This window comes from Salarias fasciatus, chromosome 9 (genome assembly GCF_902148845.1).
Source record: "Salarias fasciatus chromosome 9, fSalaFa1.1, whole genome shotgun sequence".
In the NCBI taxonomy this organism is placed as follows: domain Eukaryota; kingdom Metazoa; phylum Chordata; class Actinopteri; order Blenniiformes; family Blenniidae; genus Salarias; species Salarias fasciatus.
The window spans coordinates 12,592,926-12,659,883 of NC_043753.1; the positions used below are offsets into that span (position 1 = coordinate 12,592,926).

The 66,958-nt window shown below is 43.4% G+C and overlaps 5 protein-coding genes across 8 annotated transcripts in view; 3 read left to right on the forward strand and 2 right to left on the reverse strand.

Moving 5' to 3' along the window:
• The window catches only part of pola1 (polymerase (DNA directed), alpha 1), a 49,393-nt gene extending 39,456 nt beyond the window's left edge, over window positions 1-9,937 (forward strand). For all 4 annotated transcript variants that reach the window (XM_030099181.1, XM_030099182.1, XM_030099183.1 and 1 more), the window contains exons 36-37: window positions 1-28; window positions 8,909-9,937. The exon at window positions 1-28 is cut by the window's left edge and continues 69 nt beyond it. In XM_030099181.1, coding sequence (XP_029955041.1) covers window positions 1-28; window positions 8,909-9,045 — 165 coding nt within the window. In that variant the 3' untranslated portion in view covers window positions 9,046-9,937. The remainder of the gene's footprint in view (window positions 29-8,908) is intronic.
• A 4,669-nt stretch (window positions 9,938-14,606) lies between these two features.
• arxa (aristaless related homeobox a) lies at window positions 14,607-20,293 on the reverse strand. Its single transcript, XM_030099185.1, has 5 exons — window positions 19,818-20,293; window positions 18,948-19,512; window positions 17,515-17,560; window positions 15,584-15,915; window positions 14,607-14,938 (listed from the first exon to the last, which is right to left on the reverse strand). The coding sequence occupies exons 1-5, from the start codon at window positions 20,005-20,007 to the stop codon at window positions 14,668-14,670; spliced, it is 1,404 nt and encodes a 467-aa protein (XP_029955045.1). The 5' UTR covers window positions 20,008-20,293; the 3' UTR covers window positions 14,607-14,667.
• Window positions 20,294-32,636: 12,343 nt separating this feature from the next.
• On the forward strand, window positions 32,637-39,317 carry hgd (homogentisate 1,2-dioxygenase). The gene is made up of 14 exons (XM_030099728.1): window positions 32,637-32,786; window positions 33,778-33,849; window positions 34,375-34,463; window positions 34,552-34,657; window positions 34,801-34,860; window positions 34,952-35,043; window positions 35,174-35,208; window positions 35,336-35,415; window positions 35,702-35,801; window positions 35,911-36,035; window positions 37,753-37,857; window positions 37,988-38,114; window positions 38,799-38,980; window positions 39,066-39,317. The coding sequence occupies exons 1-14, from the start codon at window positions 32,772-32,774 to the stop codon at window positions 39,192-39,194; spliced, it is 1,317 nt and encodes a 438-aa protein (XP_029955588.1). The 5' UTR covers window positions 32,637-32,771; the 3' UTR covers window positions 39,195-39,317.
• A 2,069-nt stretch (window positions 39,318-41,386) lies between these two features.
• On the reverse strand, window positions 41,387-43,679 carry ndufb4 (NADH:ubiquinone oxidoreductase subunit B4). The gene is made up of 3 exons (XM_030099736.1): window positions 43,460-43,679; window positions 42,363-42,506; window positions 41,387-41,528 (listed from the first exon to the last, which is right to left on the reverse strand). Exons 1-3 carry the CDS (start codon window positions 43,634-43,636, stop codon window positions 41,466-41,468), a joined length of 384 nt encoding a protein of 127 aa, XP_029955596.1. The 5' UTR covers window positions 43,637-43,679; the 3' UTR covers window positions 41,387-41,465.
• A 10-nt stretch (window positions 43,680-43,689) lies between these two features.
• Window positions 43,690-44,541, forward strand: LOC115394723 (sperm-associated antigen 16 protein-like). Its single transcript, XM_030100076.1, has one exon. The coding sequence runs from the start codon at window positions 43,690-43,692 to the stop codon at window positions 44,539-44,541; it is 852 nt and encodes a 283-aa protein (XP_029955936.1).
• The last annotated feature ends 22,417 nt before the right edge of the window (window positions 44,542-66,958 follow it).

A 66,958-nucleotide genomic window follows, 5' to 3' on the forward strand; every position in this document is an offset into this window, starting at 1 on the left:
AACAAAGTGCTGCAGTCGGATGAGAAACGTAAGATCTCGCACATCAGATATGTTGGAGTTAAAAAGAAAACTAAGTCATGTTCCCTCCAGACGCACTTTTGTCTCAAGTTTTGTATTCATTGTGAAAACAGGCCCCGCTTCTGTAAATGTTCCCTTATTTTCTTGATTTCTTCTCCGCTGTTTTTGTTCCTCCTCTGCTTATTCTGCCTCCGGAGCTGAAATCAAGTTAGCAGATCCGCCGCCGGACTTTGAATGTTAATGTCCCGGCAATTCTCCCTCACAAATACACATACAACATAGCATTAGCAATCAATGCCTCAACATAAACCTTTTACCCAGGCTGCACTTAAAATATTCACCAATGATGTGGCGCGCGGCGTGCGCGCACGCACACACGCGGCGGAGCGCGGGCATTGGATACGGGGAGGGGGGTTAAGGACATTCAGCTCCTCGAGTCGACAGCCCTAATTTAGGAGACGGATTCAATCACACACACATACAGAATGCAAAACGCTCCAATCACTGGAAGAAAGAAGGAAAGGGCCCTCCACCGCTCTCCCTCTACCCCTACCCTCACTGTCCATCTCTGCCGCTTTCTCTCCTTTGCTCGCTCTCTCTCCCCTCTCTCTCTCTCTCTCCCGCTCCCTCTCTTGGACAGGCACTCGTTTGGCTGTGTTGATTGAAAACAGGTTTTAGATTTGGGGAAATGATAGGGGGAGTAATGGGCGCGCTGACGAAAGGATAGCCCTTCTCCTATAATGGGACATGGAGCGTATATTTCCCCCCTTGGACTCAAATAGACGCTACTCCAGCGATCTGGGCGCACTCAGTAGGCGTCCGCCACAAGGCCTCTTTACCCATAGTTCCCCCTGATTGATGTCACTTGATTAGAAAGGGCTGCCGGGCCGAGTGATTTATTTATTTGATTAAATATGTATGTATGTTATTTATGTATGTGGGTTTGAATGTTGTCCGTTTGCGCGCCGGGACCCGAGCGGAGCAGAGAAACGGTGAGATAGCGGAGTTAAATACAACGTGTAATCAACAGATGACCACTCAGCGGATGGAGTGAGCTGAAATGGAGGGATTGGACCATTGTGTATTTCTGTCTTTGCCCAGATGCAAGAAATCATCGCCAATCAATTCTCGACTCTCCTCCTTTCTTTATGTTAACACACTGGTCTTCCCGGGCTCTGGCCAATTTTCTGTACCAAACAATAGGTTCCAGTTCTACAGTACGGGAGACTGTAGACTGCTAGTTCTGCTTGCTGGAATATATATATTAAATAAAAAGGATCAAATAAACCTGAGTTTTTACATCATGATAATTAGCTTGAGACTCTCAGACTGCTCAACATAATCACAGATACATGAACATGGATTTTTGTGACTTAAACAATCTGCTAATTTCATTGTTGTAGAAATAAAATCGACTACACAATAATAAAATAAAGTTTTTCTTTGTCATGGTGCACAGTATACATGTCAGTATTTTCACGAACCAAATACTACAGAAAAGCAAAGTAAGCTCAACATAAATCCAATTCTGATGACGGTTTGGTACAAAATACTGTGAAATGTCCCAAAAAAGTTCTCTCTGAAGTATACATGTTTTAATAAAGTCACCCTGACAGCCTGGCTTTGAGGCTCGTTTGATAGCAGTGAAGTAGCTAGCTTTGAAATGTTTTGAAATTTCTCGAATGTCCTTGGTGGTTTGGCAGCCTGGATTGGTGAATCTCCATGTTTCACGCCTCTGGTCTGAAACTTAAAAGCGTCTATAATCCTGAATGTAGTTTTTCTTTATATCAGTTTGAGTTTTTTCTCTCATCAGGACCGCGGTGCTTTGACCATGTGGTAAATTTGACCTTTTTGTACACTCGAGCTTTGAACGACAGAACTGGTGATTTTGCAAATATTTAAGTCAACCATAAGTTAGCTGACTGGTCAGAAGTCCCTTCCACCCAAAACTTATTGATCTCAGCTACTTTGCCATGTCTCAGCACTGACTTGCTGATCTGTTTACTTGTTTGTTAACTTGGTGGAGATGGGAGGACATCCCTCCTCTCACTTAGCTGCCCATCCTTTCAATCACCGCCCTTTTTTTCTTTTGGACTCTTCGGTTTCCTCAAACGCAGGTCCTCTTTTCCATGCTCGATCCTTCGCCAATCTGTTCTTTTCGAGGCAGAATATGTGACTGCAGCCTGTCTGTAACACCCGCCACTGTTCTGCAAGCGGTATTGTTCGGCACCGCCCAGCACTCTGCACAGTTAACAATCACAACCAGCCTCCTTTGACTTGACAGAGCTGCAGTGACAGCCGCACAAACGCTCAAAGCCAAGCTGGATGCCTTGTTGCTTATAGTGAGCAGTCGTTAGCCGGAATACACCAAATGTGCAGGTGGAGTTTGCAAACACGCAGACGGGGAAAGAGCGTCTCGGGCCGCTCCAGTCGTGTAGGTATTGACCCGCTGCGGCTGAACAGCGTTAATAATGCGTTGTGAAATTTAAAATGTCATTTAGAAACACTCTAACAAGCAGATATATGAACCGCTGAGTGTTTATAATCATATTGCCACATGTCTAAATACCAACGTCTTCCCTTCTCCATGATCGCAGCTGTTTGAACTTTAAAGTACCTCAGGACGTAAACGTTTCCACTTAGAACCACTGGGTGGCAGTAGTGAGGCATTGCTAGGCAGCATCAGCAGTTTGCTGTTAGAAGAAATGTAATGGCTGGAGTAACTTCTTCTTTTCTTGGACTGAATGCAGGAATAATGGTAGAATTACTTATTCACCATCTAGTGGCAAAATGCGGAATTACAAGTAGGAATTAATTAAAATCCTAAATCATGTAATTCAGTCGAAGAAGTTAATGCAATCGAGATGGTGACCTCAGCTTGCATTTATTCATTTATTTTTTAATCTGAATGCACAGTGCTAAGCATATCGTGTTGTCAGCACAGCTTTAAGTTGCACTGCAGCGTCCGTCCTTCCTGTCTGGCAACACTGACGCCTCAAAGTGATTAATACCCGACTCACACATGCCACTGTTTTCCTCAACGTGAAGAAGACACGCATATACACTCTCATGCTGCTATAAAATATAGGTTTAAGGTGTTATCCCTCAGTCCCGGGGCAGTAATACCCCATATTACTGCATTACACACCCAGGGGCCACACTGCTTAGATTACAGGGAGGAGACATTCAATCCTATACACCCGACTCTACTCCCTGTGCATGGACTGCCGTCTCTCTGGGAGGGTTTGCATATAGACGTGTGCTGATTTATGAGCTCTGTTTGTGCACCATCTCAACTTAATCTTGTGTCTTCGTCGTGATGATTACAGAGAATGCAAACTGCCTGAGCTGCAACTTGCAAAGCTTTTTCTTTTTCTTTTTTTTGTGTATCATTGTGCTGAAATGGACTGAAATGCTTTTTGTAAACTGATGAGAATCTTAAACAGTCAACGAGGCAGAATTTGACAGAATGTTATTCTGAGCAGGCGACCCGCTCATCAAGTGACTGACAGTCAATAAATACTCTGACATGCAAGTTTTAGGGTTAAAGTAAAGTAATAAAGTATGTTCAATGGAGCGCTTCTCCATGTGATATCCAGTCATCCGCCGGCCGCGGCCCAGACCTCATGTAACACTACAGCAGTAATTTAGGACTATTTACCATGTGCTTAGTAATCTCTCTCCACCTAATCTGTTATTGTCAGCTATCTGTCACTGTTGCAACTCTGGAATTTTCCATTTGGAGGATAAGTAAAGTCTATCTTATCTTGTTTGAGGCAGCAGACTCATAACAAAGGAGAGGAGGAAACACAATAGGTTTTTTTTTTTTCTTGCAGTATTTAAATAAACACCAGCGGTCGACTCGGATACGGTGGTATGGCGGATCGACTTCAGTTATTAATGCAAGTTTAAATGTGTGCCTTTAAATGACCACGATGCTCTCTGTGTCCCGTCGTCATGGAAACGCGTCACTCCACCCCATTACTCCTCCCTCAAAGCATCGCTGCTAGTGGATCCTCACAGCAAGAAACTCAAAGTTTCCTAACAAAGGGCATGCTGCAATTGCTTCTTTTTTTTTTTTTTTTTTTAAGAAGGACGATATCTATCAGAATAATCTCAACTATAGATCGCCCCAGAATCAGTCAGACCTTTGTGCTGCCCCCTCTGATTATCGTCTGAACCGTTTGCCCTCCGGCCAAAAGCTGCCGGCCTCCTTAATTCACTAAAAATAGACGCGGGTTCTCGTTTGTTCCGCAAGCTATAAAGTTTTTAGCAGGTCATTTATGTTTACTACAGGGACATCCCGTCAGTCCAGCCAGCCTAATCAGTTGACAAAGTGTGAGGCATGTATATGGGTATGAGCACCGCTGATGGGTATGCGTGTGTATTTTGGTTGTGTTGAAATGGTCGACGCTTCTGCTGTAAACCAATTCCCCTACTGGGACAAATTACCTTATCTCTCTTTAGTCAAGTAGACACACACACTTTAGTTTGACCCACTTCGACACACAGTCCTGCTGCCAAAAAAAAAACACTGAATATAGATCACAATGAAAATACTGTGTTGAAAAGTGTTTTTGTTAAAACGATCAGGCACCACCGACATGTCCAAGCAAGGACCAAAATATTTGTCGCTGTTCGTCTTGTTCAGATGTGTTGGAAATGTCAACAATACGCCGAAACTAGTTCATCAACTTGGATTTTTCAAAATAAAAGCTCCGCTTTCCACCGTGTGTTCAGTGACCTAAAACAAACCCGTGTTTCTCAAACTGTGTCAGACAGACTCTGCTGATTTAGTGCATGTTGGGACCCGTGTTGTTTCAATTCTGAAAGGTAACGCTGCCTTTTTCACGCCAATAAACTACAAATGTTTTGTGTTTAAAACCGTCAACAGGTGGCACTGCAGTGGTTAAGAGATGAGGGACCTCCTCCTGCTCCCTGATGAGACCTTTAACTTAAAAGTCATCGTATCTCTTGCGATTCCAACCCGGGTCAGCCGTTAATGGGAAAATTTGTTGAATGGCGACTTGATTGAATCGCCTGATTGGATCAGTTTCAGTGTAAAAACAGTACAAAGGTGTGTCAGTTTAAGAGCTGGAAAAGACAGACAAGCAAATAATCTGACAGAATTTTCTGTCACTCGATTGAAGGAGAGAAAGATAACGCGTGAACTCCTCACAGAAAGGTCACAACCGGGAGTCGAACTCCGACCGCTAACCGCTGCGCGCCGGTGACGCCGCAGAGGCAGAGAGTGACTGGAAATGTGGATGTGTGACATGACGGCTACAACATGCCTCGAATGGTTTAATGGTAAACACAAGAAACCACCAGCTTCCAGGTAGTCATTTGAATTTCCCCTCCCGTTGCGCCGCGTGTCGTTCGCCTTCTGCAGGCTTCACGCCTGATAACCGCTTATATGTTCAATACACAACCGCCGAGCCCGCTCCACTATTGGCATTTATCGAAAGAAACACATTATCAGCTTCGTCCTGTTGCTGCTGGTGCGTCTCCTTTTGTTTACCGAAGGGGGAAACGCGTGACGCGCTCGGCGGCCGTGTCGCCCGGTTGTGTTTGTACCTCCGAGAGCGCGTGTCCTGCGCCTATTGTGAAGTCTGAACGTGAATGTTTACTGGCGTGCGGAATATGTATAATACAGCACATTAAAGAAAAATAGCTTCACATAAGGGTTCCGAGTGAATGCAGAATGTAATTTGATCAGAGCGCGCGTGTGTTTGTGTAAGCGTGTGTTTGTGCGTGTGTGTGGATTTGCGAGCATGCGCCTGTCTTATCTACATGTACGTTGCATTTTTGTGCCTGATTGCTGCGACTGAGTAAAACATGGAGGTAATTTCATCCGCTGCAGGAGATCTCTAATAGATTACACACACACACAGTCACACACTCTCAGCCACACACACACACACACACACACACACACACACACACACACACACACACACACACACACTATGGAGGGACAAAAAAAAAAGCGTGCTGTCCGTTCTTTAGCTGGGAACATCCCGTATCAATGACTTTCCAATCATTTCATGTCACTTTCCTTCCCTCCGCCTGCGCCGCTCTTCCCTCCCTCCCTCTCTCCCTCCCTCCTCCCTCGTTCCCCCCGTCGGTCGCCTTCCCCGTCTCTCCATCAGCCCCCATCCCCTCCCTCCAGGTCTCAGTCTTGAGTGTGGGCAGTATGATTGCGTGTGTGAGCAATAATGTAATTTTGCCGCATTGATAAAATATAAATTGTCCTTGAGCGGCGCTTTTGTAATGATCCATTTACAGACAGCTTCCCGACCACCTCTCAGAGCTCTGCATTTGGTCCTCTTCCACCCTCCCACTCTTCCTCCTCTCTCTCTCTCTCTCTCCATCTTCCTTTCCTTCTCTCTCCTCTTCATTTTCTTCCCTCTCTCTCCCTCTCTCTCCCCTCCCTTTCTCCAGCAATACAAAGCGGGGTGGCAAAATCCGCGGGTGCGATTGTCAAATCAATTATTCATTCTGTGCAATTACACTCACACAAAGAAGTTTCCCTGTGCTCCGAGTGGTGATTAAATTAACTGCTATTCCAGCTGCCCGTCGCCACCAGCCTAATAGAATATTCATGGAGGCGGCCGACGGAATGGCCGATCTCCATTAACTTCATCATGCTCACTTAATTACAGGCTTGTTATTGTATTTACACCTAGTTAGAGCGTGCAGAGCCCCGATCTACTCGTGCCCGGCACCGCCAGCGTGTGCGCGAGTGTGTGACAACACCTAGTTAGAGCAGAGATAACCTCTGATACGCCCGCCGTGCACGTGCGCGCGCACGTCGGACGGAAAGAGACCCAAACGGCGGCCGATTGAACAAAGTTTCCAATCTCCAAAGATGCACATGTTCTTTCCATCCGCATATCTTTTGTTCTCTCTTGTTTTCTTCTTTTTCTCTTTACCTTTGCGTCCTGGCCTTCCCAGCGACGCCGTCTCCCCCTCCGTCCGCCTCACGCTCGCCCTTTCGGGAGAGGCTATTTATTTGAACTGCGCTCCCCCCCCCCCCCCCCCCCCCCCCACTGTGCTCCAACTTTGCGGCGAGGTCCCTTCCTCCTTCTTTTCCCTCTCGGTGACTCTTAAATCATTCTTTTATCTGTTCGCCACACGGTGATTGAGGTGGAAAAGAGAAAGGAGTGAGGAAGAGGAGAGGAGGGGCAGAATTATTTTCTCCTACCTTTCAGAAATGATGACATGATTGCTTTCGCTTGATCATGCATCGCACCCCCCCCCCCTTCTATGCTGCAGATAAATAGACTAGTCTTTCTCTCCCTCCACCCCTCTCCTCGCTAACGTGAGGATTATCTGGTAATAGTTGCCGCCGCTGTTTAAGTCATCCACACCATGTTTGTCACATTTGTGTGTTTTTTTTTTTCTTTAGTGATCGAGTTGCTGTGCTTTTTCTGTGTTTAACTACATATATATGTGTGTGTGTGTGTGTGTGTGTGTGCGATCTCTTGTGTACCTAACCTTTGTTCTCTTGGGCAGTTGGCTGGTATTTATCCAGCAGCCGCTAATGTAGCAGGCAGGAAGGACGGGACGGGAGATAGGCCTGCGGACGTGACATACGGACGCGTCGGCGATCCCGATGAAAAACATCCACACGAATACGAGAGCGCAACTCACCGCCGCCAACAATTTCTCTTCTTTCCGGATCGTGCTTCTAATTTGAGAGAGGAAAGGAAAAAAAAAAAAAAAAAAAAAAAAAATCCAACTGTTGCCCTTCCATTAGTTTTGATCCAAATCGCTGTTTAAACAACAAATTGATTAGTCAACAGTGTTCCACTAATCACTCAATGATTCAGTCATTTATCAAAGAAAAAGCCCAGCCCTTATCTAATTGTGCCTGCAGACACACACTCGGGAGATAGCAGGCATTGATGCAGAGCCTGCCAAGAGTAACATTTCCTCTTTATTTGTTCATCTGCTAATTATTTCCCGCGTTGTTTGATCTGCGATCTGCCGATAGCGTTATGAAAACTTTACATCGGGGCCCGGTCGTCATCCCCGCCGTCAGAATGAAGCCGGAGTTTTTACGCCACATTGAAATAGTTTTCAGCAAGTAAACCACAAACTAATCAGCACTTATTATACCAGCCGTTCTTTGTATTTACCTGTTTGTGTCCAATGTAAATCTCTAAAAGTATATATGTCATTTCTTGCATTTACAGTGTCTCTGAGGATATTTTTAAAATTTGAAGCCGGTGTACAACACATTTATGTGCAGAAGAAAGTTAAGCAATCTAAATATTGCAGAAAAACTGACTAATTCAGTCGATTCAGTCTTATTTTTTATTCAGTTTTCAGGACAGTAAAGACTGTTGGTGTGAAAGAGAGCAAACCGAAATCCCACGAAGCCGAAACGGCGTCTCTGCGCTCTGCTGCCTCTCCCTCCGACTCCCTGTTATCGCCGACGTAGCTCGCTGCACACTTTGTTCTGATAGCGTGTTATTACTTGGTTTCATGATACTTCATCTGCACTCGACGCTCCGTCTAATACCGTAAAGATTCGGCCGGGGCGGCAGGCCGAGACAGTCGTCTCACAGTCGTCTTTCTGGCCTCATTACGGCCCACCTGAAGAGATAACAGGGACAAGACATTGACTTCATGCTCTCATTGGACTTTTGTATCGATCCTGTGATCGTGTGTGTGTGTGTGTGAGTGTGTGTGCGCGCCATCGACCCATCAGTCCAATTCTCTGTGATCTCCCTCCCCAGTCGCAAACTGATAGCATTGCTTACAGACAGCTGTGGATCCGTCCGCTCTGAAGCGTTCATCAGTATCGAGACGAAGCCGACGGGATCGCCGCGCTGCCCTCACAGGAAGACAGTAACCCTTCTCCCCTTTCTCGCCCCCGCAGCTCGCGTTAACAAGATGGCCCGGCAGAAGGAGGTGTACCGGCGGCTCAAGGAGGTTCCCGACAGAGCGCTGGCCACCAGCGGCTACTCGGAGGTGAACCTGGCCAAGCTCTTCCAGGCGTTCTCCTCCATCAAGTAGACTCGGCCTGACGCGTCTGCCTTCCACTGTCTATGCCTTCCAAACGCAACAAGACCGGCCATTTTTAGGCTCTGGCCTCTCCACCCCGGTATCCTCTCCTCGGGAGCTAATCGGCCTTGTTCTAAGGCTGAAAACCCAATTACACCTTCACCTTTGGCGGCGGCGCCGGCAGAGAAACATGCAACACACATGCGCTCGCGACTTGACCTCATCACCCTGCCTCTGTATAGTAAAGGGGAGTAGCAATCATACCTAAATGACAGTCTATTGTGTGTGTGGAGGCCAGCTGGGCCCAGATGTGTGGATATGTGTGTGTGTGTGTGTGTGTGTGCGTGTAGAAATGACTTACCCTCCAAAAGCCGCTAATTAGCCAATGATAGTGACCCCGGCCTCTAAGACCACTGGACGCCCGCGGCGATCGGACACTTGTTCTGATTACCGCCATTCATCTCCCGTGTGCGTGCGTGTGTGTGTACGTGTGTGTGTGTGTGTGTGCGCGTGAGCAAGAGATCAGTGGATGAAAGAAAGGAGCAAGGAGGATGCAGGGAGTGACGGGGTGAGCGAGGCCACACGCGCTGCTCCCTCGCTCTTTTGTCCGGGTATCGAACAGCTGATCTCCTTCTCCTCCACCGCCTCTGTTTAACCGATGTCATTTCAGCCCTTTCACTCCGTTTTTCTTTCTTTCTTTTTTTTTCTCCCTCCCTCCCTCTTCTCTCCGTGCAAATTGTTTTAAAGCGTGTAATTTTCGATGTATCTGAGCTGTATCTCTCCGCAGGATTTGTTTCACTGTTTCTCGTCTCTTTGTAATGACCACAACGTTTTCCTGTGGAGTGTTTTGATATTGATGAGAGCATTTTTTAATACTGAAACCTCAATAAAAAAATGAAGTGGTTACGAAGTTAAATCTTGTTTTATGTGATGGATGGATGGGTGAAGGGATGAATCCAATGTCTGCAGCTTGGATACCAACTTTTTCTTTTAAAAGGCTGCGATCCCGGGGTGAAGTTGGGTTTTGCGAGTGGATTTCATGGCAGTTTTTGGTAAAAGAAGCATCGAAAAACTTGACGGATTTCCTCCGTGAGATTTTTCTCTAAAAGACACAGTTTCGCTCAGAATTCGGTGACTTCGCAATTTCAGGAAACCAGACGGCGATGAAACTCCGGAATGTCTTTCTCTTGGTGTCTGGAGTCAAACCGGTGTACAGTCGAGGTCCGTCCTCGCCGTTTGTGTCGTCCGTGCGCCGCAAACACACGTTTAGCGGATAAACTCGGAACGCGCCGTCTCAAATTTGCATTGTCTCTTGGTATATGCCTCAATTTAGCTCCGCGTGTTTTTAAATACAGTCTCTATTTACTCCGCTGTGGGTAAAGATCACCGTGTAACTCGCTGCTCGGAGTGTTTGAGCTCTTTTCCTCCAAGAAATCCTCCTTTGTGTTAATACAGTGGAGGGATTTTTTTACTCCATCCTGCGGCGTTGCATTTCCATAAACACTGCACGCCTCACAAATCACTTCAAACCACTGTGACTTGTGAAGGCAACCTTAAGTGGGCTGAACACTTAAACCATGATTCACTATGCAATGGATAGAACATGCTGTGTGTGTGTGGTGTGTGTGTGAGAGAGAGAGAAAGAGAGAGAGAGAGACTGTCTCCATGCATTTGCAGCCTATTGCTCATAACTTTACATATTTATTAAATCACATCAGCCCCACTGCCTCTCCCTCTGCTCCCTTAGCCTGTTTTTGCCCCCCTCTTTCTGCATCTCCTTGCAGATTTAATCAACCTCAGCTCACAGTCCACACAGTCCTACTATTCCCACTATCAGGCTGCAGGGTTTTTTTTTTTTTTTTTTTTTTAAGTGTTTTGCGCACCCAGTTTTGGAGTAAACCCAGTCAAATTAGGTCCCTGCATTAATTCGACCCTGCCAAAGCTAATAGGGTCGAACAAGTCTCTTTGTATTGTGGCGCTAAGCTTTATTGCTTGTCGTTTTGACCAGCGATGGACAAGGTAGGCTTTGATGAGGGAATTAGTCCCCTATTCTGTCCCCGTTATTCATGGCGCGGAGGAACATGCAGGCAGCAAGGAGAGGGGTGTCAAAAGGAGAGCTGGTCCCATTGCAAAGTGTCTCCCTTGTCGGGGCTGAATGGGCGGTTATGAGACGATAAACCGCTTAATACACTGAGCTAATTGGATGAGAGCAAGAGAGACGGGGGGAATTAAGAGGCGATCCGAGAGGGGAGCGCGGAGCCGTGGCCCCGCTATTCAGCTCTTTCATCGGGGCCGGTTCTCCGCCTGGAGAGAGAGAGGAGAGGAGAGGAGGGAGGAAGAGGGGAGGGAGTAAGGGGGGGGGGGGGACGTTCATCAAAGCGGCTTTTAGAGCTCCTCTCTCGCGGGGACGCAGCGAGCCCTGATCCGGCCGAGGCGCTGGAGTGATTGGGCCTATTCTCCCGGGCGAGGGACGCGCCGGGAGAAACGAGGCCCGAGAAGAAGCCAAATCACGGGCCAAATCAAGTCCGGCGAGCCCGGGGGTGATGAAAATGGGCAGACAAGGGGGTGTGTGGAGAGAGAGAAAGGGAGGGGAGCGGATGGGGGGGTATTTTCCAAACACCTGGGTTTACCTGAGAGAAGCGGCCACGTGCGCCATGCAGATTTCCAAACCATTATTCCCATTTTTATATTTATATATTTATTCATCAACATTCATTACCCTGATCATTCATGCAATAAGAGCCGCATGGCCTAATCCCAAGTGCGAGAGACCTGTCCTGAATGAGAGCGCACACATCCAACAAGTGTGACTTTATAAATCCACAGCCATTGCCCCGGTGGCAGCATTTCAATTTTCTCGCCTTTTTGCGCTGCAAAGAAAGTTTAAGCCCCGCTCCCAGCAGGTCATCCGCCTCCCGGCATTCCCCAGATATTAGGGACAAATTGGTTTGCCATTCATTAGTTATATTCACAATAAGATTAAAAGTCCCCGGACAATCTCATCAAAACCCCATATAGGACCATACAGCGGGAATAAAGCGCACGCTCCACTGAGCTTCAGAAACAGAATGGGAATTTTAAAACACACGGAGCTCTCACACATCGTTTATGACTGAAGAAATTGGTTTTCATCTTCCTTTTTTTTTTTTTTTTTTTTTTTTTTTTTTTGCGCTTTACGCACCAAGGCGCACCAGAGTCTGGATCAACTCGTGCACATGTCGCATCTCAGGCGAGCTTGTTTGGATTAAATTGAGTGATTAACAGGTGTAAGACCCGAATAAGAAGGTTTTCACACATGCACACAATTATATATATATGTCTAAAAAGAAAGAAGGGGGGAAAAAAAGAAGAAGAGGGGACTACTTTAATCCGCCGGGTAATTTCACGCGCTTTGGTCGGGCACCATGGATGGGTCAAACCGAGGAGAATAAGCATTGATTGCTGTAATAGTCCTGCATCAGTAGTGAGATCCAATGAAGGGGGGTGACTCTGGGTGTGTGTGTGTGTGTGTGTGTGTGTGTGCGTGTGTGTGTGTGTGAAAGCCGCTTGATGAAGTGGTTTGTTACTTCATTAATGACAAAGGGGACTCGCTTCCATCGACATGGCATTACAGATGTTAAGACCAATTTAGCGCCTTTAAAGGGTCTTAAAGGAAGTTTTGTGACGGGCCCCCCGAGATAAAGTGGGCGATCTAATTGAAAACCCCTCGCCTTTGTGGCGCGTCTCACATGTCGAGGATTAGGCTCATGAATATATGGTCAGTATTTTGTCAACTGGGCTGAGGAGGACAGACGCACGCAGCGCTCCGGATTAAACACCTCAGCGCAGGTGGAAGACTTTCTTCTTTTCTTCTTTTCTCTGGCGTGGGCCTGCAGGCATTTCCCAAGCCAGCCTGTTACTGAAGCTGCTTCACATTCCCCTGCACGTCCTAAAACAAGTCGTTTTTTGTTTCCTCCTCAATGTAAAGACAAACAGCACAATTTTTCATAACACCTTTTTATTAATAGTTCTATATTATTCTATTTCGCATATTTTTTTTTCCTGGTTTAAAGGCCTATATGTCAGTCCTAAAGGAATTTGAAATAATAAAGGATAACTCATTTTACCAGTGTAATTTATTCAAATTAGCATTATTAAACCAGGAAACTTACAATCACTTAATAAGAAAAAAAAAAAAAAACTCCTTCACTCATTTCCGTGGGGGAAAGGTTTTTGACATAAATAATTATCTAAAAACCTATCAATTCATAAACACAGGTGAGATTCTACACATTCATTACACACTACACCGAGTGCAAATTATCAAAACATGGCCTTTTGAAATATACACGGCCTTGTTTTGAAAATCATCATCTTTTTTCATGTACTTTTTTTTTTCTCCTTTTCATTTTTTACACATTATGTACAAGTTTCTCTTTCACACAGTCAGGTCTAGAGACGCGTCCCTGGTCTCAGCAGTGCTCGCCTGTCCTGTGAAGTCACACTCAGGTTTCAACACGCTGCTGTGAGGATCAAACCGGATCCAGAATTAGAGTCGATTTACAGAAACACAGGCGGGACTTAGATGGTTTTTTTTGGAATATAAGTGTGATGCTGAGGGTGACTGTGGCACAGGCGAGCAGTGGAGACGAGTCGGGCTTGCAGAGAAGGCTATGGAAGGTCTATGGACAGTTTTCCTTTGGTTCAGGGGTGTGTGTGTGTATGTGTGTGTGGCAGGGGGGGGGCACCACCTCCTCCAAGTCGCCTTTGTGAAAGATGCAGACCAGCTCAGCCCACATCAATGCATACAGATTAAGCAGTGCTAATGTCGAGCACTTATGTTGTCCACATTTGGGGGAACACAAGGATCCTTTTCTAAAAGTCTGGGTTCCCCCGTGGCTCCTCAGCTTTCAGTGTGTGAGTGTGTGTGTGTGTGTGTGTGTGAAAATCTCTGGTAAACGTTCAGCTGAGCATACGGTGTAATGCTGTCAATCCATTATTATAGAAAATACTAGTGTTAAACATTTTATATAAGCTCATAGCATACTGTATTTAAAATCCTAATTAGACAATTATAGTAACAATTTAAAAACAATAATTCATGTCAAATGATGTCTTGGAATAAAACATTTCCTTGAACAGATAGTAAAGTGCAATGGAAGTAATTGAAATACACGTTTTTACAGTTTGCAATAAAGTAACTGACTGAATGTTGGAGCTCCTGCTTGTGCGCCATGCTGATATTAAGAATATGCAAAGAAATATAGATTTAGTTGTGTTTATTCGTAGCTGCATGCAACAAGCAGTTTGAATTTAGTGTAAAAGCCTCAATTTTATGAGTATATTTTAAATGTTGCATCTTAAAATTTGCAATAGTTGTTCTGGTGATAGACTGCCCTGTAGGAAAGTGTAAAAACACACACACACAAACACACACTTGTCTTTAAACAGTGCTCTTCTGAATTTGGTTGTGCTATTTTAATTGGGGATACATAAGATACGGTGGAGCAGGGGGGACGTCGGGACATCGGCCTCAGGAGGGATGAATGGGAGTTTGGTTGGGTGGAGGGGGTGGGGTGGGGTGGGGTGGGGTGGGGGTGTCGTGGAATGGGACGTTAGCCCGGAACGGGGAGGCTCAGAGCTGGTGTTGAGTGTTCAGCACACCTCCTTCCCCGCAGCTCCGGTGGGCAGGATGTTAAGCTGGGTGAGTTGAGCCGAGTGTTCCTTGGCCTTGAGGCGCAGCGCGGCGATACTGGAGGCCCGGCGGTCCGCAGCAGCTGATGAAGAGGTGGAGGAGGAGGAAGAAGAGGAAGGGTCAGGGAGGACAGGGCCCGCATGGGAGGGGTTTTCTACGGGAGGGGCGGGCTGGCGCAGGAGAGCTGCAGCGGTGGAAGCACTAGTCAGAGGACCCATACTAGAGAAGAGCCTGGACAGGGACCAAAAACGCAGAATTTTACCACAATTTAAATGACACCAAGTTTTATCTCAGGTTTCAAAATGATCGCAGCTCTTTCGTTACTCGATATGAAACAGCATGTGACTCAGATCTCTGTGAAAGCAGTCCAACACCCTCGCGTTGGTTTCATTTCAGCTTGGTTTCTTCGGTTTACTTTGGTTTTAAACCCTCCTCTGGATTAATGTCATCTGCTCTCCTGATATAAAAGATGCCATGGGGATTACACAGTTAATAATGCTGTATAATGGAGGAGATAATTGTGGCATATGGAGTGTGTGGTGTCACCCCTCCTCACAGCTTGTCTGGCAGGATCACATGTTTGGTTAATTTATTAAGGCATCTGACAGAGTGATTACACGCCACTGTGAATGGTTAGCAGTATAACATATTTATAATCAGACACTGAGATAAACAGGGAGTGTGACTGAGGATTACTGTAAACATCAGTCATTAGAGATGTGCCGGGAATTTATTTTAAGCTCTGCTTGCGGCCGTGCATTTTTCTATACGTGTGCCTGGCTGCAAAATTGTCGTCTGTTTTTTTGTCTCTTCCCAAAGTCCAAGAGTCACAGATCGGTGGGTTGTGATAGAAATGAAGTGGTTCGTATAGCTCACCTGCCAAAGGTGGGTCCGATAAAGGCAGGGTGGCGAAACATGGCGGCCGTGCCCAGGAAGGTGCCCAGGCCGAGCGGGGTGGCCAGAGGTGGCGCCGAGCTGTTGTGAGGCGGCGGGGTCAGCCCCGGGAAGGCCGCCGCCGCCGCCGCAGCCGCCGTCCAGGCGGACTCCAGGGCCGGGTGCGGGTGGGGAGGGAAGGGCCCTCCCTCCAGGTAGTGGCTGAGAGGATGGCCTGCCGCCAGCGGGCCCGGGAAGGGCAGGCCCGAGGGATGGGCCTGCACGCCGGCCTTCTCACGCTTCCTCCACTTGGCTCTGCGGTTCTGGAACCACACCTGAAACGAAGAGAGAAAGATGAGCCCTCACTGTATTTGTTGATGTTTTCAGTTTCAAATGCTAAAATCCGAACAGGTGGCTTTTCTTACTTTTTTTTTTTTTTTTTTTTACATAATTAAAACTCCCAAGTGTTTCACAGTGATGCTTCAGTGACATTAACAGTTCAGTCTGGTCTAATAGTTGTCTGGTTCAGGTGGTGACCAGCAGGCGGAAAGTCAACGGTAATTACATGCAAGGTCTCTTAAATCTACTTTCTGACTAATTAAACCCCCCCCCTCCTTCCCTTCAGATGGGCTTCGGGGTAGGGAGGGAGGGAAGGGGGAGGGGGGGAGGATAATTAAGAGCAGTGTTAACAAAAGATCCAGAAAATTACCGCTGAACCAGCTCCAATAACAATTAATGCGCTTTAAATTAAATTCTTAAGAGACGCTCAGAACAAGTGACTTCCAATCCGGGAGGGTATTTAACTTTCCCACGCAGCCAGTTTGCTCTGCAGAAGCACGGGTCTCTCACAATGAGCAAAATGTCAACATGTGGAAAGTGATTGAACGAGCGGACTTGAGCGACAGGGACTGCGCGCACACACACACACACACACACACTCACTCTCTTTACGCACAGTCTTTACGCACACACACATGCGCGCATGCATTATTCCCAGAGGGCTGTTTAGCATTACACAGCCCCTCGGGAATTTATGAGTTTTTATCACCTCCTGATGGCGCCCGTTAAGTGATTTGTTCACCTACGGCCCCCCTAAAGAGACATCTGTTGTTTTACCGTCGGCCATAACCTCTCGGAGCTTCCACCGTGTTTGAACTGTCTCTCTGGTTATGAGCCCAAGCTTTCGACATGCAAGCCACGCTTTCAGTGCGAGAGGTGGGGGGGAGAGAGGAGAGGAGAGGAGAGGAGAGGAGGGGGGGGGAGGAAGGGGAGCAAACACCTTTAATGGTCTCTCATTCGCTCCCAAGTGCAAAGCATCGGATCAATGCAGGTCTATTGCAATCACATAATGGGAAATCAAATAGCATTATCCCTCCCCTCTTTCTCCCCCCACCTCCCTCCTACTCTTGCACACATCTTTTTTTTTTTTTTTTTTTACTCACACACACACACACACACACACATGTCGGCCTCGCCCCCTATCTGTCCCCTCTGATGGGAATTCAAACACCATCTCATCCCGGGAATACAGGCGGTGTTTGCTCCTGCACTAAGTGAGCTTTTTATGAATCGCCAGCGTCCGCTTAATTGCCTCTAAAACGTCCCCCGTTCGCGTGTAATAACATTCAATAACAGGAAAGACCTTCCCCGCGCAGCGATTGGGGCCATTTAACACGTTTTTACTGTAATAAATTATTGCCTCAAATTGGCCCGTAATCGTTGATCCTCAATCAGTGACGCATATCACCGGTTATTATCCAGCACTGTACACCGGGAAGCATTTTATAGAGGAGAGATAAAACATTAGAGGAGGATGCTTTTTTTCTCTCTCTCTCCCCCTCTGCCTCTCTCTCTCTCTCTCTCCTCTCTTCTCTATTTGATTTACAAGTCCCAGGCTTCTCTTTTGAGATAAAGATAAACATGGAGCCACTTACTTGAACGCGGGCCTCGGTGAGATCCAGGCGCATTGCGAGCTCTTCTCTGTAGAGAATGAGGGGGGGAGAAAAAAAAAAAAAAAAGAAAGAGAGAAAAGGGAAGAAAGAGGAAGGGAGAAAAGACAGAGACAGTAAGAAAAGATTCAAGGTTACAGGCCACCATTTGGAAGCAACGCAGAATTGCTGTTTTGTCCCCTCCTGTTGTTCACTGTCAACAATAGACGACCAAAATAGGCTTGATTTTTTTTCCCTCTCTCCTCCTCGGCATGAAGTGCAGAAAGACGCCATGGCCATATTCTATTTTCCCTGTCACCGATGGAAAGAAATAGGCCTAGTGATTGTTAGATTTTCCTTAGCCAAGGCCTGTCACTGTAACAACATAATGGCTGAAATAATGACATCTAAACTAGCCTGCCACAAAGCAATTGACGCTCCCTTCAGCTCCAAGATGGGCTTGCAGTCCAAATTAGACCTACAAGTCGCCTTAAAGTAAATCGATTGGAAAATATGAATAATCCCACTGGTGCACGAAATACTTTGAATCACAAAAGCCTTAATTTTCAAGCAGGAAAAAAAAGGTGAATTTGCTAATTATTAATTTGCAAATTCATAAAAAATTTGATATAATAAAAAAAGGATTTGAAAATTTAAATAAGATGATTTTATGAAACCCTCTAAACAGTGAAAACGTTTATATTCCAAGCAGTGAGTGTAAGTACACCTGCCCTTGGGCTTAAGGTTATAGGCCCTGACTTTGTGCATGCAGTATCATGTCCAGCAGGAAACCTGAACTGCTCCACATAATTATTCTCTGTGACAATAACACCACAGTTGTCTGTACTGCCAGGTTAAAAAAAAAGAAAGAAAAAAACTCCCCATGTATTAGCACTTACAGGCCTATTGTGTTCACTTATGCAAGGCACGGGTTTAGTGTTGGGGCATTTTTATGAGCTGTGATCCGCACAGTGTCCTGTTACAGACGACTGGAATTACTGTGACACAGTCTGGAAAAATTTTTATGGGCCAGGGAAGTGTTTATTTTAAAATAAAAGCTATTAATTATCACCCTCAATGCATGGCACCTTTTTTAAAAAAAAACGCATTGCAGTTTTATCTTTCATGACATTTCCAAAACTTGATACCAAATTCATATAATAATAATAATAATAATAATAATAATAATAATAATAATAATAATAATAATAATTTAAAATATAATTGTCGAAGTTTAATCAGCACCTTTCAATTTATTTTATTTTATTATTATTCTTTTTAGGCCTACGGTTGCTCCGTCTTTATTTCTTTCCATATGCTGTTGTGAAATTGGTTTAAATGTCATGACGGAATTAAAAATGAACGTACTTTTACGCACGTTAAAACGGTATTTCCCGGTCATGGAGATGTTCTATTTTCGCAGCGACACTGTTTCTGACCTGGTGAAGACGTCGGGGTAGTGTGTCTTCTGGAAAGCCCTCTCCAGCTCCTCCAGCTGGTAACTGGTGAAGGTAGTCCTGTATCTTCTCTGCTTCCGTTTCAGCATCCCCTCCTCTGAGTCACTGCCCGCCGACAGACACACGCTGTCCTCCCCGTCCCTCACGTCTCCATCCCCGGCGTTCAAGCTCTCCCGCTCCTCGTCCTTCGGCGACAGCGCGGCCGCGTCCCCGCAGCTCTCCTCCTCCTTCCCGGCGTCCTCCTCGAACTTGAGCGGGCCGAGCTCCACCAGCCCGAGGCTGCCGTCCTCCGAGGCCTCCCCGGGGCTCTGGTCGCCCTCCCCCCGGCTCAGCGACGCGTTCTCCCGGTAGGACTTGCTGCGGCTGATGCTCACCTGCGGCGCCTGGCTGATCTTGAGGCTGTCGCTGGCTTGCTCCAGGAGCAGCCGCTCTCTGTCCAGCTTCTCCGCGTGCTCGTGGAGGTATTTGCCCCCCGGTCCGTACAGCCGGCGGAGCTTGGGGGGCAGGTGCATGTCGGCGCTGAGGGAAAGCTGCTCTTTCGTTGGACCTGAGAGAAAATCCAGAAAAAGAAATTATGACCCCCAAAAAAATTGCCTTAAAGAAGCAGCTCGGAATTGTCATGTAAGTGCCACACTTTATTTAATGGAGGAAAAAAAAAAACACTTTTATCAAACATCAAAATTCCAGGCTGGTGAGCGGAGAGCGCGCACGCTTCCCGACCACACGGGTAACAACTCCTGCAGAGACATTACTGACACTCTGAGTATAAACTGGCTTGTTTCTCCTTCTAAAGCTTTTAAAATCACATTTTCTAACAATCCTTTTTTTGCTCCCGCTGGAAAGTCGACTCACCGTCAGCCGTCTTGTCCAGCTCCCCTCTGCCGGGCAGACCCGTCAAACTTTGCGCGCCTATCAGTCTGACCTTACAGGGACTCCGGCGGCCCAGAATACTGTCTATGCAGTAAGACGAGAGCAGCGTCGGGGATTTACTGCTCTTCCTCTCGCCCCGGTCGTGGAAATCTTCCTCAAACTGACCGCTCATGTCGACGCTTCTCTGTTCGTCCTTCGGCAACGCCTGTCAGTCTCCCCACTCTCTACCTCTCTCTCTCTCACACACACACACTCACACACACACACTCCTCTCTCTCACTCTCTCTCTCTCTCTCCCTTTCGGTCCGGCGCTCTCCTTCCTTCGCCTCTGTCCTCTCGGGCCGGTGTGGACCGCTCACTCCTCCCTCCTGCTCCTCTCTCCCCCCGCCACTCCTCTGTCAGCCTCTCAGCTAATGACAGACAGCGGTTTGGCCGCTGCGCGCTGCGCTCCGCTCAGCCAGCCGCTCCTCCGCTCTGCGCGCTGCGCTCAGCATACGTGGAGGTGCTTATTGCGCGCCTGATTGGCTCGTGAGTTGTGTATGCGGAGAGAGAGACCGCGCAGGGCCGCTTTATATATTTTGCGATTAAAGTTAATTTGAGGGAAAGGCTGCAAAAGCTGGCATGGAGTTTTGTTTTTTCCCCCTCCTCCTCCGTGGAACGAACTCAGCTGATAAAGTGGCCAACCGACTCACTTCAGCACAGTCTCATTTGCATGTCTGTAGACGTGATTGTAATTGAGCTACAACAGAACTGTAATTTACCTTTTAATGTAACCTTTAAGCATACTTGACAACGCGTAAAAGCGAATAAATGTGTTACAATACAGATAAACATCAACAACTGCAGCTGCATTAGACTTCGGGTAAATCAAATCTAAAACAGGATTATGCATTAAGTCAGAATAAACACACAGGTTAAAAGAAATATATATAATTTAAAGCCTATATGAATTCCAATTGGCTAGGCTGGTTACACTCACTGTCATGGCTTGCTCTAAGTTCAGGAAATAAAAAATGAGTAATATCAGATGTGAAAAAAGGCCCTTTTTGCTGTACAGATTTGTGTGGGGGCTATTACATTGTCATTGCATATATACAGTATTTAGCAATACGAATTTCTCTTTAACCCACATATAATTATATCAAAATTCTTGTTTTTCTTTTTTTATTTGGCCCACAGTTCCAGGCTCAATCGCTTGCAGAATATATATTTACACAAATGTTATAAAATTATTTCTTACACTATTAATTTGAATATCTAAATTATTTAATATTCTACATTATTATCACTACATGATACATAGAAAGTTATTTTCTTTCCAAAATTCAAGCTGAATTATAGCTACATAAGACACTCATCCTCTTCAATCCTTGTGCCAAACTGAAAAAATCTGGCGCGGGCTTTTGGTGTAGCCAGAGACAGCACCTGCTGGAGCCATGTCAGAGCCTCATAAATAGAAATCTCAATCTTGAAGAGCAAATATTAATACGGTTAATGTTGCATCTATCTATCTATCTATCTATCTATCTATCTATCTATCTATCTATCTATCTATCGTTTTCTCTCTCTCTCTCTCTCTCTTTCCAATTGCGTGCGCTCTGCTGGAGTTGCGGATTGACTTAAAAAGTGAGGGTGGCGCGCCGGTGATGAGCCGCCGCACGGGGAGCCGCGGCAGCACGCAGGGACTCCGCCGTGGAGAGGGGGAGAGATGGAGAGATGGATCGAGAACGTAATTTTAAATGAAAGTCTATTTAACCCGCTGTGAATGGCATGACCCCTATCCTCGCCTCAGAGCCCATCACTGTTAAAAGGATCATTTTCAGAATTCAATCCAAAAACTTCACCAAGCTGCAATTTACTCTCTCTCTCTCTCTCTCTCTCTCTCTCTCTCTCTCTCTCTCTCTCTCTCTCTCTCTCTCTCTCTCTCTCTCTCTCTCTCTCTCTCTCTCTCTCTCTCTCTCTCTCTCTCTCTCTCTCTCTCTCTCTCTCTCTCTCTCTCTCTCCCGTTATGTATCTGCCCAGCCGGAGCTTCGCAGAAAACGAAAAATAACAATGAAGTATATGTCCAGAAAATTGCACAAGTTGTTCATTTTTTTTTTACTTTCTTATAAAAAAAAAGAAAAACTATTTTTAAGCCTTAGCTACATGTCTCTTTTGTGATTGGAACTGGAATAAGAGCGCAATTGATCCCTGCAAAGTTTAGTTAAGGTGCAATTCGCTTAGTATTAGTGCAGGTAAACCCCACTAACACGGCTTTTATTATTTATTTTTTTCATAACAGCCGTGTAAAAAGTTGAACACAACGTGTGCTTTACAACATATCTGCAAAAGTAATATTGCAAATAGAAAAAAAAAAAACGTTTCCTATTGTATTAACCTCACTGCGGCGCACTTGCTCTGAATTTTTGAGCAGCACAGAGACGCGAGTGGAAATCATGCAGATGTAACCTCACGGACGGTGTCACATTTAATCCATCTGCAACTTTTTTGTGGTGTCACAAACTTCCGAGCTTGTTTATTTGCACGCAAATCAATGTAATGAGTGTAATAACAATATAAAATGTTATGCCTTTTCCCTGCGCGGTCACAAACAGACGTGCGTAATACAGACGGGTATTTAGAGTCGCTCTGTAATTTGGGGGCCACAATTTGATTCATTTATCCGCACACTGTTATTAACCCTGTGGAAAAAGAGATGTCAGCCGCCATTTCAGCCAGCAGGACATCCGCGCTTTGTTTAAATGCACTAATTACGCGCATACATTAGAGGGGGACGGAATAGCCTGAGCGCAATTTTCACATTTTCAATTTTCCGTCTATTTGACGTGCAGGTGAAGAGATGGCGGAAAGAGGCCGCCTTCCGTTCCTGCACCACCTCGCCACCGCCTCCCCTGTATTTTCATAACATCCTAACTTGATAATATCCAGGGGAAACACGGGGTTGTGTGCCGCCTGTTCCTTTAAACGCGCGGATACTGTTGCCGTGCCACCGGACGTCCACGTGCACGGACCCTGGCCCGTTTGTTTATTCCATTTTCGCGTTAAACGAATCGATTCCTGCAGGTAATCAAAGCATTTACGAGTTCGTACGTTTCGGCAGGTCCCGGTGCAAGGTGTTCCCCATCTTTGCTGCAGCGCACGTGTCACTCTCTCCCGTGAAGGCCACGGCAGAGATGCTACAGTAATAAAGTCCATCATCTGAGGCCAGCGGGGTGTGAGTCCCTCTGCAGGTCATTCAACTGGCGCCATCTCCTGGATGGAATATCAAACTGCTCAAAAACAGCAAGGGTAGAACTTCTCATGATAAATACTCACATCGCACTGCGTGATCTTTTCATGTCACACTGTCCAGATGCTTGTGGTGCATTTATGAATCACCTTCCTTTTCTGACTACAAATGCATTTGCGTGTTATTCTTGTTGGAAAAAAAACTGAATTACAAGAACTATACCTTTAAAAAAAATAACTTTCTACAGCTGTCAAATTGTGTGACGGATTTGTGGACACGTGCACAGTCATTTATATAACCAACTGTTACAACAGATTTACAGTTCATTCCCACAACAATTTATTTGCGTCTTAATGCTGCTCCTTGTTGAACACTGACATGTCCTTCGTTCAATGAAACTGTGATTTAGATGTGACTAACTGACATCTGTTTGCACTGTGATTTTCATATATTGCCACTTTGATTTCTCCCTTAATAGTTTCCTGCCTATATACTATAACATAGTCGTGCAAAGACATAAAACCTTATGTCTCATTCAGTTCAAAGTGAATCCCATAGAGACATTCTGCACGAGCAGCAACACAGAAAGAACTGCGCTCTTAACTCATTACACCAGTCCCGGTGCAACATGTGTAAACAGCGCTCTCCAACATGCAGCCAAAACTGGCCTCGGCGAAGACTCATCCTCCATCCATCCCTGCGCTCTGACATAATTGGACACTTGCTCTGCTTGAGAGGCCAGGCAGGAAAAAGAAGGAAGAAGGGAGGGAGAGAGAGAAAGAGAGAGAGAGGGAGGGAGAGAGAGCAGGGAGCGAGTATGTGTTGGGAGGGAAGGGAGGCTTTTAAGGCGCGCGTAAGCAAAGTTAATTAGCGGTTATTAACAGCCCGCATAATGAGAGCGAGAGGGAGTCAATTTAATGACTTTGTTAGCGCGAGTTCAGAGCGACAGGCGCTGATCGAAACAACAAAGGCGAGCGCGCACGCAGCCATCATCCGTAATTTCCAGCGGTAATGCGGTCTGTTCAGAAACAAAGGGTTCTAATTTCGTTCAACTGACTCGATAATTTGTCCTTATGTAAGGAAAATAATTAATGACTTAATGCTTCAACAGAAGTAGCTTTCTTTGGGAGGGGGATTTTCGGAGGCCTCGTTTGCTTGGAGAAGGTGCTAAGGAAATCAATTTCCAGGCCTATAATTATTTACATCATGAATTTCAATCGTGGACTTCTGCCTTTGCTCCCGGTTCGTGTGCAGACGTGTGAGAGTCTATTAGGAGAAGCAGACGAGGAGTTCAAAATCCTCTTCCCGCACACAAATTGTGTGTGGCAACAAATGAGCCACTTGTCATAATGTAGTATTATAGATTTTGCTATTAGAACACAAAATAAACCGCGGGAAGAGATGCGCGCTGTTAACGCCACACAGCGATTGGGATGAAACCAAACAATAAATGTGATATTCGGGGTCGCTCATCAGTCCAGATTTGAAGGTTTTGGTGACAGATGATTGGCTACCTGATTATACTCTGGAGTTCACAATTGATGGCTCTCATGGCTGTCTTTCCCCCGAGCGCGTGGCGGCTTATTGCGGCCGCCGCGTTGCAAAATTATCCGAGGGCCCCCGCGCGCGTCTTTACGCACGATTTCATCATTCCACAGATGGGTTGACTTGGAGGAAAGATGGGAGCGCTATTATCGATTTGGGGTGGGGGGGGGGGGGGGGGGGGGGGGGGACATGAGCCGCCTGCTGGCCACTCTTGGATTCATGGCAGGTGGATAGGTCACCCGCACGAGAGCGGCAATTTCTCGGCCCCCATTGTCTCCACTGATTACTGCTTTGATCATAGGAATCAAGAGCCCGAGACTCTCCTAAGACTCTCCTAAGCCTACTGCAGGGTCCAGGAGCTCGTGAGCTGAAGAGGTCATCATCATCATCATCATCATCATCATCCATCGCGTGCCTCATCATCACCATAACCGCTGTCACCATTATGATCATCATCATCGTCGCTAGTTGACCATACAAACCGGGGGCACAGTGTGTTTTCACAGCCGCGTTGCCCTTTTATTGATTGCGTGCCTTAATTTTAATTCGATTGCGCGAGTGTCAAAAATTCCACAAGAATCATCCTAGTAATGAGATAATCAAAGTAATATATGCAAATCAGTTATGTTGCCAGCTTATCAAAACCGGAGTGCCCCCCCTTGAGTCTGAAGAAGTCCATTTATTCAGTTAGTGGCAATACCTTGCGCAAATGGCGCGATGCAAATGACAGTTGATTAGACTAAATTAAGAACCTCGTTTCTCCCTGACCTTGTCTGAGTTTTATGTAAATTCTTTTTTCTTGCTTTAATGTGATAAAAATGCATTTTACACCTTGGCCTTTGTAAATCTGAACAATATTTTTCCACGAGAGAAACAATGGCCGGCCGCAAATAACTCAGTATGCCGCAAGCTTGGGTGATTTTTCCGACTGTGTGTCTTCGGTGTGTGTCTGTCTGCCACAAATCTCAGTATATCTTGACCCCGGCGCAGCTCCCACGGTGACAGAAAGTGTGCGGTGATAACTTCCTTGCTGTGGAGGAGTGTGCCTTGAAGATAGACTAGGTTGTAGGTGCCCGAGAGTGTGTGCCTTCATGTGTGTGTGCCTGTGTGTGTTTACACTATTATGTGTACTCATGTGTGTACCATAACATATTGTCTAAGGGGACAGAGAGAGTGCAGTTGAGACTTCCTCTCTGTGGGGTGTGTGGGGCCTGTAGATGGGAAAGGAATAAATCCAATATAGATTGCAGGGCTGCGCTGCCTCCCGCTGGGGACCCTCAGACTTGCAGGCCAGGATCGAAGTGCTTTTCTCCACCTAAATTGGCCTGAGAGGCCGCAGGAGCGGCCAAGCTACACCCCCAGCACTGGGACTGCCTACGACCTAATGATGGTGCTGGGGACGGACACACACATACAGGTGCATACACACTGACGGAGACGTACACATTTGGGCATGCACACCGAAACTCACACACAATCATTGCCAGATTGATATAACATCAGTCACACTCTTGCACCAGTCAAACACACACTTTGGGGAGAAAACCACACAGATATAAACACACCCTCCTTGTTCTCTGATGTTGAACACACTCATTCCTTGTCCAAAGACCATTCACCTCAAGTTTCCCTCTTCACATCTCGAGCCACCCCTCAGACCTACCTAGCTAAACTGCAGATTTAGAGGAGGCATCCTCACTACCTGTCCACACACTCCAGCGGGAGAAGTGAATGGTATAACTGGCATCACGCTAAGTGTCTGGACTGATACACACTTCTGCCCTTTGGTTCCCCTACAAGGAAAACACCACCGGCTCCCCAATGCCATTACACTTCCTGCCAAACGTCCAAGCGTTGGTACTCTGGCTCTGTCCGGGGAGCTAATTCTATTTGTGATGAGGTGTCTGATGTGTTGCTGGGTCGGGACCAGAGACAGTGTGACAGAATAGATCCTGTGGGTGAGTTTTTTGTGGCTTGGTATGCCTACATATGCACACCTTACGCTACTTGATGTTATAATATACAAGTATATAACACAGCATCTGTGCATGTTCGTTCATATTCTTACTGTCCTTCATAAGAGTCACGTCACTCAATTTTTACATCAGATGTCTTCTAATGGGAATAGAAGGCTTTATCTTCCACAATAAATGATTTTATAGTGCTCATCATTTGTATGGAACCAGTGAACTAACGCCGTACATAGCTTACTGATAAGCTCTCTCTGTGGTTTGGGTAAGATCTTCAGATCTATTTTGTGGATACTGCAGATTTAAATGTGTATTGGACTCCTTTATCGTATGTTCTTTGTGTTATACATACATTCGCTACATCCTTTGTCCATTTTTACTTATCTCTGCGGTATCATCTTGCATCTTTTCACTCCTTTTTTTGTCTAGTCTGCTACTTCCCACTTTGAATCTCTCTCGATCTTTCAGTCGTGCCCCCCCCTCCTTGTCTCTCAGTTCTGGCACGCCTTCGCCCTCTTGTCTTCCATCCTTCATTGTGTGTTTTCCGTGTTGCATTGCATCACTTCCCCCCCCCCCTCCCCCCCCCCTTTACATCAGGCAAACTATATTCACGCATTAAAATACCGTAATGACAGCTTTACATAAAGCCATCTCTCATTCTAGGGTAGCGTTTTTTTTTTTCTTCAGCGTGTGCTCTGGTATAATTGAACACACACACAAGACACAGGAGGAATTGCATACTAAATACCTCGAATGCAACGACATGCACATGCAGTACATAAACATAGACACGAAACACGTACACAGTAAAATCCTTTTGACATCAATAATTGGTAAATCCTCTGATTAACTTGTGAGAATTGTCCTTAGAGTGCTTAAGTAATTGTGTTTGTGTGTGTCCTTTTTATTGCATGCACCCCCTCTCTTTAAAGCACATCTTTATAACCAAGCAATTCCAAAGCAATTTTCTCTGTGGGAGGAGAGTGTAATTTTCTATTCTGTGACACTGTGATGTGTAAGAAACTGGGAGCTGGTGCTAAAAGGTGTCTGTAGTGTGTGTCTTGGTGTGGGTGTGAGCCGCTTTAATGGCCAACGCGGGGCGGGCGGCGATGGTGGTGAGCGGGTGCATGTCAGCAAGGCCATCATTTAATGACTCCCAAATAGTGCCCTCCTCGTTAAAGCTATCGTCCTGGAAACACGAGGCTGTGAACCAGGAGAGCGCCGCGCGCCGCAACAGTCTTTTATCTTCATATTAAACCATTTGCATAACATTACCGCGATGGATAAGATTCAGGAGACTCTCAACCTACACAGGGAGAGACAGAGAGAGTGTATACTACATGTCCTTGCAAATCTAATCAGCGTTAAATGGAGCTGTCAAATGCGCGCAGCGTCTGCGAGTGTGTGTGTGGAAGTGGATGGCTCATGTCAGGAGTCATTTAGCATTAAACGGCAGTGGTATGTAACAGGGCTGCAATTACAAAGTACAAGAATCCAGGCTGTTTCTCGAGAGATGCGATGTCTCCATAAGGCCGTTATTAACCAGTGATACATAAAATGAGGCTGGGTGACAACAATTCAGATAACAAATGCACCTTCCTGTCCTTCACAAAGTTGAGTTTTAATGTTTTTTTGGTTTTTTTTTTCTGAGCTTGGTGAACAAATTGGACTTGTTGTAGTTGCTCTCCACAACACAAAGAAGCAGCCAATTAGAACAAATTACATTACTACCATTTTTTTTTTTAATAATGATGCTTGAATTTCGTGTGATATCAGCAGCTTAACAAAAGACTCAATTTCAAGTTTGGCATAGGCACTTCTATCCCTACTCATGCCGTATAAAGAGGTTTCTTTCTTCTGCTTTGTGTTTGATAGTGAATGTCTGACAGCTGCTTTTCCCTCGCTCAAAGAAGAATAAAGAGAAGACGAAAGAATCTCATTACTGTAGAGAAACAAGAGCAGGGCAGTCTGCAAGCACGCTCTAATTAGTTGTTGCTACTTGCTACTGCCTGATTAATTTAATCAAAAGTACTGTTGATCTATATATACCTACCAGTGTTTTACCCACCCAGGCTCTGACTGTCTTCCTGTTGCCTCTCCCGACCTTCACAGCCTTTTGAAACAAAGCTTCAATCCTAAAGAGACTAAACCTATAGCAGACAGTATGATGTATATCTTCATATCCTCAGTGTGCTATAAAGTTCAGCAAAAGGTGTAAAAATGCATTGATAGATACATACATAGATAGACAGACCAAACTCCAAACGTCTATTTGCTCTGGAGTGAGGAAATGATTTTCTCGTGTTGTGAAGAGCATACATAATGTCGTAGGTGGAGCTACGAGGTACAAAAAAACTGGGCATGTAAGAAGTTTTAGAGCTGCCCAAAAAATATGTGAAAGAACTCCTAGAGAACAGCAGGAGGCTCCAACTCTCAGCTCATGTTTAACGGCTCATTCTCATGATTTCTAGTTTGCATTTGCCACAGTGTTCACGTGTGTTGATGTCTTCAATCCTGAAATGTGGTGCACCAATGAAGTTGACTTCATTTGCATTACTACCTCATATAGATGATCATTCTGGAGTGAAACATTCTACCTTCTGCCTCGTCGAATAGCTGCCTCAGTGGCAGGCCCAAAATAATCCAGCTTGACAATGACACTGATCACAAATTCAAACGCACCCATTGAATAGAAACCAAAGAGAGGACTTCTCTGAAACGGTTTTGGTGGGTTCTGATCCAAATCATGTCGAACCTCTACAGAAAGAGCGCCACACATTCTTAGCAAGACACAATGCTCAAACCTGTGACAAAAGAGTGAGACAAATAAACTCCTGGCAGAAGCAGTAGTCTTTTTGAGAGCTACAAAAACTGGTACCAACTGTTAATCCAGATCTCCCATTATGTTTGTTGTTTCCAATCAAAATTTTGGTAGTTAAAGTATTCATTCTGTTTGAGTTATTTCCTCTGGTTAAAAGGATGAGATGGTTCATGTCGGTCCATGTCGATGTCTGTATGTGATTCAGGAAATGATATCCACACAGTCTGAACATGTTTTCAAGAACACCGTAGGTGATGTTTTGCAGACGTTATTGTGTACAATGGAGATCTTAATACTAGCTTGATGAGACAGTGTTGGTCATGTAAAAGGTCATGCACACCCACAGCAGACTCACACAAGTGTTATTTATCTGCCCATCTGAACAGACATGGCGCTTGACTGACAAGCCCAAGAATCTCCCCGAGGCTCTATTGTACCTTTTGAGGACGAATAAATCGCATCCTGAGAACGCTGCTTATGCAAACTCTATGGATTCACTTAGTTTAAACCTGAGCATCCTCTGTGATGCTTCATTTGAGTTAAATGATCCGCTTAATAGGATCATGTGGAGCTGACTGCAGCTGAATATGGGCAAAAGTAAGGACAGGTCGCTCGTCCATGACAGTTCAAACACGTTCGCAATTGCACTCACGTCATTTTGGAGGTACCTATTACCCTAAATGCACGTTGCATGAGCCTATGGGAGGAAACCAGGGCACCAGGAGGATATCCAGGCACGCACAGGGAGAACAGAAATGCCCTCAAGCCCAGATTTGAATCATACATTCTAGCTGCGAGACCAGAATGCTAACCGCTATGCAGCCATCTGTGCTCCTATCAGGCAAATTTATCATGAAATAACCTGTGTTGGCCAACAGAATATTTAAAAGTATTGCTTTGCTACGATGCCACAACAAATCTCTCGGCTGAGCCAGATGATTTTAGTTTCATAAGGATGATGTTCACAACTCTGACACAAGGTAATTATGTTAGTGCTACAAAAAGAAATGTGTCCTGCCTGTGTGGCTCACAAAAAAAAAAAAAAGGATTTAAGGTAAGATCTAGCTCTAGAAAGCTTCACCCTGAGGTTTTCCATGTATCTCTTGCTGCTTTGAGTACTGCTTTGCAAAACTCCAGTGATGTTCATTGTATTAGGGTAGTGGGATTAGGGCTTGAAAGTGAAACCTCTTGCAATAAAACCAAAATATTTTGCATGGCCAGATGCCACCGCATGCTGTGTGTGTGTGTGTGTGTCTGTGTGTGAGAGATTGCTTGTTTATGCATATGGGGGATAGACAGTGCCAGGTGAGTGTACCATTTACCATCAAGCCATTGAATTCAGCAGGCATCTAATAACAAAGCATTTATGGCCCACTTACGCATGCATAGATATGACTGTCAGTGTGCAACAGCAGTGCCTCTCTCCCATCTTCCTGTCTTAAAACACACAGGCACCATCCGGATTGGACCCAGACATTCTCGGATTCTATCATCAGACTCGGGGATGAAATTAAAATCGCTCATTTTCTTTCTCCATACAAGGAGCAGATCAATTTCCGGAGACTGGGACGTGATATTTTCCTGCCATTGGGCTTTCTCGTCTTTGGCACAGCACCCTGACTGCCTGCCAGCGGGAGGCCCGGCTCTGCCTGCACGCCTCGCCGGAGAACAGTTACTTCTGCCGCGGCGAGTTTATTTGCGCCTCGCTATGAGAATTGCCATCATTTACCCTTCCCCAACACCTCCCCAAAAAAGAGAAAAGAAATAGACAAGCAGGGGAAGCGAGCCACGGATGAGAACAGCGAAATTGATTCTTTTTGATACATGCTGCATGGGGGACATTAGGTACACCTCGTTTGACCACCTATTTCCAGAAATGAACTGAATAAATTTTGCGTGAAGTAATGTATAAGCCTTTTAGAGGCCTCTTCTTGTTGTTGTTGTTGTTGTTGTTCCTACTATCAAGAAAGCATGCAGAGGTTATCCAAGTATACGCTAACGCTGGTTTTAAGAGAAGTGCATTAATTATGGAGCTGTACGGAAATGATTACTCACTTTACATAAAACAACAAGTCAGCCTGTGTTAAGCATGACAAAATCAGAAACTGATGAACCATTATGGAGCCCTGAGAGCGCAGCACTGCTGTTCCTACAGCTTCCTGTAAGGAAACACAAAAAATGCATTTTCTTTTCCTTGGGAAATGAAGGATTTTGCAAAGTGAATGCATTAAATGTGCCCTTTCAAAACACTAATGTTTGTTTTCGTGCAACGTGAGCAAGTACTGACGTTTGCACAAAGACTGAGTGCAGTTCGGCCATGAGCAACAATCTGTGGTCGATTACGGGATGAGTAACTAGTTGATGAGATTATCTCTTATAACCTGGTGTGATTTGTGAATAAACTATTTCTTTTAACAGCATGCATTATCTTATGCTGGTGCGTTATATTTAGTTGAAAAATCATAATATAAAAACAATACGAGGATTGAAAATTACTGTTGACTCATTTAACAACAATGAAATGAAGACATTGTGAATTTTTGTACTCAGCTTTAGTGGATGGGTGTAACGGCTGTGACGGTTGCAGGTGTGTAGATAAAGACTATCTCTCCCAGTTCTTCTGCAGTAATGCTTTTTTGACCTTTCGATCCCAGCAGCTGTTAACAATCGATCCCTCTGCCATACATTTCATCATGTCGGGGTCACAGGGCACTGGAATTGATCCCAGCCAACAACATGGGCGAAAGCAGGGTCCAGATATGTAGTCACATTCACACCAATTAGCCTTGACAAATATATTTTGTGGAAGGAATTTCTCTCAGGTTCAAACCCACTGAACAATTAAATATTTAAATTTAAAGTTCCTGCCGGAGTTTGACATCAACCAAATGGATGGAGCATGTGATCTTCTATGAGTTGTGATCTGGTCTGAAACAGCTATAATGAGAAAAAAAATAAAGGATTTTATCCCACATAAATTCCTTATAAGTTATCCAAAAATCCAACCTACGTCTATTTACTTTGAATGAAGGAAGCTGTGCCTTTAAATAAACATGAATGATCCACATATGTTACCTGCGCGTTCTGCTGTGTTTTCCCTGCAGAGGCGCTGGCCGGCCTCTGTTTGCTTGAATCCGGGCCATCCGACCCGCCAGTCCTCTCCCTCCCTCCGGCCCCCGCGGCTCTCACGTCACGAGGAGTCAGTCGAGGCCTAATTAAACCCAGATTGAGAAAGAGTATAAATCCAACCCCCTTTTTCAGCTGGGACCGCACTCCGGCGTGCTCGGGTCCTGCAGTGGAAAACAGGGAAGCAACTGCAACTTGCTCTGGAGCTTCTGAAACTCTTAGCAGCTGTTTGAAGAGAAAGCAGAATGGCTGGACTCAAGGTAAGGCAGTTTATATTTTAACTATTAGTTACTCATCAGGGCTTCAAACCTGCAGCTCGTGACAAGAACAGAAGTTTAGATCAACTCTGTGCAAAAGTTTTTCACATGTTACAACTACTTATATTGATTTAAGTAAATCCTGCAAAACAAATGTGCAAATTTAAATGGTTTTATCGACCAAGGATGCAGAAGTCTGCATAACACCGGGTGAGAGGAGGGAGGCGTTCCCTCCAGCCAATCAGAGCGCAGCATTCAGCCTCTGCCCAGATGTTGTCTGACAATCCGCAACTTCACTGAGTTTTCAAAAAGCTTCAGCGTGATGTGGAAAAGGCGTGAACTAAGTCACAATGTGCTTTTCAAAACTCGGCTATTTGGAATATATCTTTTATTTTTTCCATAGTTATTTTTGTTATTAAATGTATTAAAAAACAACGCATCTGCTGAACCTTTATGTGTCTTTGTACTGATAAAACCTTTTAAAAGGAGTAAAAAATGTACTTTGTCTCATGAAGAACATGCTGCAGCCTGGAAACAGCTCATGAAGGCACACACATGGAAACCATCAATGTCCATGAACGTGCTTTTTGCAGACCAACAGTGACTCAGCAAGATTCTGTTTGCCTCGTGCCAAGTTCACGTTTCCCTGTCAGGGGAGATATGGCAGTTGTCATAATTGACATATTGATCAAAAAGTACTGTGGAGGATCCAACTGTAATTAGCCTGTTTCTCTAACACAATAACAGAAAAATAATGGATGACTGCAAGGGGGGAAATTTGGTATAACCGCAGTTTGTTTTATGATAGATCTAATGTGAATCAATATGACAACAATTAACAAAAAGACAAGCCTTAATGACAAGCCTTCAAATTTAATTATAACCAGCATGAACACATTTATCCTGCATCACAATGAAGCCGCATGATGTATTTTTTATTTTTCTCTTTAACTTGCCTTCCCTTGAGTGTGAGACGTCTGTCTGTTTCTTGCAGTACATGAGTGGCTTTGGGAACGAGTTCTCCTCTGAAGACCCTCGTTGTCCCGGGTCCTTACCTGAGGGACAGGTAACACACACTCACATACACACACGCAAACTCATTTTCACATTCATTCATTGTGTTATTTCAATACAAGTATTGTAAAATCCTGTGCTTAAGCGAACTATGTGAAATCTTAATTTTTAACTGAATGCTTTAATTGATTTACATGAAATAAGAGTACTGAACTGTCACAAGATAAACACTCACATTTGCACCTATAGACATTTCTTAGCCGTCAGCTAGCCTTACAGGCATGTTTTGGACAAATTGAGCAGGAATTGGGATAATCTGAGCTGGACCTGGGATAATCTTCATTATGATACAGCACAGTTCTTTATAATATTGTATTACACAATGAGATTAAACAACTCAGAGCGACATCAGCCTGAAGTACCAGATCAATGCAACAGTGTTCGATGTGATAACACTTTATTGTTGTTGTACGACTTTGATTTGTATTTCAGTGCTTCTGCTAAGAGATTTGTTTGCTAAATAAACTTGTATTCATACACCGCACGACATTGATATCATGTGCATGCATCTCTGCAGAACAACCCTCAGGTCTGCCCGTACGGCCTCTACGCCGAGCAGCTGTCCGGCTCCGCCTTCACCTGCCCTCGTCCGACCAACAAGAGGAGGTGACCGTCCCCGTCTGGCGCTTTGCTCTGACGGAAATGAATATTTGGCGTTGTGACTAAACGCCGGCCTCCTTGCCTCCTCCTCCAGCTGGCTGTACCGCATCCTCCCCTCTGTGAAGCATAAGCCTTTCATCGCGATGTCCTGTGGGGATGTGACGGAGAACTGGAACGAGGTGGAGCCTGATCCGAACCAGGTAAGCCAACAGGAGGACTGAAATGAACTCAACCTGCTCACATAATGTTTCACATTGAAGCTAAACGAGGAAATCTGTCTTCACAACATTAACTTGACTTTAAAGTACTTGAATACATTATGACAATGAGATTTCTCTCACAGCTGCGTTGGCTGCCATTCAACATCCCCAGACCTACTGAGAAGAGAGTCGACTTCGTTACTGTAAGATCACCTCATTTCAGTATTATTTTGTGGATATATAGTTCAAAGTAAAGACTCATTACTTGGTAATTCCTCTACTTGTATGACTCAGGGTCTCCACACTGTCTGTGGCGCTGGAGATGCTAAATCTCGTAATGGCATCGGCATCCACATCTACACCTGCAACAGCTCCATGGTGGACAGGTCAGTATGTAAATGCACCCAGAGGTGTCCCTCGGTGCTATAAATACAAGTATTTAATGAAAAATGTGAAAATCAGTGTTGTCTTTTGACAAGGTTTCCAAAGTTTTTTTTTTTTTCCTTCTTGCTGCAGGTGCTTCAACAACTCGGATGGAGACTTTCTGATTGGTGAGGAAAAGGGTTGTTGATGTTTTCTCTGTCATCCATCGTAAGAACAATGATAGTTCAATCCTCAGTCGTTCTTCTCCCTCAAATTTTATTCTTTTGCGGCTATTTTCTCTGTTTGTGTCTGTAGTCCCCCAGCAGGGTGAGATCCTGATCACCACGGAGTTTGGGAAGATGATGGTCGAGCCGAACGAGATCTGTGTCATCCAGGTGGGTTGGATGTTTTCCATTTTCCACCCATTTGCACAAAAATCCCCATTGTGTCCGCACCCATCTCCCACTTACCATATTTAGAAAGACATTGCTGTGTACTTTCCCGAAGAGACCTTCAAACATATAACAGAGGAAAGAGCTTTTAAGCTACAGAGTCCTCGGCCACCAGAACAGCAGCATATGTGTTTTTCCAGACCAAAGTCTCACCAGTAAAGATGCGGCCTACATGCACAAAATTACCTCTGACAACCACTTTTCTCCTTTTTTCTCCCCCTCCCCCCAGCAAGGGATGCGTTTCAGTGTGGAAGTGTTTGGAGAAACCAGGGGATACATCCTGGAGGTGTACGGAGCCCATTTTGAGCTCCCTGACTTGGGACCTATAGGTTAGTAAACGACTCTTTTTCAAAAGCGGGGCAGATTTCCAAACCTCTTTGTTCAATTTCACCTTTCTCTCGCAGCCATTTCTCATCATTTCTACCTTCTGTGCTGTAGGAGCCAATGGTCTGGCCAACCCAAGGGACTTCCTGTGCCCGGTCGCCTGGTACGAGGATCGGACGGTGTCCACCGGTTACACCGTCATCAACAAGTACCAGGGGAAGCTGTTTGCCTGCCAGCAGGTGGTTATTTTGACATATAACTTAGAGCACGTGCTCCCCGACGGGGAATGCAGACATACGGCGCAGTTGCCCTATTACCTTATTTCGCTTTGCGTATGCTTCAGTAAACACCATCTAACTGCCACCGAGACTAAAAAGGAATCTGTCCAAGTGAAGTATATGATCCATTAGCTGCTCCCGCCGACTGAATTGCCATCCCTGATGATTTAATATCAAAGCCTTGGCTGTTATCCATTCAGCGGGTTTCCGCCTCGGCTCCCTTATGAGTCTTAATCACTCATAATTAGTTAAGGCATTCTGGAGCTGCAGACAGTGTACCTGTGAAGCTTTGCTTTGTAGGAAAAACCTTTTCCAAGTTAAGCATTAATTTCACCATATTTCACTCGGGGAATGATCCTCCCCCTCCTGAAATGTCCTGTTGGGCGCATAATTGGATCGACACATAATGTCTGACAGGAGGTTTTTTTTTTTTTTTTTTTTTTTTTTTCCGAGACGGGGAGGAGGTGGGAGGAGAGGTTTGTCAGGGGCGGGGGTTGAAGGGTTGTAACCGTGGAAACCGTGTCAAACCACACTGTTATTATTCATCGTAAGAAGTACACAAGGGCAAGATACGGCCTGTTATTTTTGAGGCAAAACAAACCTTTCTTCCCCTCTTTCTCTGCCCTCGGGTGTGTGCTGTGGTTCACAGGCGACACACTTTTCGGGGAGTTCACTCTTCCCCAAGCCTGGAGATCGAGGCTGCAGGGGTAGGAAAATAAGATGGGGGACGCAGGCCTCATCTCAGGGAAGATGCTGCTGCTCCTTTCTGGTCCTGCTGTTTTGTTCCCCTGCAGAGAGCTGAAATTGCTCAAATTAACTTATTATTTGCTTGACTGGGCCAATATGTTTGTGTTTTGTGTGCGTGTGTGTGCAAGTGCTTGCTCCCAACCATTTTTTCCCCTCGTTTTAATCGAATGTAGTGGAGTTATCACAGATGAATGTCCAACAAATTACCTGCACTGGGTTTCCCAAAGACCCTTTTTTTTTTAATGGCGGCTGCCTAGAGACGGGTGTGTGTTAAGTTGTTTTTTTAGTACTTATTAGCGATGCAATGTGTGTGTACGCATTTGGTTTTGCATACATTCACGATTGTGTACGCGTTTGTCGGCTTTTATTGTTGTTGTGTATTTAATGTTGATTTGTGGAAGTGTGTGTGTGTGTGAGCGAGTGTGTAGGGAGTGTGGAGGTCAGTATGGAGGCAGCTTGAGTTGTAATGAACTATATTGATTTTAGAGGTGCTGTTGAATGTCTTTTTCGCTGTGACATTATCAGAAAAGAGAAACTATATAAAATTGCTGTGGTTTTAACAATCAAGATAAAGAAATATCTCTGCACCCACTGCTGCCTCCCCCCTTAACTGCGCTGCTGCGAGCGTCAAAATGCTCAAAGTTTGGGAAAGTTTGATTGTGAAGCCAATTACCCCATAATACCTGGAGCCTCGTATCACAAAGAACAGGGGGAATGAAAGAGAAGAATGAAAGAAGCGCACCCTCTTTCACAATCAACCCTTTTCATTACGACCAGTTTTTTTCTCTTTATGTCAAGAAGTACTCTCTCTGGGAATTTAAGATTACAAAGACATTATTCATTGTTCCTTTTTCCCTGTGAAAAGCTCAATTTAAAGTCTTTTGTGTTTGTTGTTTGGGTAGACTCCTCTTATTTGTTTTGTTGTGCGTAGGATTTCTCGCCGTTCAATGTGGTTGCCTGGCACGGGAACTACACGCCTTACAAATACAGCCTGGACAACTTTATGGTTATCAACTGTGTGGCCTTCGACCACGCGGTAAGAGTCACGCTTAAGGACATACAATTACAGCATACTTTAGTAATTTGTCCTTTTTAACCCACTGGAGTTCAGTGATCTTTTACTAATTCTTCACTTAAACTGCCGCTCGTTTACAATCTTCCACTAGGACCCCTCGATATTCACCGTGCTGACGGCTAAGTCCACCAAACCAGGTGTGGCCATCGCTGACTTTGTCATCTTCCCTCCGCGTTGGGGTGTGGCAGACCACACTTTCCGTCCGCCGTACTACCACCGTAAGACCACAGGAACACACGCAGACCCTATTTCAGCAGTGCGTTTCCTTTTTTAACTGTATTCTGTAACCTACAGGTACGTCACAGAAATTCAGAACATAATTGAAAAGTCCATTTTCCCCATAATTTAGCAAATCAAACAGTAATAAATAATATATTTTGCATTTAGTACACACAAACTGACACTTTTTGTTCAAGAATAGTTTTTCAGCTTCAAATAAAAAAAGCAGGATCTCAAAATATTACAAGATTTTACATGATCAGATGTTTTCCTATTTGTTTTCAATAAGAATAATAATTATCACAATCAAAATTTAAAATAAATTGCAGATGTTTGCATTTCTATGTTTTAAATGTGTTTAAATGACTGAAAATGCAATAAACTTGTCAATAATATTGTATTTTTTGAGACATGCGGCTGAAGCAGCTGATTTTGAATGTCAGTTTGAATGAAGATGTCAAATAAACCTTGCAAGGGTAAATGTTATCAAATAAATTAAGCAAAACCATCTAAAAGCTAAAATGCCCTTTAATCCAGCCAGATGAGGACAGTCCACCTGCTCCTCAGCTCATTTTAGTAGACTGTAGCTTTTGTGTGATTTCACCAAAGATCTATAAGGCCATCTAGTGGAGATCAGGGTCACAGCTCACTCCCGTTAAACTGCCTCCTGTTGGTCACTGTAGGGAACTGCATGAGTGAGTTCATGGGCCTGATCAAGGGACACTACGAGGCCAAGGAGGAGGGCTTCCAGCCTGGAGGGGCCAGCCTGCACAGCATCATGACCCCGCATGGCCCGGACACCGGCTGCTTCGAGAAGAACACCGCTGCTGCGCTCCAGCCCGAGAGGGTGGCCGACGGCACCATGGTAAGAAAGAAGAAAACATGCGTGGACGTGGAGTCAGCGCTGTCAGGAATTACATCCTTTTCATGCAATTTTTTTTTCTCTCCAGGCCTTCATGTTCGAGTCGTCTTTCAGCATGGCCGTGACCAAATGGGGCCTGCAGACCTGCCAGAGGCTGGACAAGAACTACTACCAGTGCTGGGAAACTCTACGCAAGCACTTTAACCCCAAATGGTAACCCAGCCAATAGAAATAAAAATAAAAAGCAGTGACTAAAAAGAACACTGCACAAAGTTAAACAAAGAGATGCGATGTCAAAAAATTCTCATTTCATCTAATAAAGTGTAAACTTCCTCAAAAATGAATGGCTCTTCTCTTTGTGTTATTTAATTAGGAATTAATTTCCTCCTTTTTTTTTTACAACTTGTATAATGTCTGGGATTGTATCATATTGTGCCAGTATAAGTTATATTCAAAAGGGAATCACTCATCCAACTTACGATTGAAGTCTTCACAGGATAAGTTATTTTGTATTTTGTGGATCTTTAGTTTTTTTTCTAAAGTATGTGTGCTGCACTGAAGGAAACACTCAAATGATATATATATATTATATTTGTTGAGATAGCTGACTTATTTTCTTTGACTGATTTGCATAAACGCTAGTGCTCGGGCCCATTGCTTCAGTGAGGAACCTCACAATTATTGCAACTAATTTATTTTTGAAATATGAAGGAAAGTCAGTACACTTTAACCCAAAAACTATGGCCAATTCCTGCCAGTAATTGAAATTGCAGTTTAAGACGTACCCACTCTTTCAGACAGAATAACATGCTTTTTTCTTTAATAGGGAAATAATGTTTATTTGGTACATTTTAATGCCAATTTTCAATAGATGATTGCATATTTCTCAAGTAATGAAGTATATTTATGTTGACTTTCAAGTTCTGAATAGAGATATAATGCAACACCTAAGAGTTAAGATTTTCAATTTACATATACAGCAAACCCTGTAGTGAGGGGACACTCTAAAATCCAAGTGGCAGTGTCCCCTGGAGACACATGTCCCCTCTTTAGAGGAGCACATAGAGGACTAAATGGAGGCCATCTTGACAACAAAAGAGCTGGAGCTCATTGCTGATAATGAATGGTCAAAAATAGCAGTGGAGGCATGAAAAAAGCTGCTCAGTAATTATGGGAAGAGTTTGATTGCTGTATAGCGATGCGCAGATGAAGCTTCCTGATTGATGATTTCATGAATCCAATAGATATTATTGAGAAGTATCTGAATAATTATGGGCATGCCACTTTTTGTTCAAATGTAAATCAAATCAGAACAATATTTTTTCCACAACAACAGGGCTTCTTGCACATCATCTTACTAACTTTTGAAAGACGCCTATGTCATTTCTGGCAAAAAAAAAAAATGTTTCTGGTTGGATTAAAGTAACTTGAAGCCAAAATTTGCCTGGAATATGAATCGTTTCGGGCCAAAACATTGCGTCTGCGTCCACAGACACAGTGAAATCAAATCCATCAGTCAAATCGATGCAGTTCATATGCCAAGCCTTTAGGTGGCGCTGTCACTCTGTAACTCTGCGAAAATACACCAAAGAAGACGCGCCTAAACAAACACCACACAATCAGCTGTCAGGACACCGGGAGACGGACTTGAGAAACGTACTTTGACTGTATTTAGACCGTTTTCCTGTCCACTCTGACTGGAATTTGCCAGAAAAACTTGTCCACTTTTGGCAAGAAGTCCGCTCTATAAGGTATGTAAACAATAGAAAGCGTGTCCGTGCACGCATATTTCTCCTCTCGGCAAAAGTGTCCGCACTTCGCGAGCCCCTTCGTCAGAGGTTTCTCTGTATTGAGTTCCCTAAAGGTTTATCTCAAAACCTTTATGAACAACTACCCATGCTTTGTTAATGAAGTGAAATTGGATCACCATCAGCTGAAATCTGTGAAAACATACAGTATATATCATATTTTTGAATTAAATTGTATTTCGCCCCAAGTGGAGTGAGTGCACATGGTTCTGGAGTGGTTAACAATCTTGCCCCACAACAAGATAATGTAAGTACGAGTCCAGGTTTGAGAGGCCACTTCTGAGTGGAGTTTGCTAGGTTTTTCCTCCCACAGGCCAAAAAGCCTCACCCTATAAAGGTTAACTGCTGTTTTAAAAATTTCCCCTTGTCTACAATGTGATCTTGTGTGAGTTTTGTTCTGTGCTTGCCCTGTGATGGACGGTCCTGCAGTGCCTTCACCCACAGACAGGTGGGATTGGCTCAGGCCCCCTGCAGGCATAATAAGTTGATATAAAATGTTAATTGACAGAGAGGTTATTCAGCTACCCCATCTCATCTAAGATCGAAAACATGGCCTATCATGCGCACATTATTTTTCTCTCACCATTAATTCAAAACCAAACCATGTCTGACAAGATATTTTTATTGGATTAATAATTACACACACTGGAACATACAGCAGCATATTTCCACATCAGAGCTCACGATGCCAAGCTGAACTTGCGCTCATAGGTTCCAGCCTTAATCATTGCCTCTTTTTTGTCCTGTAAAACACACGACAAACAGATGATGGGTTAGTACAGTTTCCATGGCAACAAAGTCATACCACCCAAACCCTCTTCACCTTCAGGACATTTGACTGCATGTTTTTGGAGTGAACGTTTTATGATTTCCAAGTCTTTTTTTTCCCTCCCCCACCCAGCAGAGGGGGAGACGAGCATGATAGCCCAGCGCTGTGACAATTGCGCCAAATTCTTGCTGGAATTCCAATTGGCGAGGATTTACAGGGTAAATCTCCATGACAATGAGGAGGGAAAATGAAAGCAGGCATGGATTCAAACGGAGCATTCATTTCTAATGTGAATGAATCTGCGACAAAAAATTGAAACCAGATCAACTGCGCCCCTACGAGGAAATAATGGTCCCCAATTGTAACTACATGATTTCTGAAAGAAAAAAAAAAACAAAAAAAAAAAAGCCGTTGCCAAGGCAAAACTATTCATGTGAATTGTATTGTCAGTGAGCCAGAAAAAGCCATAACATGGTAAAATGTTCCCATGTGAATACTGAGTTGCATCGAGTGATCACACAGATGCTTTCATAGGAATGTGAGAACAGCCAGATAGCTGGATTTAAAAAAGAAGAGTGCAGGGGCCTCACCAAACATTGTTTGCACCCGCCATCACTGTGTACTATTCTCATCTCTAACTTATTAATTTCATTATCTGTCACATTAGTCGTTGCACAATCTTTAGTTTTATTGTAATTAGAATTTTGATACTTTTTGTGCTGCTTGAGAAGACACAGTTGAGACATGTCATTCAATAGATGTTCCCTGACATTTTAAAACAAAGAAAATCCATCATATGGTTTCATACCCGGTCCGTCTTGAAGATGTAGTAAAGGGCAAAGAGAGGGAAAAGCCCAAACATTGCACCAAACAGAGAAGTCTTCTTTGTGGCTTTAAAGTGTGTGTAGGGGTTGGCTCGTGCATAGACCCATCGTGTCAGGGCAGGGTCTTCCTGGAGAGACACAAGTATAAAACAAAATAGTCAGCTGTTTTCACAAGTAAATGCAATAATAAATGCAAACACCACTGAACAAAACAGACAAAACCAAGCAAAGAAGAGCAGATTGTAAGTTGCATTTCAAGAAATTGTCTTCTATTGTTTGCCATTTATCTGTCTGTGGAAAGAACACACAAATGTACATGGCTATATCAGTGAATGGTGTTTGTTTCTAAAGTTTTGGATATTACCATGATTTCTTGGCACTGGCATGGTGCACTTGATCTCTGTCAATATCAACACATCTCTTCCTGTCACAATTATTATACTTTGACCATCAAATATTCTAAAACATTCTGTAACTGTCAAAAATTTAACTATCAGAATGAAAATACAAGGAATCAAAATAAGTGAATAAACTACTTTGAACATTAGAGATGATGGATGATTTCAGGCAAATCACATGTTTACATGATATACTGAACATGATAATGTCATCCACCAATTAATGCACAGTAAAAGCAGCTTTGCTAATACAAAGACTGCACTTGGATGAGTCCAGGTTAAAATATAAAACGTGCGATGCCACCAATCTTTGCCTTATTGTTTTGTTTTTTTACTGTTGTAGCTTCGTTTTATAAAACGAAACACTCTTCTACACATGTGGCGAGGTGCAGATGTTCTAAAGACGTTGTTAATGATTTCGTGTTAACACTTATTTAAAGGGGAAAACAGATATGTCCCTTGTCAGGGCTTTTTAAAGACAAAATCCGGGACTGGTCCTTTGTTATCTGGAAAGACGTTCAGGCAGCTTTACAATATCAACTAACTTTCGAAATCACATTTAGCATAACTTTGGGTGTGACTTTGGATCTCCTCTGTGCAGTGTGTTTTTCTCCTATCAGTGCAACCTTTAGTATTCAGCTCTTTTCAAGGGTGACATTGCTAGCTAGCGGCTAGCCACTTACGATGAGCTCGCTCCTGTGCGGGTTGTTGAGCTGCAGCTGGTACTGCCGCTTCAGGTTCGCCTGTATGGCTGTTCTTGCTTCTTCCGCGCGCCTCTGGTCAGGCGACAGGTTGAAATATTCATTCGGATCCAATGTTCTAGGCCGAGAGGCCAAGGGCGCCTCTTTGTAATCCGCCATGATTGTTTGGTGACGCCACGAACGAGGCACACGTGATATTGTGAAGTCTCGCGATGACTGGCTCACTCGTCGCCATGGCAACAGCAAGCGTTCTGCCCCACGGAGCAATGACAGCGAAGAAGAAAACACACGAAAAAAGCATCGACGATCTATCAATTGACAGCGATGGTGACTTTAAATATGAAGAAGATCATCTGGAAGGTGAATGTAGTTTAACAGAGGGGGAAGAAGATCCGGAAGCCGAGGTAAAAGCCGACATCCAGGTCCGGACCAATGCCCCAGCTCCAACAAGAGTCAACACAGAAAACACGAGGAAACCGACGACTGTGTTGACTTTTATACGCAATTATCTCTCTCAAATGGGAATGGAAAAAACATTAGACTGTTTCCAAACTGAGTGGACCGAGGTGACAGAGAAAGGCCTGGTGGATCCAGAGCAGGTCAGCCCAGTGCCAGATGTGTATATTGAAAACCAGCACTTGGAGAACCAGCTGATGAACGCCCGGCGGGAGAGAGAGGAGTACCGACAAGCCGCCGCCGCTTCAGCCGAAACACTGCTGAGGGCCCAAAAACTCAGAGACGTCCACCGGCTGCAGCACAAGCGCGTGGTCCAGGAGAAAAACAGGCTCATCGAGGAGCTGAGGAGGCTCCAACTGCAGTGCAGCAACAACACACCTGCAGTCCTCCGGATGAAGGAGAAATGCCAAGTGGCTTTAAAGCAGGTCATGCAGGTGGCTTCAGAGAGAGACAAAGCTTTGGGACAGATGGACAGTCAGTCTCCTCAGGGTGTTGGTGCAGAGGAGCCCAGTATCAAACAATCAGCCGCTTCCCTCATCCAGCCAAGACCTCCAACAGGCCCTGGAAGGCAGTCTAAAGGGCGATCAGTAAAACCAACAACTCCTTGAATATATTTACATATCAGTGAATATAAATCTCTGTGTTTACTCATTTATCGCAATGCAGCACACTTTTGATCCACAAACTATTATTATGTAAGGAAGAACTCTGCATGTGACACAAATATTGATTAGGAAGAGCAGCCACAATTTGAGTGTGAAATTACATTTTCCAAACTAAATTCACACATTAAAACCTTTGATGTGATGTTAGTGTTCCAATTGATGCCTCATCTCCATTTCCAAAATATGAAACAGAAAACTAACTGCTTTACATTGTCATTTGTATACATTGTCGTACAGTAAATAAAAACAAAACCCACAATGATTTACTTCCAGTCCTTGTAGCAACACTGTTGCACACTGTTTCGGAACATTTTACTGCAATGATTTTTGATTTATCACTTTGTCAATGAAAATATTTCTGCATATTTCCAGGACGGACTCTAACTGGATGGATTGCTCTGCAATAGAGATGAGAGAACTAACTTCACTTTGTGTTTATTTTTGTTTTCAATATTGCCACTTGGGGGCGTTATCCAGCAAGATATGGCTACACTGTCACACACCTTCAGTGTGACACAACTGGAAGATAGAGAAGAGCAGAAACCTGGTGGCAACAACCAAAGATAAACCTGTATGTAGAGCAATAATGTGAGTTCTGCTCGGAATAAGAATACATTTAATTCAAATTGCAACCACAACCGTGGTAATCCCAGCAGCAGAGGAGGGTTTAGAGGCAAGAATTTCCTGCAAATAGAAAGAACAAACATTATAGGGCTGAAGTTGTATTGTCAGCTTCAGCAAACATGTGAACAGGGAAAGTATATTAGATGTCTTGTAATTTCTACATCACATTTTTCTGTATGTTATTCTCCAGGAGGTAGCTGGAATAAGAATAACTGGTTTTACTGACCGTTTTTAGCTTGTGAGATACACACAGCCACAAGAGAATATGTTCCACTTTTACCTTTCAATCTACCAGGATGATGGATTTTCATGGAAGCCGAACCGTTTTATACCTTGTCAATGATGTGTCAGGAGTATAACAAGTGGATTATACCATACACACAGCAGATATGATGATATAGCTTCTTAGGCACAGTTGTGTTTAATTCCAGACTTCATCCTTGAGCGGTGAAGTGGTGCTGAGATGCTGAGAGAGAGCTTTGATCCCAGGAGGCCCGGGTGTCGCTACTGTACGTGTGACCAAGTGATTTATTGTCCTCTCAGGACCCTTAAAGCACCACCCTCTCTGCAGTTTTGAGACATCCATTTAAGACTTTGAAATTCAGCGTGAGACCACACTCCAACGCAGAGAGACTCAAATGAAATATTAATATGTCTCTGGCCTGGCTAACACCCATAGACCTCATGAGCTTGGAGCTGAACTTTCTGGAGTTTTCAAACTGTGGGCACAATAACCACAGATTTTTTTTTTTTTTTTTTATTCCCCCCAGCATGTCGGCTCAAATACAAATAAAAAATGAGTCTGCTTCACTGAGTGAGCGTTTTATTCTTTATCTGTGATGCTGACTGACGTTTATTTTTGATGTGCTTATTATGCAGAGTCTTTGACAGATAACAGAGAGATGAAGATGAGACAGAGCCGCACAGCCAGTTCCAGGCTGGGAGATAAAGGCATGATTTCTATCTATGCCTGTGCTACCTTGCAGGACTTAATCACTCCCAGTTATCAGAAGCTGTTTTGCACCACTTTGTTCTCTTTAAAAAAAAAAAATTAAAAAAAAAGTCCTCCATGCAAGACTGGCTTGGAAAGTGTTCGCAGGCTCTGATTCTGACCACAAGTTAAAATTACTTTTCTCCTCACTCTTTACCAAACGTCCCTGAAGTGCTTTGTGGACATAGAGACAGTGATCTAATGTGTTATGCTGCTCCTTGGTGCTTATACATAATATTTCTTGGCCCTGAGACTCCATTACTGCGATGCCCTTGAGGAATGTAACTGAGGAATGTAATGTCCTCTTCCACCCGTTTTCATCTACACAACATAATAGTGTCCGTTTAGGGCTTTTGTAATTTTCACAAACGCTTTCAAAGTTAATGAAGTGGTGTCTGCAGGCATGACTGAAGCCATTCCGTATCGTCATTTTCCTCCCTCGTCATTCATTCTCGACACTGTTTCACATTCAGACAAATGCCTTTCACAAACTCTATGGAGGAGTTTGTGACTTTCAGGCTTCGTCTCCAGTCTGATTTGAATTCTTCCTCCACCTGCTGGAGTCCCAGTGCTGTCCTCCTTCAGCTCCTCTCTCCGCTGACATCCCTGAGATAACCTTTGTGTCATACTAAAGAGATCCAAGCACCAGGATGTCAAACTTGTTTTATCTCGAGAAAAAGCCCAGTTTCATCTCGATGAGTGAAATGACAGTGAAATAACGTGTAAATCACAACAAATCCAAATGTTTCTTTTTTGTTTTAGAACCAAAAGGTGGAAGTACATTTATTTTATTTGTAGACAAAACCTAAACAGATTCATCATTGCCAATGTTTTTGCTGAAAAATCTCCATTTGAACTTCTTTGAATTCCTTTGCATGGAAATTCTAATGACCTTTTTATCATTAAATAAATCTTCTGAAACATCTACTCGAAACAGTGTTTATGTTAAAACTGTTATTAGCACTCTCTGTTATCTGGCCATCATTTCTAATGGCTCGTGATTTCTGCAGCTTTCAAAACGCATGTTTTTATATATTCACTCTCACAACATGGATTTAATACTACTTTACGGGGTTTGGGGTATCTTCCACTGTACAGGTCCTGGATCTCAGTGCTATGTTATGTCTGTTATTTTTAAAAAGAACTGTTGGAGCCCCAGTGAGTTAGATTAAATACAGCTGTACGTTTCATGACGAGATTGAAATGATTGGTTTCATTGCATTTCTCTACTTTGCTGGGTTTAATCCTCTGGTGAGCCATTCTCGGGATGTGGGCTGTATGTTTAAAACCTTTTATTCAGCAGATTTGACTCGGGTTGAAACAGATCTCCTTCCTTGCATCTTTTCAAACTCATATTCTGTTTATGTAGCTGAAATTTGGAGTGCGACTTATTCAGCAAGATTGTTTTAATCATATTACCACCCCTTTAAAATGACGCTTTCTCTTTACTATTCTGCAAAAATTGTTAAAAAAAAAAAGATTCTTTTTCAATTAATCATCATTTCGCTGTGCCGTAGTGCTGTAATCTATATCTATAAAATTGATTCACTCTGTCTGTGAGTATTCCTGTCTTAATAAATCAGCTTTTGCAGATCTATATAGTGGACAGGGGGTTAAACTCAGCAATATTTTCTGCTTCAATGGACTTCGCAGGGTGAGGATTGGCCCATGGCAGTGACTCAGCAGGCATCCATCAACTTCAAGGAGAGCTACACAGACAAATTACCAGGTGACAAAATTCTACATTTTTTCTTTCAGGTCTGCTCTTTCAGCGCCCAGATTTTATGTAACTCATCTAAATGTCTGTGATGATGCTCATTCTGAAGTGAAGGCCACCTCACGCCATGTGAATTACAGAATGCAGAAACACCTGCCAACACAGTGGCATCCAGAGTGTCACCACTGGCATTGAAACACTTTGTGGTTATATCCTGACTAAGGTGCTTTAAATAAGCTAAAAAATGCTTCCTGAAATTTGGACAGATCCATTTTTTGAATTATTTTGTATAATACTTAGGCCATACTACCAATACAAAATCATTGGGAACAACTCAAAAACTTCAAAACCAATTTCAAAACTGTAGCATTTATTATAACTTTTAATCCATTCATTCTAAACATGGAAAATATCATTAAATGACATGATAGTCAGTGTGTTTTGATGATTATGTGTTGCAAGTTTTATAAGTGCACATGAAGGCTCTGTCTTTAATAAAGATCTGACTGTGACTGAAAAAGTCAATAGATTCAGCGTCGGGTCATAAATAACCCTCCTGCAGCCATACATGTTCAAAGGTCAGCAGGTTGATATATAAAACTGACATCATAACTCTGCCACTGAGGACTTACGCAGATCCCACTTACATTTTTGTTTCTCTCCACTCTCCTGGCTTTTTGTCACTCGGGTCAGGGTGACGTGACAGCGCCGGGCCACCGCGACAGCAGTTTGAGGAAGTTTTGACAGCCGGAGTTAGGGAGGCTGCTTTGGGGACATGATGCCAGACTGGAGAGGAGTGACACGAGGTGAGGGAAGACAGCCAACGCCCTGCATCTGATCTGATGGGAAGTGGCAGGAGATGAAGGGAAGGAGTCAAATCCAGCCTGAAAGCGTGGCCACAGTCTGAGGTCAGTGGGAAGACACAATAAAAGAGAAGCACGTCTGGAATAGTGAGCAGGGAGTCCCTCCTCTTGGCTGTCAGTCATGCTGCAAATGCATTATGGACGAAGTCATCGTGACAAAATGAAGTTGAAGGGTGATTGTGGTTTATTGAAATTTCAGTTACTATGCATTAAAGTTATCCTGCATGAATTAAAATTAAACTAAAAATGTTCCAACCTGGAAACACTAACATACTTGCAATAGAAAACATTTTAACTGGAGAAAAAAAAGAACTGTTAACATGTTTATTATTATATTTCTAACTGGTCAAAACATTGTTAACTGAGAATGACAGGTGCAGAAAAATCATCAGCTCATATTAAAAAGAGATTTTCAAATTTATATCTGAGCATTAACTTTGTTTTGGAAAATGTCATCAAAATGAATCATTCTGAATGTCATGAGAATTTCTCACAATTTTTAATAACTTTCATTTTAACTTGTGATTTAAATTGACGTTAACATCAGAAGTACTTGATTGTTTGATGATCCTTGAAAGCACAATTAGTTTTGTTGTATTACTGTCAAAAAAGACAGTAAAATCTTTGTCATTCTGACTCTTTCTGGTTCTGAGCAATCATTTAAAGTTTCCTGTGGTTCTTGTCTTTAAGTTGAACCCAAACCCGAGATCACAGTTCATGTCCGTGACTGTCTTTTTTCCCCACATTGCATGTTGTTTGAGATTCTCCCATCAGGACCAAACTAATACTTAGGCAGTGGTTTGGAGCCACTAACTACATAAGAACCTGACTGAGCCTTCATGGGAAACTCTGACATGTCACTGCACTTGGCTCATTTCCTACCACAGTCCTATAGATTGGAGACTTCCAAATGACTTTGTTATTCATCATTATCGTCATCTTTGTTCTCAAGAGGGATGACTTAAGCCTCAGTGGAGTGGAAACAATGCCACGCCACCATTACACCACCACAATGACTGAAGCACTGCAGTAAGGGCTCCTTTTGGAACGACCACCCACAGTGACCCTTAAATTAACATTTAGATCACCAGTGGATGTTTTTTTCAAGAGTCTGAAGTCTATTTCTAAAGTGGCTATTTGCATTCAAGGTTGCTTTTGGAGATGTGTCTCTTTCTGCGAGTGTTTGTGTCATTTCCGATCAGCAGGTAGTTTCGCAACATTTAACACTTCGGGGTACAGCCACTAATGTGATATGCAGCTGTCATGCAAATGTTTGCGCGTGAGCTGAATCGTTGTCTCTCGTTAGGCTTAAATGAGAATGATCCTTCACTGATCTTTATTTGCGTTTCAGAGAAATCTGTATGCGTCCTGTGGTGGTTTGTCACCTAGACAACACTAAAAATACTCACGAGTAGATAATTAAGGTGAATTTGTGGCTGAGTAATCTGCTCAGGGCCTTACACTTTCTCTGTATTCTTCCATATGAGCTCCCGGGGCATATTTAGCACCAACTGTGTGTCTGCGATGGAAATAACATTTTAAAATAGCATTTTGTTGTGTTCTGTTTTATGTCTTTCCATTTTTGTCCCAAAAAAAAGCATAAAAATGAGGTTGTGAGCAATGCACGTCTACGTCATGAGCTTAGCCCTCTGATCAGTAAATGAGGGGTGGATGACTCACTCTATTCACTTAGATGGCTTTGCACTTTTTCGTTGGCTCGTTTTTGTCATCGGATTGTCTGCAGTTGGGGTTGTCTGGTGTTTTCAGTTTGGGTGGACCTGAGTACAATTTTAGCTTTCATTTTTTTACTACCAGGACTTTCAAACCGCATGCATTCATCATAGTACACCACTGTTTCTCTATCTTTATTCCAAAATGCTGTAAATACGTGGAAACCACAATGCACAGCTGCCTCCGTAGACCTGATTTTTGTGCGTATATTTGCGTCAGCGCCCTGCAGAAATACTCAAAATAATTTTCTCTGCTCCAGACCATACTACTTTTCCATTCCTGGCCAAATGAATTAAAAATGACCTGAGATATTTAAATAGACAAAGTTTGACTCCTGAAACAGATGGTCTGGACTAGATTTAGACTTTTTTCTGTCTCTCACACAAAGGCCATTTGCCCTTGGCTGCTGTAATGTGAATATATTAGTCAAGCTCTCACAGAAAAGACGGCCTTGCTGGTTTATAGTGTTGCCGTCAGTGCCAACCATGCACTATACAAGTAACACTTTTAATTTGTTACTGTGGGATTTAAACTATCTCAGTAATTAATTTGCTTGACTTCTGTGTAGAATTTGGATGTTTTCCTTGCACATAGTTCTCCAGCTTCCTTTCACAGGCCATGTTTGGTTATATAAAGCCGGTATAAAAGATAGATGGATGATCGAACATTTTTAAAAAAAAAAAGAACAAGTTGTTAAAATTTCAACCAGATGAACTCCAAAACCTTTATTGGAACCTTTTTATTGAAACCTGATACAACAACACAGGAAATATTTCTGCAAAAATATATCCCCCAATCTCCATAAAGAATCTGTGATTAAATAGATTACAACAAAATGGCAAACTACAGTAATAACATGGCATCTCTTGTTGGTGTAATAACATGCAGGAATATATTAGACATTAAAATATAAAGCATTCATAAGTGCATACTGGCTGATAAATGATAGCTGTATTACAGTTAAAACAATAATGGCGGACACACATATTAAGATGATTAAATAACACACTAAATAAACATCAGAGTTCTCAATGCAATGATTTTCAGAACAATATTCAGTTTCTTTACATGTCTTGGTTGAAATCAGGACACGTTTCTACCGTGCCCATCCCTCAAGGTTTGCAGAAACGAGAAGGAACATTTTCTTCTGCATCACTTGTCTTCTTGGATCTCTTTCGGTTGTTCCTTCAGACCCTCGCTCTGCGGATCTCCCTGGAGAGCACAGGCACACACATCATTTAAATAATCATCATCGCATGTCATACCTTTTTCGGCGGCAAGCGATGGTGGACGATGCGGTGACTCACCAGGACGGAGTACGCTCCGGTGCGACCTGAGTTACCCCTCTTGGGCGGCTCCAGCCTTATTTGTCTCCTTGCTCTGGTCACCTGAAACTGCAACGCCGCAGGTGTCAGTGTCACAGCAGTGGCATTTCATTGATGAGACAAACGTATTTGTGCATGAAATACAGCATGAAGAACATACTGTATTATTCTTGCACAAACTGAAGGCCACTATCTGCCTCAAAAAGCCACTTGAACAGACGGACACAGGTGAGAGTACCAAAGCCGATCCAATAAAAAAGAAAAAAAAAAACAAAGTAAGGTGGCCTTATAACTCTGCTCGCACATCCGGCCTCTTTTGCCCCAGCTGTTCCTCCACTCAGGGGTTGCCATGGCGACTCACCTGTAGGGGAGTGGATTTCTTGTCGTTGCTAAGGAGGGAGAAGGAGCCGACGCGGGGCTTACGCTTGTTCTTTTTCTTATTCGCAGCTTGAGTCAGGTGTCGCCTGGACCTATCAGACTGAAAACCACAGACACAGGAGTTAGTGTTTTACACAAACACACACACACGCACACAATTTGTGCAATTTATGAATAAACCAGAGATTGCGTGAGAAAAATCATGATATACATGGGAATATTTCTCTTACATGCTTCTTTAGAACTGAATGTCTGGCGTAATAAAGACAATTCCAATCATATTATAATTATATAATATGTATTACAAGAAACTGTAAGTAAGACAGTCACAGACTGAATAAAAAGAGGCATCAACTTTTTGAACTCTGGGTTTGGCATTTGGACTTTTCTGCGTCGAGTTTGCATGTTATTCCTGTACATTGCGTTGTTTTTAAAGGGTACTCTGGTTTCCTTCCACAGTCCAAAAACTTGCATTTGAAGCTAACTGACTTGAAAATGCCTGTAGGTGTGAATTTGACTGTGTGAGAGTCTTGAAGCCTGTTCACATCTGGCATTAACGTGCATTTTGGGTGATCAGATCACATGTGGCGAGCCTCAAAGACAAGTATAAGCGAGCGCCAAAGTCCAAATTCCTCTCTTTCCGAAGAAACTATGGAAAAGAACATGAACTTCCAGCCTGGTGGTTTGCAAAGATACTGTTTAGTATAAGAGAAGTGTTGCGGTAGTAATACAATCCTAACATCCTAATGATCAACCTGGGATGAACTACTCTCCATTAACCCAAGCTTTACTGGTCTTAGTATTTCGCCATTATTGCAATTTTATTCCCAAATGAGAGTTTTACTTAGCTTAACGAAAAAGAAGATTTAATCTGTTTTGAGAATAAATGTTTAACCTCAAAAGGGGCAAGAGATTTTATCCAGCCTTTGTTAAAAATGTTTCAGCAGAAGGGAGACATGAGTACACCGGACGAGGGGTTATATCGCTCTCATCTCCCCAGCAAATCGCACCCTGATTATACAGTGCTTTCAGGAATTTAGCCGCCACAAAGTGCGGTTTCTCCGGCTCGGCTCTGTAAGCCAGCACATACAGATGATACAGAATGACTAAAACTTCAGCAGACCTTCAGGAGCTGCTGCCACTGCTGCTAACCAGTCCCCGCCTCCCCCGCGCTCGGCTTTCGCTCGCTCATTCCTGCGTGACTAACAGGAGCGGTTTACCTGGATGAGAGTGTTAGGGAAACCTTTGACGGCGACGGCCCCGGGCAGGCTGAAGTGACTCAGGTGGGTGGGACCTCTCCGCTCCAGCTGTCTCTTACGTCTGAACAAAGCCTACAAAGATGAGACAGTGAGAACCGCAACCACGGAGGGAGACAACATCTCCCACATGCTGCATACAGTCTTGAGTGCAGCCAATACTAAAGCGAGCAGCGTTTTGTCTTTCTCATCCCATCCACCTCAATTCTTCTTTCTTTTGTCGAGTAGAAAGAAATCAGCAAAACTGTTATTGTCAGGAGTCTCATTGTTTCCTGCATTGATCTGCACAAGTCAAAGCTCTGCTATTGATCCAGCCATTTCTCTAATAAATGAACTGTCACTCTGAGAACCAACAGGTCTCAGTTTGCCAAGTAAGACTTAGTAAATTCACAACAGTTCTACAGAGCCTGCTTATATAAAAATGGAAACATAAATCTTTTTTTCCCCCCCTCAGTTTTGTGATTATAGCTTCCTCTGCTTTTTCTTCCAGGCGGTTGAAAACAAAGACAGCTTCATTCATTCACTACATAAAATTTTCTCCGCAATTATTTGCAACGTCATTTAAAGAGCTTACGGTGATTGCCATTGACCTACATTCTAATGACCGCTTCAGTTTCCAGCAATGTGGGATGGAATGTTTTAGAAGTGCCTGTGTGGCACAACAGTTGTGTAGTTTTGGAGTTGCAGGTTAATTGCAAATGCTTTTGTTATTGTTTGTTTCTGTAACTGAAGCTGCGGGGATGCAGACACTCATCCGACGCTCTCGTGACTCAATGGACCAACAGTGAGACGGACTTGTCTGTTTTTTCCTCAGTAGTCTGGAAATTTCCAAACTTCTGCATCACAGCATTGCATTTTCCTGTTTATCTGTTTCCTTTGTTCTTTTTTTTTTTAAAAACGTCTGCCCACAGACGAAACTGTCTGTAGCTCAAATGTGTTTTAAACTGGTGTCGTCCAAAAGGAGCTACAGGAAGCGTAGTGCACCAAAGTAGAACTCTGTGAAGGGAAAGTGTAGGTGTTGGCACATACCAGTCCTTCAGCTACGGGCAATGCTCTCTGCTGCGTCTGGTCGTCCCTCTGAAAAAGAAGCATACAAACCAAAGAGTTAGTGTTTATATTGTATTCTGTTAAAGATATTTTTATTATTACATTGGATCTTGTTTATTTTGTTACTCTTGAACCATCCTCATAAATAGATAGATAACTCAATCTGTGACCCTTAATTAATATACTTTTGTGTAAACCATCTCTTCATGCAACATTGCTGATAGTTGTAAAAACAATTCTGAAACACTTGTTTCATCAAGAGGAAGACTCAGCTGTCACCCTGTGGCTCCTGGCAAGCTCATAAAATCCAGCTGTGTATTTTTGTAAGCTTGTATGTTTGAATACTCATCAAATCCTGCCACAGTTCCAATTGGTCTTTCCGCTGTTGTACCCATTATCTGCTGACGAATCCCGTAAATTCCTCTTTTGATGTTTTCCATTGTAAACGTCAGGGAGTTTGGTGGGAACTGGCAAATATCACCAAATGCAGCAAACACAGCCCTTGAAAAGATGCCGCTGCTGGTATTAGTTAGTGCCGACCACATTTAAAGCTTATAATCGTGCACGCTGTAATTACATTACAAATTCTGGCTGAAAAAAAAAAAATAAAAAGCACACATGTGGCACAAAGTCACTCAGATGGAGTAGAATTCCCAAGTGAGAATCTCTTCTGCGTGGCTGAAAATCCTCTTCTCTCCTGCAGCTGTCGGATCCGTTGTCCACATGAGAGTGATTACTTTGGACAGAACATGAGGACTGTCCACAGAAAAATGCTGACCGCAAGTTTGAAGTCTAAAAACCGGCAGCCACATGAAAAGTCAAAAGGGGTGCAGTAAGGTTTCTGTTCCATTCAGGGGTATATTTTACTGCATTTGAAATATGGCTGTGAAAACCATTACAATGAAACTTTGTTTCTGTTAGAGGGAAAAAAAATTATATGTTTTCTACGTCGCCATAGGTCAACCTTAGACGGCACATGTCTGCTTCCATCCTGAAACTGACTTGACCACTATTATCGTCACAGTTGTCTTTTCTGTAGGAGGCAGACTGGACGAACTGACATTCCTACAGGGTTACTGGTTTCCTCTGGCGGGGCTACTGTATAAACACTGACCACGCTTTTGTCTGCATGAGCTAAATCTCACATTGTACGCTTAGAAAATAACTTCACGTTCTTTTAAGATGGTCTGTTGTTTCTGAAAGAGCTTCCCTTAATGTATCTATCCTGACATTGAGGACATATTGAGGAAAAAAGTAGCAAATGAGCATTTCTTATATTTAAAATGATGAATATTTAATAATAAATAACTGATATTAAAATGAGTTAAAACATATTTTGTGCAAATTTAAACCAGACAATTGCTTTTACACAAACTTGGTTTACATGTCCCTCATCAGTCCGGACCCTTCAAAGTTTGTTATTATCTACTTTACTGTAAGCAAGCAACATTTAAATAGCTTCAGACAGTCTGCGCTTACCCCAGCAGAACATATGATGACTGACACCTAATGAACACCCTCGTCCTCCCCTAACTATCACATCCATTGGAAGCGCGTCCCTTACCTGTGCGTCTGCGGTCCGTCCTCTGACACACAGCTCTCCCTGGCTCGCTGCTGAGCAGTCGAGGGCGTGTGACAGCAGGCTCGCCTGCAGGCAGAGCGCGCAGAGCCAGATAGTAAACCCCATGATCCAGGCAGGAACTAGACTGCTCCCAGTCTGTGTCAGCGCCCTGCTTTATACTCTCGGCTCTCCTAATGGGGAACAGATGCAGGGGAACGGGAGGCCATGCCAGCTTCACGCAGACAAACAGCCTACCACAAGCCTGTGCTCTGCGCCAACCAGTGGCCTGTGGTCCTGCAGAAACATGTCAGACATGTAGAGGGGCCTCCCCTTAAAAAAAAAAAAAAAAAAAAAAAAGGCCCTCCTTCACCTCCCCTCCTGTATCCCATCTATCCTGCTACCCCAACCCAAAGTGGAGCATGAGGGCCATTTTCCACTTAGGCCTGCATTAGAGGCTGCTGAAGTGTGTGTCTGTGTGAGTGTGTTAAAGAATAAAAAAAAAAAGAGCAGAGAGTGAAGAAACTTCTGCTGTCAACCCCTGAATGTAACAAATGAAAAATTGGCGGTTTGGTTTCTTGTAAATGCCTTCAAGAAATGCTGCATTATGTAGTGGGCTTGTCTCGGGCTCAGCGCAGATGAATCTGCTTCCTTGTGCTTTTAAAGGGACTGTTTATTCAAGCCTTCACAGATCCAAACACTTGAGTAAGCCTTTTTTTTTTTTTTTTTTTTTTTAGAAATTACAGTAATTATTCCTCAGCAGACTTCTCAGAGGAATATACAGCAGCTATTGACACTGTGAATTCATCTCACAGCCTGCAGATTAAAGCTTCAAACCGAATCTGATGATGCATGAGACTGAATGAGAATAAAACGTCTATTTGTGAAGTCTGAGAACCTACTTCTGATTATTTTTTTGGGGAAAAACAGATGATAAACAGATGGAGGAAATCAATGTTTGAACTCCATTTTCTTTTTAAACTCAACTATGTTTTACATTATCTGGCAAGTTTACTATACATGTGCAGGGGTTTATATGGCCTTTAACATAGCATGTCATAAAGAATAAATGCCCTGATGGGGCAGGCTGCATGTGAATGGGCGCTCTGTCTCAAGGTGCATTACACGATGGAAAGAATGAGGGGTAGAATAAATGTGGTCTAATGTGTTTTAGCCCGGAGCTCCTGGTCACAGAGGAATCATCTCCTGCTAGGACAGGCACCGCTGTGAAAACTGCGGAAACTTTCATTTCCGGCGCAGGTCGAGGCCATATGCCTCTTTCCTGTGTTACATCTCACTCAAGCTAACTTGCAAAAGATTGGGAAAACATCTCCCACTGAGTCACGAGTGTGAACGGTGAGAATGAAACATCCTCCCTCACCCCCGTGGCTCTGAATCCCACCGCCGCCTCCGCCCACCAATTCCTTCATTTTCTGAGATACGCTGTGCGAGATCTGCTGTTGCAAACATGTCCCAGGAGGCTGAGGGAGACCACCGGCTAGACAGCTTCAGGCTAAGCATGTGAATCGATGGAGACGATGTTTAGTCAGGAGACAAGGGGAGGGAAGGGAGAAAAATGACCTCAAAACAGCTAATAATGCTTTCTTTGGCAGTCGGACCTGCGAGGGGACTTACGTGTCTGCCGTTGGAGTGGACCAACTAAACACTTCTTTCCAGACTCTCTCCTGCAGGGATTCACAGTTTGTGGTTTAGCTTTAAGCGCCACATGACTTCTGGCAAGATGTGAAAATTATGTTGCCAAGGTTACAAGTTTACATTAACCTCATACAAACCACAACGTGGCTATGTAGAAAGACAGTAATCACAGCAAGGAAGAGTTATTTCACACTCCAAATCCCTGTTATTCACTTCGCACTTTCGGTTTTAAAGTAACTTTTTTTTTTTTTTTTTTTTTTTTTTTTTTTGAACAGCATCTCGGGGAGCTAACGATATAAAATTGCCATGCAGAGCCGCTCTCGGCGTTCACCCTCTCCTTCCCCCCAATGGGAAGTGTCATTCATCAGCTGCCGCGCTTTGTGCCGCTGTCAGTGTGTCTGAAGACGGCGCTCCGAGGCAGCCAGCCTTTGACCTTGTGAAACAAAAAACACCTATTTTCCACTCAAACCTGTGTCCCAGTGTATCTGATCAGTGAAGAGGAGACAGGTAATTTGTGACACATAAATACTTGTGGAAATGTGTCTGAGTGTGGGAGAGCTTAAGCAACCCAGCAGCCCGGGAGTAGGATAACAGAGGAGGAAAAACAGGAAATGTGACTGAAGAAACAACATCTGCATTAATAGACATGACTCATGGAGTAATGGATGTTTTTGATTATGTAACTGAAAGTTTGACTCTTGCAGACTGATTTGTTAAAGGAGCGGTATGCGCGGCTGAAGCGACGCCTCTTTTGTGCATTGAGCGGCAGTCGAGAGTCACTTCCCAGTTTGTCTTCAGTCCCCATCATTTGGTGATTTCCCAGAGCTGCAGCCTCTGTTTAGCATTCGGTCGGCCATTTTTTTAAGTTGAGCCGAGAACAGACCAGATGCTGCGTTTACAAGGTTAGACATGCTGCAGTTGCTTCCTTAGCTTGCGGACATTAGTGGTCATTCCTCCAGCCCAACACAGATGACTTTTGCTTTCTATCATCAGTTAAATTTTTCTATTTGTTCAACTAAAATAAAATAAATTACACAGCAGCATACCTTTAAAAGATTGGTTTAAGCAAATCACACGAGGTATTTTCATCATTACATTATTATGGCAACTCAGTGCATCAAACCATAATCTTATTTTAGTGAGGGGAATATATTCATGACGATTCATATGAAAACATTTTGGACTGTACAAAAATCAATTAAACATGAAACCATACAGAGTTACCGTTAACCAGAGCAGTTTTGGACACTAAAACAAGAAGATCAAGCAAACTCCATAGAGAAATAGTGCTTCTAGAGTCAAACCAGGGATATTCTTGCTGAGAGGATAGTGCACCAACTATTATAACACTTCTACTTCAGAAATTCTAGAATTAATTACCCCCCATTGTCCCTCCTGTTGTCTGGCTGAGAGGTGGTCAGCTACGACAGCTCAGCTCACCTTCTTGGCTATAAAAAGTCGGTTTATGTTTGCCTTGGCAGCTTTCTTTACTGAAGTTGCATCTACGGTATATGTTTGTAGTTAAACTAAACAAAATATCTGTTAAGTTTTAATAAATTTAAGGGTTTTTCAGTGCTTTCTTGTGTGGAGTTACCTATTGCCACAAGCATTCAGAAAGTTTTTGATTGGTGGTTTAGTTAGATATTCACATAAATTCAAAAGAGCAGGAACTTCTTTTGTTCTGGCTGGCAGTGACAGTGTGCTGTCATAGTTTTTACAGCTGATTCGTTTGATGGCTTTAATTCAGAGGTTTTCTCTGAAGTCCTCAATACAGAGAACAGCAGGGTCACTCAATACAGGTGAAACATAACACTGAAATCATCTGTAATTTTCTGTTCTCACGCGCTATACGGCATTTGTTGGTCACCAGTAGCAACATTTTTCTTTGATGAGTCACACTCGTGTTGAAGATCAAACTTAGACCTACCATGGTAAGGGGTTTAGTATCAATAACGTGACATGAATCTAACTATTCAGGAAGTCTACTGTCAAGTATGCACATCAAAGACTGACTACCCATGGGCCACCTTGCTTATTTAAAATTGATTTAAAACTCATTCAATACAGTCAAGTGCAACCTTCTGTTGTGGGCCACATTTCATAATATTTTGATAATTTACCATGGTCTGCCTGAAAATGAACACAAAGATCAATAAATAAAAAACAGATTGTTCAATCTGATGTAGGAAGCACTGCGCTTATCGAGCACCTCAGTTTGTAAATATGTTAATTTATGCAACTTATTGGTAAAAAATGAAGCCTTAATGAAGCCTTATTGTTGGGATTTTACAAGTTTACAGAATGTGTGCTGAAGGATTTTTTTCCACTGTGTGAGGCACCATGTCTACTGCTCAAATGATTTTTGTAATATGACAAACCTGGATGCATTCAGTGAAAAAAAAAAAAAAAAGAAGAGTGATTAAGTTTGTTATGTTTCAAGTCTAACATTTTTGCAATTAATGCTACAGAAAATGAAAAATACAGATACCATTTGAAGCTTGTCATGCTTTTTCACACATGCACAAGGATACTGTAACAAACAACACTTCTTCCATGGTGCTTATTGGTTTTCAAATTAAATGAGCCATTGAAACAACAATTAATTACACAGTCTTCAAGCCTCCTCTTATCCATGCACCTAATAACACTTCCAAAGCATCCATAGTCCCTGCTGGATGCAGATATTGTGCATGCACGCTGCTAATGAAGACAACTGTCATGTGAAGGACGATAATGACTGCCTGCTGTGTGAACTGCATACGTGGGGTCATGGTGTAACTGTAACTTTTACAGAGAAATGAGACTAATATTGCATCCCCCTCCTGTGTGCACAACTATACAGGCTTACACGTCTGATTGCAAATCAATACTCCTCAACAGCATGTTGCTCTGTTCTCTTTCTAAGCAGCTGGTTCGGTTGTAGCTTTATGGAAGGTGAGAGAGCAAGAGAGTGAGAGAGAGAGAGAGAGAGAGAGAGAGAGAGAGAGAGAGAGAGAGAGAGAGAAGCGGTGAGGCTTTCAATCCTGTCATGTGGAAACAGCAAAGAAAGCCAAGGACGAGGCTGAGGAAAAACAACACGGCTGTGCTGCAGTTTCTGCGCTCGTCACCGAACAAAGATGGATTATGGACTGGTCTCTTGCATTTCTCTTTCCTCTTATCTGAAATGTCAGTGGATTAGCATGTTCACATTTGACTCACAGTTAATCTTCGGGAAGACTAACACAACATACTGCCCCCATTGTGGTGTATCACCAAATGAAAAGTATTCGCAAGCCTTGTTTTCCCACACAGTGCAGCGGAAAACAACTTTATCCTCCGAGCAGTCCTTTGGATCCGTCTACATCATGTTACCATAAATTATTGATTTAGACTTCAAAGCTTTCAGGAAGAGAAAACATTCCGTCTGTAGATAATCAATTAAATGATAAGTCTGCGTTGCTTGGGGCTGTGGAGAAGTGACAACAAAAATGAATCAATACATGCAACAAAAAATATCTCGTCTGGTTTTAAAATAGTACAAGGCTCGTTTATATTAGACCTCAAAACGTGGGAAAATAGGGTAGGTGCAAAGTGAGACATTAGTTTGTAATTGCAAATTGACACTGCTGTAAAAGTATCGCTCTAAAGGCTCCATTCTGCTAAAACATGATTCTCAAGGTGTTTGAATATTAAAAGGACATAAATGTTGCTTTTCTGGCTTTTTTTTAGAAACTTTTCTGAGCGACATTGTGGAGGCTTAATGAGACATTCACTCTAAATTAAAGCCCGATTCTCTCAATCATTCACAGCAACACAAGTCAGCAGCTTCAGCAGCTTGAATAGGTGCACACATTTTCAGTGCAGTGACTTTTTCGTGACAAGATAGTCATTTTATTTGGGTGCCTCTTATTGAGCTTGTTGACAACCTTGAAGCGTTTGACTGCATGTCCTTGAATATGATCCATCATCTCCTCTTCATGAGTAAGCTTGCTTTCACTAATGTGCATTTGCTTCATTTTTTTTTTTTACAGACCAGAGATGAGCATTGCTTTGAGCCCAGTTCACATTGTCCGATCTTCCATTGCGTGCTCTAAAAGTCTTTCACTCATAATTACTGCGCATCTATAATTGTGCCAGATAACGCAGCCAAACACACAAACATCTGCCATTTGCTTTTTTAGCTGTGCAGTGGTTGCATGTTTTGATGTGTTTTTTTTTTTTTTTTTTTTTTTTTTTTTTAATGAGCATGATTTTCCACTTTGCATATTTGAATACGTATTGCTCGGCACCCAAAAGCAATTCTGTGACTGCTGGGAAATCAGCCAATGGGTAAATGAAAGTAAATCCCAATAATCTGCCGCAGAACGGCGTGAAACACGCCATGGCTGGATCATAAAGTTCAGTCAGTACCTTTACAGAATGTGAACACACTGTTGCCATTTACAGACAGGCTACAAGTGCAGTTCTATTGTATTTTATTGAGGCAATGATACAAGTAAGTGCTAATTAAACCCAGATGGCGCCGTTATTGCCACGGCACAATGACCATTGTTCATCCAACCAGAATACTAAACCAAAATCATGAGAATATCCTGCGTAGTATGGGTCATGACCTTCATTTATATCCTATCCTTTCTCGCCTCCGGTTGCCATGGCAGCAGGAAGTTAGATTCAAACAATGGTGCTGAGGGCTGAAGCCTCTGGCGAGACGACAGAGACGGCCGTATCTGTGTCTGGTCGAGCTAAGTCGTGGACACACACACACACACACACACACACACACACACAAACACACACACACACACACACACACACACACACACACACACATAGAGCTATTATCATTATGTAGCTATTTGTACTGGGTAAATATGGATCATAGATACACAGTGACATTGTGTTTGGAGGTAAATTACACCAGAATTCTCTTGCTGTCATGAACATGTTTGGGAAAAAAAAACAAACTATGTCACGATTTTATTCTAGAAGAAAAGACACACATTAATGTGCATCACACTGTTTACAGTGTGATGCACATTACAGTTTAAATAATCAAATAAAATCATAGCTTTATGTTTTGTTTGGTGGACAGCACTCTTGTCTCCAAGTGAAAATGTAATTTTTGTGTGTCGTTTTCATTTTATCCATGTATATGTTAGTCGTTTACTTATTTAAGACCAATGGATTGTATAAGTGTCTATATTTTCTTGAATTCTGGTTGTACAGGTGTTATTCCAAGTTCATTTGTACATTAACTAAATCAGCATGAGGAAAGAAATTCAACTCATACTGAAGCGAGCTGAAATATTGGAGATTATTCACTCAATTTCATGCAATGTGATGATTAGATTATGTTTCATGCAGTTTGTTTGACGATTTTCAAGCAATTACGCAGGCAAAGAGACGATGGTCCCCTTGAGGAAATGGTCGGGAACCGCTGCCATATATGAAGTGTAGCTGTTGTGATGAGTTTGGTTTTGGATTGTGTCAGTCATCCATTTACATTTCATAATCACGCCTTGCACACTTGAAGGTTGCTGAAATAATTTCCCACCACTCTGAGGCGAATTTGTCTGCATGCATCAACAAGTGTTGCTGACCTATCACAGAAATATCACCCCGAGCCGCCTGGCTAACAACAAAAACACCTCCTTTGTAAACAGCTGTGGCTGAACTTAGCCAAAAAAAGAGAAAGAAAAGAAAAAAAAACATTGGCAAGCCATCCAGGAAAGTGGGATGGATTGCAAATTTGCTCTCTCTCATGAACATTTGAGAAATAAACACACTAAAGGAGGAGGGTTAGAAGGCTTCTGTGCGCTGTGACTAATGTAATCTGAAGCTGGAAGAAGAATGAGAAGACTGTCGATATGTTGTGGTTTCCAAACACTGCATGGGAAATAATTAGCCTCGGGAAACTGGAGGCTAAAATGAACATCTTGAACTATGAGTGTTAACCAAAAGCATTTCTCTTTGTGCTTGGAAAGATTTTCACAGACGCTGTCTGATCCCAACATTTCTAAAGAAGCTTTTCCTTGACCTCGCAGTTTTGTTAAATAATACGCCTGCTGCTTCCAGTGTGTTTAACAAGACCGGAGCCAACTGGCACTGTCCAGCCGCAACACCTTTACGATAGAGCTGTGTACAAAGTAACCAGGAGGGAAGGCAGTTGTTTTTCCCCATTAGGAGTGTGATTTTTCCTCAGCCACTACTCATAACTCATTACCGAACCCAGAGGACAATTAGCACTTGCTTATTAGCTGTAACAGGGGAAATGGCTTCATGGTTCCCTTCACCCACGGAAGTCCATTCACCCAAGAGATTTCAGAAATAAGCATTTATAAAACTCAAAAAATGACAGATCCATTTACCTATTTTCCATTGTTTCTATAACATAAAATATGATATCCTCCTTACCTCAAACAGACGATAATGCATATAACTACACAATGCTCAGAGTGACTCACTGTGTTTGTTTGGTGTTTGTGTTGCTTTGTTTCCAACACTGGAATGGGCACTTATGGGCAATTAGTCATGCTGAGTAGGCAGAGGCTTCACCTCCACCTCGTCACTGACTAACACAAGACAATATATGTTTAAATGGAATAAGGTGAGCCGACAAAACAAGCCGCCGGCAGTGAGTTAAGAGGAATATGTTGCTCATTGCAGCGCTGGGAGAGAGACAGCAGAGGGCTTAACACACGCATTATGGGAGGATTAAAAGCAGAAGCTCCATACCAAAATCAGCACAGTGACCCAGAGGTCTGTAGTCTCTCAAGCTTTTAATACTTTAATGAGTGACGCAATTACAACCAATAAGACATCCTGCTAATTTCATTTTAGTGACTGAGATATAGCTGAGTCACTGCTGTATGTGGTTTCCAGAGTGATCGTACATGAATCTACTCAACAGATTGTCTTCTCGCTGTGAGAGATGCTGCTTTTCACGTCTTCGCACATTTACGTCCGTTTGCCAATTACAGTGAATGCGCTTGAGCACAATTAAGCGGTCGCATGCCAAAAAAAAAAAAAGCTTTGCGAAAGGTCAAAGTTTTAAATAATCCAGCATGTTGCCGCCCCAGGCTTTCGGAAGTGAGGGAGAAGGGACAACATGGAGAGCCACACAAATGAGCCTTGAAATGTGACGAGATTTGCTGGTGAAACACATTTTTGAAGGAGGAGGTTGAAACGGTTCGATGGCAAAGGTCAAGTGTGAATACGCCGCACACCGGCGACCACTTCTGTCTGCTTCAACAGAGGAAGTGTCTTCAGGCCAGGATCGCTAACCTGCGAAGAACAGAGTCAACAGGAGCAGGGTGATGCCTCTATTAGCACATGAAGTTCAGTTTCTGTACGTATATATGGGTCAATATATGGATCGCTGGAGTCTGGGTTGCAGGAGTCGCATGTGGCAAGGCTGCTTCCTGTTATGTAAGTGTGTGTGATGCACCTGCTGCCTCCCGGAACACAGAGATGTCACTGTGCTTTTATTACAGCAATCTGATCTCAGAACTGCAGCAGGAAGTGTTAAAACAGTTAAAACTAGCTGCTGCGGTATAAATTAGAAATCCCCCTCCCCTCCTATGTTTAGTAATAAAAATTTATTGCTCACGTAAGAGAATAGTTTTAAATCAATGAGCCTAAACTGAAAACAACAGCATAAGAGAAATGAATTGGAATCACACAGTAAGCCAGCAGGGAGACCAGAGGCTGTTTCATGAGATCCGGTCGTATCAGGAGAGTTTTGTTACATAAACAGTTGATTCACTCATTTACATGGCAGCACTAGCATGAGACTTTTGGTGTCAGAATCATAGAGGCACATGCAAGCAAGATTAGGGAAGATATATCGGTGCTGAAGGTGTTTTTTTTTTTTTTTGTAGCACAGGCTTTAACTCCATTTTGTTCCATTTTTTTTTCTGTATGGAAAATGTGTGTTTTTATTGAGTCATTAAATCCAACAGGGGGGTTGTAGTTTTATGCACATCCACATAAATGAATGACAGTAATAACTCACAGAACAGGGCGGTGTTTTACGTTCTGGAGGCCCCCTGGTGGCTGAGGTTTCCTCATACCTTGTCATTATATCGAGTCCACTGGGTGCCTGCTTTACTGCCTGCTTTGTATTTTCTGTATGTGTGAAGTTGCAGTAATAGATTGATATCTTTCAGAACGAGTAATTGCTGCAGGTCTTACCAATGAAACGTTTTTTATGGATTAGATAACAGCATGTGCTAAAATAAGGTTGTGATTCACTGGCCGTTCTGATTTCTGAAGGCTGACATTTATTTGGACGAGATCTTACAGTGTGAACTGAAGCCCTTTGAGGAAAGCAGCCTCGGAAACCGACAACAAAGCAGCAGAGCTATAATCCATCTCCAAACACACAAAGACGCTGAATGTCACAGTCACACTCATGTGGGGTACACATGAGCACCGCAACCCCGCCATGTGACCCGGATAGAGGGACCAGAATGCTTTGCTCTCCTTAGTCACTCGACTCCAGCAATCACAACTCCCCAGCAGGGTTTGAGGAGTCCCACGCTGAGAAAATCTTTCAGACTTTGCAGATGCGTGTTAAGAAATGCCACGCTGACCTGCTGATTGCATTTTCACACGGACGCCGCAGAAGATGACTGCATGAATATTCCCTCTGTTCCCACCTGTGAGCAAGATGGGCTTATCAGAGTCTGTGAACGCACACTGTAATAAACAGAAGCCTGCTGGCAGGAATATCATCAATACAAAACATGGCAGCAAACCACAAAATGAAGACGTCTCAGATCAATGAGGGATTGGAATAATGTACAGAGCTGCAGATGTGAATGCAGAGCAAATGTCCTGAAGCATTAAGTCTGTTTTTAATGGAGCGTGACGCTTTAATAAGCTGTTTATATGTGACCGGCGGCCTTAAGGTTGCAGACCCAGTGTGCTTGTGACCAGAGGATTTCTGACCTGACACTGACCTTACTGACCTATAACTCAAGACTGGGATTGCACTGGGGTTTTTCATGCTGTTTTTCTTTGCTCGTTTGACTCCAGCTCACTCGACTCGTGCTGTTACAAGATAACACACCTGCAATCTACCTAATGCAGGCCAACACACTTGGTGAACCTCACACGTGACGACAATTTCTTACCCGCTGCTGTATTAAACCAGCGGCCCACTGAGACACATTTAACAGATACGCTTGTTTCCATAATTAAAGCCGGCAGACAAAGCAAGCAACATTGCAGT

Coding starts and splice junctions, on each gene's coding strand:
- ndufb4 (XM_030099736.1), bottom strand. CDS start 43,636: ATGGCGGATTACAAAGAGGCGCCCTTGGCCTCTCGGCCTAGAACATTG. Junction 42,507..43,459: donor CGCACAGGAGCGAGCTCATC/GTAAGTGGCTAG, acceptor GTGTCTCTCCAG/GAAGACCCTGCCCTGACACG. Junction 41,529..42,362: donor ACATCTTCAAGACGGACCGG/GTATGAAACCAT, acceptor TGTGTTTTACAG/GACAAAAAAGAGGCAATGAT.
- hgd (XM_030099728.1), top strand. Junction 34,861..34,951: donor AGAGAGTCGACTTCGTTACT/GTAAGATCACCT, acceptor TGTATGACTCAG/GGTCTCCACACTGTCTGTGG. Junction 35,044..35,173: donor AACAGCTCCATGGTGGACAG/GTCAGTATGTAA, acceptor TTCTTGCTGCAG/GTGCTTCAACAACTCGGATG.
- LOC115394723 (XM_030100076.1), top strand. CDS start 43,690: ATGACTGGCTCACTCGTCGCCATGGCAACAGCAAGCGTTCTGCCCCAC.
- arxa (XM_030099185.1), bottom strand. CDS start 20,007: ATGAGCGGTCAGTTTGAGGAAGATTTCCACGACCGGGGCGAGAGGAAG. Junction 19,513..19,817: donor GCTGGACAAGACGGCTGACG/GTGAGTCGACTT, acceptor ATTTTCTCTCAG/GTCCAACGAAAGAGCAGCTT. Junction 14,939..15,583: donor ATCGGACCCACCTTTGGCAG/GTGAGCTATACG, acceptor GTCCCTGTCCAG/GCTCTTCTCTAGTATGGGTC.